This window comes from Taurulus bubalis (assembly GCF_910589615.1).
Source record: "Taurulus bubalis genome assembly, chromosome: 3".
Lineage (NCBI taxonomy): Eukaryota > Metazoa > Chordata > Actinopteri > Perciformes > Cottidae > Taurulus > Taurulus bubalis.
In genome coordinates, this window is record NC_136591.1 from 37,059,718 (window position 1) to 37,131,806 (window position 72,089).

Here is a 72,089-nt window from a genome sequence, read left to right on the forward strand (position 1 = left end):
TGTCAGCTGTCCTTTGCATATCCACCTCAGACATTCAACCAGACCTCAGTGCACTTGTTCAAGCCCAACACAGACTGGACTTTTCTCACTGAGTAAAAAAAAACTGAACTGGAAACATAAAAAGCACTTATTGATTTTGTTTAAAGTTAATGAATTGCTGGTCTTTAACATACATATTTAAGGTACGGTTTACATATTTTCATAGCCTTATTGTAACATGTATTCTTACCAGTAGCAGCTCAAAACCATATCATTTACAGTATTTTTTATAAGTATACAGTACATTAATATTGAGTTAATTGAATTAAGTTCAGCCTATTGGTTCGACTCTCCCCAATGGTCCCAATTTCTCATGTGGCCCCTTGGGAAAACAGACAATCTAGTTCACTGTTTCAGTCCTAATACCGATATCGTGGCTTTGGTGAATACCATTAGGTTTACTTCTAACTTTATTTCATGCTTTTGGAATAACTACAATGGGTCTTTCTCATTTCACAATGTTGTGCCTCGTCAATTCCTTTCCTCAACTCCTTAGACCTCTTAGAAGGGTGATAGAGAAGGAGGAGGCGAGGAGAGTAACCATCATGTCAGGATTGTAGAGGTTGAACTGGATGCAGCCTAAAGTCAGTATAACAACGTAAGCATTGGGTGAATGTCATCTTACATAAATGCAACGGATCCAGAAAGAAACAGTTACATTTGTAGAGTCCATCCGTGGTTTGAGATCATCACACCTGGGTGTCACACTGCTTTGTTTACGTGTCCCGAAAACACTTCTGCAAAGGACACACTGGTGTTTCCTCGCTCATAGCTCCTCCGGTAAGCCTCCTTGACCCTCGAGATGCATTGTAGGACACAAGCCGGAGGATCCAGGAGGCACAACATGGGATATACAAGTTATAAACACACCAGTGCTCGTCAGCGCCCCTTTCTGTAAAAAGAAAAAGCTAAAATAGCTCAGCTGGCCCTAACGGACGACTTCACGAGGACCCCGGATATAAACAAACGTTTAACACGAGTTTCAGACGATAAACACCGAGTAGAAGCGAGTGGTCGCGCGGTGTTTTTGTTGTCGCATACCTTCCGTTATTTGTGAGTTTTTCACGTCTCTAATGGGTTCGGACTCATCTTCGTGAAGTCAGTCTGCAGGCAGGAACTCCTGAAAGAAGCGGTTTCTCTATGGCGGACACTTCCGGTTTTGGTTTTACGCCTTCAGAGTAAAAGCGCGGACGTTGCAAGTGAAATAACGTAAAGGTCCTACTTTTACGTTTTCTACTAAAAATATAGATAAAACAAAATAAATAACTCTCTAAAGAACTCGACGGCCCACGTACAAGTACAGGTCCATATATATATATAATATAAATATATATATCGTATGTGTTAATATATATTATGTGTTATTGTTGTTATTGTTTTATTATTTTATTCTATGTCTAGTTGTATTGTTATGCAGCTTTCATCTTGTCAAATTCCTTGTATGTGCAACATACTTGGAAAATAAATTATTCTGAATCAACAATTCTGATTCTAATAATCAATGCATTAATGTGTCACAAATGTTACAGTTAATAAAGATGGAGCTCATTTTTTTGTTGCAATATTTGCATTATTTATTTATTTATGTTGCACAATTCAAACAATAAAACAAAATAGCATAACTGAAAATGAATATCACAGTGCAGGAAGAGACAAAAAGCCAACTGGGCTTATTTGAAGCCTCCACCTATATAATATTTGAAATCTTACAAAATTACAAACATGAGTTGAAATATGCATAAGAAAGACAACAAAAAAGAAGAAAGAAGAGAAAGAAAAATAATGTAATCATGTCAAGTCTGTGTGTGTGTGTGTATGTATGCATGTGTGCATGTGTGAGCGTGAAAGTCAGCATGGCTTGTGTTTGTTCAGGGATATTGGATTAAACCTCTGTGGCAATTTCTAAGCAGTGGTAACTAAAAATGCAGATATAACAGCTAAAGCAAGAGAAAAAAAATAAGAAGAAAAAAACACCAACACATAACAAACCCTTACAAAACAGTTAATTATTAAGTATTGATTATGTGTATCTGCAATCTGAAGGAGTAAAAAGTGCAATATTGGCTTCCAAAATGTAGTTGAGAAGAACTGTATAGAAGCATCAAGTACAGGTACTTCAAAATCATATTTAAGCACAGTATTTTAGTAAATACACAGTACTTTAGTAAATACACTTAGTTAAGTGTATTGTTATGCACCTTTCCACGTTTTACTTTCCACCACTCTTGTCAGACATTTTTGAAGGCATTTTTTTAGAGATTATTAGAGATTAATCAATAATGACAATGATAGCGCAGTTTTTCCATTTAACTTTTTGTTTGCGTTGTAGTGTCATGACAATTTAGGCACTTATACTTATATATATATTATAAACGATACCCAGGATGCTTAGCTATAATGCACACATGCTCGTCTGTGTCCCCACATGAATGTGCAGCACCCACCTCCCCCGCCCCAAAACACAAGGTCAGATCCCAATCTCCCCCCTAAACCCTCAAACCCTGATCCCTCAGGGATTTACTGACATCACCTGCTAAGTGGCAGTGAGAGGCTGTGAGGGCTTGAACTGGTGTAAATATGAATGGGTAAGCACTTTGCTGTAACATATTGTGTACAATTGTGTATTTATTTTCGACTTTTTATTCATTGATTTAAACGTCTTCCTCACGAGATGAGAAGTCATGTTAAATGATCTATTTACTTGTTTTTGTCAAAACGAAATGTTTGATGAATGTAAAAAAAATATGTATATATATTTTCTGCTTGCATTCCTCTGATTTTGTGTGTTTTTATGTTCCATCTTTAATCTGTAATGTTGTAGTGTAAAGGTATTTTCTAGGGCTAGACGCCAACGTGCCTCTTTGTTTACCTTTTTTTTATACGTCTCCATTCTTTCATTGGGAACTGCAAGTTTAACGTCATATTGCTATGAACTGTGGGTAATTCCCTTGAGCAAAGTCGGCATCCAATGCTGACTTACGGATAGCGTTCATAAAGGACTAAAAATGTCTGCCAGAGACTCAAACATTCGACGATGTGACAGTGGGACAGAACCAAACCCTCACGGACTTCGCGGGAGCGCGCCTCAAAGTCTGTGAGTCCATAAGGATGGTGATTGGGACTGGGCCTGTAACGGTACCGGCCCTGACCTGGTCAGAATTTAGGGGGAGCGCCTACTCCTTATGCCAGCCGTGTAAGGAGGGCCGTTTTAGAACACTGAGGTTTCCGCCTCAATTTGCGTTCGAATACAATTCATAGAGACAATGACGGATGTTAAAAAAAACATTCGTTCAGTTTTTTTCTTATTCTAGATTATGCATTTTATTTCAACAAGAGTTATTATACACACAGTACCATAACTGAGTCTTTTTCTTTACTTGGAATTTTCCCCGCAGTAGCTAAGAGTCAGTTCACCAGTATCATATGTTTAAAAAACTAAAAGAGTAAAAGGTCACATTTGTAATTCATCAACCGGTTCTTTTTTTGTCTTGGAGATAATCCCTGCAGCACTTAGAAGCAGTTACCAGTAATTACAATGTGGGAAAATCTCTTTATTTGATTTCTCAAAAAAAAGTGGTTCAGTCTCTAGGACAGAGTCAGAGAAGAACTGAAGAAGTGCACAGTTATCATTGTATTTATAGGCAAAGGCATGGGAAGATCTCTATCGAGACATAGTGGGAGCAACTGCAAAAGCTACTCAAGGTCAGCTTATAAGCAGCAGGACCATATTTAGACCTGTCTTCCGTATCTAACAAGATACCATCTACTATGACCATATAAAAATGTCATAAAAAAACAGAAATGTAGTACAGCGTATTTGAGCATGAAAGAAGACAATTTCACTTCAAAATAATTAGCATAATGCAGCGTGATAAAAGACAATTTCACTCAAAACAATTTAATCATAATGCATCGTGATAAAAGATCATTTCACTCAAAACAATTTAGCATAATGCGGCGTGATAAAAGACTATTTCCCTCAAAACAATTGAGTTATAATGTATGTGCAGTTATAATGCATAAAGAGAAAATGAAAAGAACTTAGAAAAGAAAAGACAAGAATAGAGAAAGAACTCGTATTTTACATAACCCAATCCTCAACAGGCCAATGGCTGCGGTCGAATAGTCCTTTTTGGTTAGGAACCTTCCTACCTGAGTGAAATGACCCGGAAGTGGCCGCCATGATAAGTGCTGGTCGAATTCTCTAAACGCAAAGGAAAGGAGCTTCAATGCTTCCTTACTTAGCTTCTTTATCATAGGAAACACTGGACCTGCCTTTATGAAAGGAAAGGAGATAGGACCGACCCACAATTCCTTTCGGCGACAATATTTAAAGTGACGTATCATTCGGTCGTTCACGAGAGCAAACGATCATGACCGACAAACGCAGATCATGTAAATAACCGTTGCTATAACTTGGAAATACCTTCAATAATCCACTCTTAAACTGAGTTGTGTGGCATTCATGAACTGTTGTCTGCATATTCTTATAATCAGATTATAATCTGCATATAAACCCTAACAACAAAAAGGGATATGAGACGCACATATATGACACACATTGTTAGTGTGAGAATGTATTTAATTCAGCGTGTTTGAGCTGAGACAGTTTAGTCCCTTGGTTTCACTTTTATATTCTTCCTTCCTTCATTGTAGTTTCACCGCTGCAGACCGACGTCATAACTATGTGTTTTAGTGAAAGTGGAGTTGGATTCTCTAAACATCGCGGTTGTCTTTTCCTAACTCCTCATGAATTCTCCTTCCCATCTTTCCTTGATCCCGTGACGTTTTCCACAAAGGTCGAGGAGAAGTGGTTAGGGTTAGACGTAAATGTTTTGACTATTCGACTGCAACCGGATTCTCTTAACACCGCGGTTGTCTTTATGTTCCAGTGCCCTCCAGTATAATCGTGTGATGTGTTGGTGATGATTACTGATCATTTATTAATTCATATAGATTAATCTATATTTATCTATTAATACATATACATATATATAGTTTAGTGTGAAACCTCAACAAGGTCTTTTAAGCTGCTTTATTTGTTTTTCTTTGTTATTCCAGGGTTTTAACGAGCCAAAACATCTGGTATTTTAATTATTTTATGTGTCATGCTTGTTGCAATTTGATGCACTGTAACTTTAAATCAATCCTTATACATTGGTGAGGAAGTATTCTGATAATTTACTTCGGTAAAAGTATTAATACCACACTGTATGAATACTCTGTTCCAGTAAGAGGCCTGCATTGAAAATTCAGGAAAAGAATTGTAAATTTAAAGACACTCATCTAATTTCCTTGCTCTCTCCCTTGCCCTCAAGACTCTCTCGCTCGCTTATAGATATATCTCTCTTTCTCTCTCTCCCCCTCTCTCTCTCTCCCCTCCTCTCTCTCCCCCCCCCCTTCTCTCTCCCCCCGTCTCTCCAGCTGCCGGCTCAGAGGGAAGCGTGTCGTGAAGTGCAGCGTTTCTCCCGATTCTCCTTCCAGTCTCTCTGCGCTCCCGGGTTGAAAATTCCTGAGGATTTAAGAAGATCCACTGACTTCCTTTTGCATTTGCTCTTTTGTTTTCAAGAGTTGATTTATTGCGAGCACCCCATGAAAGCGTATCCATCTCCTCAGTTTCTTTACCCTTGAATTACTTTTTTGTACAAAACGTATTTTCCTAACGAAAGAGCAAGAGAAAAGCCCTCTTTTAAAACACTTTTTTACTTCCTCATTTTGTGGGATTTACCTTTTGGATTAGGAAGCTTGAAATGCTTCAGAAATCAGATGTGTGTGTGTGTGTGATTAAAGCCATCGGGTAAAGGTGTGTGTGTTGTTTATATGTCTGCGTGCACTTTTGGCCATGCTGGAGGAAAAGAAGGCCCGGGGTTCTCAGGACGCAGGTCACCCCGAAACCCAGAAGATCAGCATCAGCAGCAGCGCCGGTGACTCGGTCGCCGGTAAGACCAAGAGCATCTCTGACAGCGGCATCGCCACCGACCCTGCACACCGGTAAGGACAGAGACGTTCCTCACGTCAACTATAAAGACATGTCATGCTTTCATTTGTGCTCATTTTCCTGCCGGAACAATGCGGGCTGACAGGGAAACGTGTCGTATTCCATCCTCAGCGACCGCATTCCTGTCTGGCCGTGTGTGCATTTGGGGCAATTAGCAAGTGTGAAATAGTCCTCTGGCATTAACCCTGCTGACCCAGCAGCTAAAACAAGAAGACAACTGTGTGTTTGAGTGTCATGTATGTATGCACGTGTGTATGTATGCATGTTTGTGTGTACTGTATGTGTGTGTGTGTGGGTGGGTGGCTCATGCGTCTAAATCCAAAAGCTTTAAAAGTTTTCTTCATCTATGCATATCAGACATACTGACCGGGGCACGAAATACCTCCACACACACACACACACACACATATGTCGCTGGATTTTGCCAGATGGCCGTACACGTGACGGGAACAGGTTTCTAGATATTTACTGAAGTGATTTCAAGCACTTTTTACATATTTTTTAGCTTTGATTTATTGATTAATCCAAGAGGGAGCTGCACCATTCAAACCAGTCTCACGCCATGAAGACGATGGCTTTAGGGGTGTGTGATCCAAAACCACGTACAGACACATACCCGTCATATTTTGCTACACATCTTCTTCTTCTACTTCTTCTCTGGGTTGTAAAAGAAAAAGGTGTAAAGCTCAGTCAGGTTGTGGCTTAGATTGCAAACCGTAGAATTCGTCATGAAGTGAAACAGAGGCAGAGGGACCAAACGTCTTCTCTAATTCTGCACCAAAGAAACAGAGCGAAGCTGTAACTGTATCTTGTCCAAGGACAACAGAAGGTAGTAGCTGCTTCTCAAAGTTTGTCTAACTGGAAGGGCACTCGGCGAGAAGTAAAACATGTGTTTGTCCGTGGCCTGACACCAAGTTTCATGATAATCGGATCGGTTAGTTTGTCTGTAATCCTGCTCACAACCGTACAAACATAACCTCAGGAAGGAGACGGTAAACTACGACTGTTAGTCCACGAATCGTTTAGCTGATCCACAGAAAGTAAGGATGAATGTTAAGACTTTTATTGGATAGAAACTTGGATGGACATCTTTCCTTATTTTTGACATTTTATTGAGCAAACAATCAATTCCTCTAAAAAGTAATAATCAGATAATGAAAAGAATCGTTAGTTGTTAAAAGAAAGTCATATGTTCTGCTTTCCTTAATTTCAGTCAAGTTTACTTCACTTTGTTTGTTCCCAGTTGGATACTTGAATATCCATTATTTAAATCATTAAGTCCTAAAAGTTGTAAAATGCACTAATAGCCGAGTTATTTTCCGTCCTCCTTTGTGAACGAGAACAAGGCTGGGAGGCGGGGCTTAAGCAAACACTAGTGGGCATGCTCTATGGACCTTATAATTTTCATCTGAATTCTATACTCGTAAACCAAACGTCCGTTGCTTCATGAACCACTCAGCGGTTTCTCTTTGGTGGACTCAGGGAGGTGCAGAAGAGGTCATTGAGCGGCAGCCTGCGGACGACATGCCGGACTCAGCAGAGCGCTGAAGCTCCGCCCCCGCTGCTGCACACACACTCTGTACGTAGATATGCAAAGTTTATTAGCGTGGAACAGGTCACACCACTCCCTCGAGTCCCGAAGCAATAATAAAAAGCCTGTTGAGCGATGCAAAGGACATACCGGCTGCTTTATACTTACGCAGTGGTTAAAAGTACATTTACTCAAGTACTGCACTGACATGAAATGTATCCTTTAATAATTTAGTCATTTAATTTTCTGCTACTCTTATACTACTATACTTTAACTCAAAGAATATTATAATACATCAATGTACTCGCCTATATTCCTACTTTCGAGATTCACATTAATAATACAAAATATTAATTGTGACATTATTGCATCAATAAGACTTTATACATTTAGTTAGGAAAATCATAATCTATCCAGCAGTATATAGGAATACATTAGGATAAGGAGTGTAATACTTTCTACTTTTACTGAAGTCACTTTTTCAACTTTCACTTGAAACAGAGTATTTCTACACTGTGATATTAGTACTTTTACATATCTGAGTACTTCCTCCACCTGTGGCAACATCTTTTCTCATCTGTTCTCCAAAACTCGTTTGGCCCGTCTTTGAATGCGAGGTACCGTCCCGTTAGAATAAACAAAAATGAGTCGTGTTTTTTGAGACTCTCGCTGAACGCTAACTACGATTGAAAAAAACAAAACGATTGAAAAAAAAGCTTTTAATAGTTTTCCTCGAACAGCCGGGACGCTCGGGAGGCGTTTATTACTGTGTGTGTGTGTGTGTGTGTGTGTGTGTGTGTGTGTGTGTGAGACCATCCCATGCCTCAAAGCCATTATGGGCCTTTGATGGGATGATAGTATAAAGGGAAGTAAACGCCACCTCCCTACTGCAGAAAAAGAGAATGTGTGTGAGAAAGCGAGAGAGAGAGAGAGAGAGAGAGAGAGAGAGAGAGAGAGAGAGAGAGAGAGAGAGATGTTTTCTTGTGTGAGGTGTGAAATATCTCCGGTCTGAAGCAAGGCTTTGCTCTGAGCTCTCTGTTACTGTGGATTTAGACGGCTGGATTTAGAGTGTTTACAGAGCGCGTATATCTGATTTATCTCCGCGTCCTCCTGATCTTTATTTTCAGGTTTTTATCACAGCTCTGCCGTCTGATGCTTGCGGCACAATTCATACAGCAGCCGCACACACACACACACACACACATACACACACACACACACACAGGGGTTTGGGGGAGTTTCTTTTCCTCGTTAATGCTCTGTTAAGACTTCTATTTGAGCTTTTCATTTGGATCACCTCTCTGTCCGTCTTAAGTTATGAAGTCCTTGTGAGACCGTGCCAACAGATTGAGTCCCGCGGGTCTCACAGCTCGTTAGCTAACAAGTCCTCCAAATTAGATAGATAGATGAACTTTATTGTCCCTTAGGGGGGATTTGTCTTGGGCACAGAGCCAATACCATGTCTGTCACTGCCCTCCAGAACCACACCATAGGGCCTTTCTGATCAAATACCACAATGGTTCAGGTCTGGTTAGGTTTAGGCACAAAAACAGCTTAGTGAGGGAATAATACAGCTTATAGCCTGGTTTCCATCCAAACGTTTGTGCAAATTCTAGTTGAATTCTCCGAGAGATGGCTGAAGAAAAGTCAGATTTAAGCGATTATGAAAACCAATTATTGGCCTTTGGATGCCACATTTTAACATAAAAAATGCTGATCAGCAAAACATGCAGCAAAAATAAACACATTTTGGCATCTTTGAGCTGGATGGAAACACAAACATGACACATTGTCATTATTTAGCTGCATTGTCTCTTACAGTAATTGTGCAAGTTAAAAAGGGACTAAAAATGACAACCATATTTTTAGCAACCAAAAGTTGAGGCCTGCTTGCCAACGTGGTGCCAAAATAAAAAGTGCGCTACTCAAACCTTAAATATGTGTCTCTTTAGCTCTTTTAGCAAGTGGAAGTGAACCAAAACCGTAAATCTGTGGACCAAAACCACCAAAATGAACGAGCTGAAAGATGCTAAAACGCTCCGTAGAGAGGACGAGACCTGCAGAGCGACCATTTTGCACATTACACGCAGTCATTTGATCCATCGTTAATATGAACTCTAAATGATAGTCTTAATTTGTAGTGGACGCCATGAGGAGAGATTTGAGGAAGAATGGCTGTGGAAATTAACGACACCGTCAGTTCAAAAACACACTGACCTTGACAATGTCACACACACACACACACACATTTAGCCACACATTTAGCCACACTCACAATATGACCAAACACCTCGTAAATTTCTGAGAGGGTTTCAGTTTTTACAACGTGACAGGTGTGATCCACACAGTGTGTTAGAGAGAGAACAGCTGCTGCTTTACCTCCATCTGTGACTACTGCTCATCGTATCGTCTTCTCTCTTCATCTTTAATGCCTTCTTTAGTCACTGTCTTGTTTTCCGCTCTCTGTGTGTCTCTCTGTTGACCTCCAGTCTCGCTGGTTTTACTGGTTTCGCTACTTCAAGTTCAGCAGCACAGGATCAGTCAACTTTTTGCCGTCGCCATCTTTATTTTTTGCGTCCGATGAACGGAAGTTAGCATTATTGGAATGCGGAAAAGTGACGTAATGATGCGAGAGAAAAATGCAGCTTTAACACATGAAGCAGATACTTCTATACAACCAAAAGGGTCTTCCCCTGGTGGTCAGGAGAGAGAATGCAGCTTTAACACATGAAGCAGAGACTTCTATACAACCAGAGGAGTCACCCTCTGGTGGTCAGTAGAGAGAATTCAGCTTTCACACATGAATCATAGACTTCTATACAACCAGAGGAGTCACCCCCTGGTGGTCAGTAGAGAGAATTCAGCTTTCACACATGAAGCATTGACTTCTATACAACCAGAGGAGTCACCCCCTGGTGGTCAGTAGAGAGAATTCAGCTTTAACACATGAAGCAGAGACTTCTATACAACCAGAGGAGTCACCCCCTGGTGGTCAGTAGAGAGAATTCAGCTTTCACACATGAAGCATTGACTTCTATACAACCAGAGGAGTCGCCCCCTGGTGGTCAGTAGAGAGAATTCAGCTTTCACACATGAAGCAGAGACTTCTATACAACCAGAGGAGTCACCCCCTGGTGGTCAGTAGAGAGAATTCAGCTTTCACACATGAAGCATTGACTTCTATACAACCAGAGGAGTCTCCCCCTGGTGTACAGTAGAGAGAATGCAGCTTTAACACACGAAGCAGAGACTTCTATGCAACCAGAGGAGTCGCCCCCTGGTGGTCAGTAGAGAGAATTCAGCTTTCACACATGAAGCATAGACTTCTATACAACCAGAGGAGTCTCCCCCTGGTGTACAGTAGAGAGAATGCAGCTTTAACACACGAAGCAGAGACTTCTATACAACCAGAGGAGTCACTCCCTGGTGGTCAGTAGAAAGAATGCAAGTTTTAAGAAACCGGAGATACGCTTCGCGGGGGTAGTTCGGTCGAATAAAAAATAGTTCCTCTATTAAAACTGTTCACAACCAGGTCTGTGATTTACTTTGATTAACCAATTCCCCCAACACTCGGCAATTCACACCAAAACAATCTAGATTGATAAATAGCAAAACGGGTAAGAGGAAAATACGTTTTTGCCACTTTAAATCAGGACAGATGATTCTTTAGGTTTAACACATATCTCCTTTAATCTGAACAAAAAAGTGAAAGATGGACAATTGCCCTTTACTCCAGGAAATTCTACCTCCATCCCCCAATCCATCAGGTTACATGAATGCTGTTGAGGAAATAAAGTCACAAACCACACACTTGTGAACCGTTGGCATTGTGTGTTTGAAAGCTAGTGATCTCGTTATATTGGACTCCATTAGCTCATCCAGTTGTGAAAAAAGAGTTTCTGGGTCAACCAGCCAGTGCAGCCTCAGAATCGGGTTAGTAAATGTGACATGTGGACAGGACGTCATCGCACGAAGCCGCCAGTCAATGACATGATTTTTAAATTGTGTGTGAGAGAGAGAATAAAATGGAGACGGCAGAAAGGCAGAACGAGGGAAAAGTAGATAGTACTTCTTTACAATAATAATACTTCAAACTTATGTACCGCTTTTCTAAATACCCAAAGACGCTTGTTTTTCATCTGACATTGACAAAGTCGAACTCTGGTTATTCTTTTTTGAATAGAGAAACTCTTGAATCCGGATTGTGGCGCCCGAGACAGACCGACACTCGATGGTGAGGAAAACACTCCTCGGCTGTAAATGAAGCCGAGGTGTGATGATGTAACTCAAATTAGACCCCCGCTCACATCGTCACATGATGCGGTATCACTGTCACTGTCAGCTGTCCGTCCCATTTGAACTCTCCAGGATGTCGGGGGGAAGATATTCCTAAGATTCTACATTTACATGTCATCACGTAACGTCTCGAATAATTGCTAAAGTGGCGTTTAAAGGAACTTTAGCCGACCGAGACGTGGAAGGGAAGTACAGTTACTCTAGTAAAGTACCTGAGTTCATATTTCAGATACTTTACGTGAGTCTTTTCTTTTCATGACACTTTCTTCTTCTACTCCACCACCTCTATATTATTTAAATGATCTAATATTGTACTTTTGACGTCACTCCATTTATCTGACAGCTTTAATTTTCTTACAAATTCAGAATTGTTGCACTGATTGTGCAACAATTCTGAATTTGTAAGAAATAATATTCCACAGTTATGAGTTATGATTGCCCCCAAAATCTTTGGAAACTATTTTGATTGTTCAAAACATTTGTCAAGTAAAACCTTTCACTGTTCCGGCTCCACAAATGTGAAGATTTGCTGCTTTTCCTTTAAATAATATTAATAATGTTAACAATGTTGATGTGTTCATGATTATGTTTTAGACTAAACAAACATTGTGACGATGTCACTTTGGGCTCTTTTTGAAAATAGCAGTGAGAATTATTGACACAATAACCCAAACAGTCAATCAATCAATAGATGGAGAAAATTAAATCCAAAATGAAAATAATCTTTTCGTTAATATTTCAAAATAAGCTCTACTTCAGTAAAATCCTGCTTTTTACATTAATGCATGATTAATAATAATATAATAATGGCATATATAATAGAAGAACAGTCTCAGTTTTAATACCTCAACCTTTCTCTGATTAAACTGACATACTTTTCCTGAAAGCACATTTTCAATGCTGGCCCTTTACTGGAACAGTGTATTCATAAAGTGTGATATTAATACTTTTACCGAAGTAAATTATCTGACTACTTCCTCACCAATGTATAAGGATTCATTTAAAGTTACAGTGCATCAAATTGCAACTAGCATGACACTTAGAGGGAACAGAAAATGAAATATCAGAAGTTTTGACTAATCTATATCAATTAATAAATGTTCAGTAATCATCACCCGATTATACTGGAGGGCACTGGAACATACTTATCATGAAGTACCATGTCACACACACACACACATACACACACACACACCCATCCACACACGCACACACACGGACACACACACGCACACACACACACACAGACGGCGAGGTCTTGTGGTGCTGAGTGACCACATCTCTCTGCTTAAGCCGGCCGGGATTTATTTTCATCAGGGCTCATTACACCCTCTTGATAACTGCTCCTCGCGGAACACACACACACACTCGGACACGAAAATACACACGTACACAGCAACACAGACACACACAGGGAAGCCGATACAGCGTGTAGACAAATTTAATGAAACAAGAGCAGGCCGGCTCACAGAAATGTCTCGGCCCCCTGAAAAGGTCCCGTGACTGGGCCGTCCCCAAATGTGCTTCACAAATTAGCTGATCGTTTAAATCTGTAATTTCTGTAATAGGTTTTTATTTTTGTTTTTTTCCTGCAGTCGCATCCACAAAAACGAAGACGTAGCAATAAATACAATTTTGCACATAGTTTTAATAACTAATGGAGAGTATTTTGGTTCTAAATAAAATGTGGTTATTATTTCTTACAATTAGGATAAACATGATTACAGCTGGCCGTTGTTGTTATTTCTATTCTTTTATGGGGTACACATAGAACACAACCCTTTTAAACTTTTAAACATTGTCTTTTTTAAGGACGTACGTTTTTGTTTGTTTTATTAAAGGACATCAAAACAATATAACAAGCAGGCAGAAGCTTATATATCATCTATGTCTACATGTTATAAGAAGATATTCCTAAAATAAAAGAAGAAGAAAGTAAAACAGACAAAGTTCAAATCTGCTTTTTTAATCACATTAACCCGTCGTCCTCGTCCCCTTCCTTCGTCTCCTTCAAATCATCCATAAAAAAATGTGAAGGCGTATTAAGCCACAGATTTATGACCCTGACATGTGCAGCCGCCGGTTTTGTCCGGTGTGGGTTACCGTGTGCACTCCCTGTCCCTGTTGCATGAAGGTTGACACCCATCTGTCTGTCGCTGGGCGTGAAGCTGAGGGCCCGGGGACTGCCAGGAGCCGCTGCTAACCACATAACCTGAAAGCTGTGAGGCCAACAAGGCTGGGTGTGCAGCTAAAAGGGGCGATGATTAGGGTTTTAAGTGTCCCACAGCAGCTAATGGCTATAATAAAAAATATGCAAAGTGACGATGGATACGTTTAATCGTCTACAAAGAGGAAATAAAACGCCCAATCGGGAGAAAAACTAATCAGAAACGGAAAACCGGTTGAACTGCATGTGAAAGTCAAACAAACATTTGAGCCCACCCGAAAACATCCCCTGCTTTATGGTCTGTTTGACTCTAAATTACCATAATTTACTAAATTAATATCATGCTGTATTGAAGAAGACTTGAAACTAGAGATTGAGACATAAACTCATGTTTACAATGTTTAGTCGCCCCCTGGTTGTCAGAATGCAGCTTTAACACATGAAGCATAGACTTCTATACAACCACAGGAGTTGCCCCCTTGTGGTCAGTAAAGAGAATGCAGCTTTAACACATGAAGCATAGACTTCTATACAACCAGAGGAGTTGCCCCCTTGTGGTCAGTAGAGAGAATGCAGCTTTAACACACAAAGCATAGACTTCTATACAACCAGAGGAGTCGCCCCCTTGTGGACATAAGAGAGAATGCAGCTTTAACACACAAAGCAGAGACTTCTATACAACCAGCAAAGTCGCCCCCTTGTGGTCAGTAGAGAGAATGCAGCTTTAACACACGAAGCATAGACTTCTATACAACCAGAGGAGTCGCCCCCTGGTTATCAGGAGAAAGAATACAGCTTTAACACATGAAGCATAGACTTCTATACAACCAGAGGAGTCGCCCCCTTGTGGTCAGTAGAGAGAATACAGGTTTAAGGCACTTCCGCATGATGCATTGACTTCTAGTGAGAAACGGCAGCTATCAGTATTAGCACCTTGCTAGTTCAACTGCAAAGTACAACCAGTTTGGTAGGCTGAAGCACGAGTGCCTTGCTCAGCAGCATCTCGACAGCCATCACGCTGGGAGGGTGAAACATTCCTCTGTCATCTTCCCTGCCCAGTTTTTTATTTTGCCAAGTTGAGGAAATAGAAGCCAAGTTGAGGAAAGATCCCCCGGTTGAAGATGGATACTAATTTGAGATTTCGCATTCCTCGTTGGTCTTGGCGGCGGCCACCGCCGGTCGTCACTGATCTGGAGTCAGGTTACCTCGAGTCACAAGTGATATCATTGGAGAGGGTCTGACCTTGTGTTTTTGGGCGGGGAGGTGGATGCTGCACATTCATGTGGGGACACAGACGAGCATGTGTGCATCACAGCTAAGCATCCTGGGTATCATTTAGCACCTCGCTGTTTTTTGGGATGCGAGGATCTCAATAATTTTGGTATTAAGTGCAGGTTTGTGCTACTTGTACGATACTTGAGTATGTTAATTTTGTCACTAAATACACCACTACATCTCAGAGGGAAGTGTTGTATTTTTAACTTTTCAGAGTCAGATTAATGTCGTCAATTACATACATTATTCTCAAATAATTGACAGTAATACATAGTTTATTTTTGATTTCACTTTTACTTCAGTAAAAACTTGAATGTATAACTTTGATAAGCAACCAAGGATTTCTACATTGCAGTATTGTTACTTTTTCCTTCTTTTTTAAAAGGATTTTACTGCGTATCTCAAAAAAGAAAAACAGCTTGCATGCATGCATTTTCCAGCTGATCCAAGATGCTTTTTAAATTTACCTCTGAGATGTAGTCGAGTAAAAAGTTCAATATTTACCTCTGAGACACACTAGAATACAAAGTACAATATATACCTTTGAGTAGTACTAGAATAAAAAGTACAATATTTACCTCTGAGATGTAGAATACAATTATAATGTAGCAGAAAATAAGTACCTCAAAAGTATTCCACTGGGAGTCAAAGATACACTGCAGTTTGAAGGTTATATTCAAGGGGAAGAAAGCAAATACTAACATTGTGTGTGTGTGTGTGTGTGTGTGTGTGTGTGTGTGTGTGTGTGTGTGTGTGTGTGTGTGTGTGTGTGTGTGTGTGTGTGTGTGTGTGTGTGTGTGTGTGTGCTTGTCTGGAAGGGGAGCTTGAGCCAAAAGATATTTATTTTAGGTTGTCATCGCTACCCTGACAGAGGCTTGAGGCGGTGACCTCACCATAAAGTACACACACACACACACACACACACACACACACACACACACACACACACACACACACACACACACCCTCGGAGCTCCGCCAGTCAGCTGTTGTGTCGTGTTCAGGTGTTAAACCCTGTGGTCCGGAGAGGGGATAAAAGGGATATATTCTTAATTTGATGCAAGCCCCAACTGAGAAAGATCCTTTAATGAAAATATTCATCGTCATATTTTGATAAACTGTTGATTCAGCAGTCTGAGTAGTCAAAATATTTGTATTATGAAAGACTAACGGCTCATATGCTGCAACCCCAGTCTCCTCCAAAGTGATGATGCTATACAACTGAACTGGTTTCTAAATTATGTTTTGAGGGAAAGGTTTCTTTCGGATTATGATCACAGTTTAAAGCTATTTGAAAAATGAATCCATTCAAAACTACTTTGTTATGATTAGGCAACAGAAGTTCTTTCTCCCTTCATTTAATTTGTGTCTCACAACTATTCATGCTGATGGATTTCTCATTTGGTACCTTTTATTGTCATTTGTATATTCATATTGTATTTTTTAAGATACTTTAAATTACTTATCGATGCATCTTGAATATATCTGATGTATTTGGGAGAGAGGCAGAGTGTTGATATATTCTTAATTGATTTATGGTGATAGAAACCGCTTATCACCACCAATACACTGTTTAAAATACCACTTGGAGCCTATAATATATGTATTACCTGAATTTCTGTGAGAATAGCACCGCAGTGTGGCAGAATAATGTTAAAACACGTATTATTCTGCTTTTCACACCCTTCTTTATTCAATGAGGAAATTAAATATATTATCTGTTTGTATATGAAGTGTTTATTAGTATAAACTTTTGGAAAATTACAATTAATTGTTATTTCTATGGTCTTGGTTTACAAATATTAACGGTTTATTACACAATGATTTACAATGAGAAAATGTGTTAAAAATACGACTGTTACCACAAATATATTCTCATAAATATAAATGACAAACAACACTACTGTTAATTATTGCAAACCAAGTCTACCTATGGGTAGATTGGTATTGGTAGATGGGTATTGATTAATCTCTTACAATCTCATATTTAAAAAAATGCCTTTAACAATTTTTGACAATTTATGGTTAAGTTATTTGTAGTTTATTAGTTGCAGATAAATGTTTCTCTTTTATGGACCAAGAAATGAATTAAGAACTAACTGATCATTTTAGCTTTGGTTTAAATTCATTCTCAATATAATCTATAACCTGTAAATACAAAAATGTTATTTTAAACATAGACTTTGATGTAGCCAGTGAAAGATACATGTAAACACAGTAAAGAGCCCTGCAACCAAAAACTCTAAACACAAGATTGTTTGAGTAGTTTATTTTAATGAAAGTAACTATGTGTATTTACTAAAGTACTGTGCTTAAATATGATTTTGAAACACTTGTACTCTTGTGTTTCTATTGATGCTACTTTATAGTTCTTCTCAATTACATTTTGGAAGCCAATATTGCACTTTGTACTCCTTCAGTCTGCAGATACTCATAATCAACACTTAATATTGCAACAAAAAAATTAGCTCTTTATTAACTGCAACATTTGTGACACATTAGTGCATTGATAATTAGAATCAGAATTGTTGATTCAGAATAATTTATTTTCCGTTGCACATACAAGGAATTTGACGAGGTGAAAGCTGCATAACAATAAAACTAGACATAGAATAAAACAAAAAAACATTATATATATATATGTATATGTATACTATATATATGTCATACATATATATATATTATATGTATATATTAAATATATATATTATATATATAAATATATATATTATATTTATATATATTATACATATATATTATACATATATGTATAATATATATGTATATGGACCTTGTGGTACTTTAGAGAGTTATTTATTTAGTTTTTATCTATACTTTTACTGAAGTAGGACCTTACCGTTATTTCACTTCCGCGCTTTTACTCTGAAGGCGTGAAACCAAAACCGGAAGTGTCCGCCATAGAGAAACCGCTTCTTTTAGGAGTTCCTGCCTGCAGACTGACTTCACGAAGATGAGTCCGAACCCACCAGAGACGTGAAAAACTCACAAATAGCGGAAGGTATGCGACAACAAAAACACCGCGCGACCACTCGCTTCTACTCGGTGTTCATCGTCTGAAACTCGTGTTAAACGTGTGTTTGTATCCGGGGTCCTCGTGAAGTCGTCCGCTTAGGGCCTGTTAGCAAGAGTACCCGAGCCAGCTGAGCCATTTTAGCTCTTTTTGGGCCAGAATGAGGGGCTGACGAGCACTGGTGTATGACGAGTACACGTTTATAACGTTATATGTTCCCATGTTGTGCCTCCTGGATCCGGCTTGTGTCCTACAATGCATCTCGAGGGTCAAGGAGGCTTACCGGAGGAGCTATGAGCGAGGAAACACCAGTGTGTCCTTTGCAGAAGTGTTTTCGGGACACGTAAACAAAGCAGTGTGACACACGGGTGTGATGATCTCAAACCACAGATACACATGTAACGGTTACTTTCTGTATCCGTTGCATTTATGTAAGATGAGATTCACCCGATGCTTATGTTTTTATACTGACTTTAGGCTGCATACCGCTATTATCCTGACATGATGGTTACTCTCCTCGCCTCCTTCTTCTCTGTCACCCTTCTAAGAGGTCTAAGGAGTTGAGGAAAGGAATTGATGAGGCACGAAATTAGGAAATGAGAAAGGCCCATTGTAGTTATTCCAAAAGCATGAAATAAAGTTAGAAGTAAACTTAATGGTATTCAACACATTCAGATGGCGACTCGGGGTGAGAGCAAGCGGCAACCTCCGAGTGAAGTCAATGCAGAAGTGTCTTAAGACGTGCATTATATCCACTGACCACCAGGGGGCGACTCTTCTGGTTGTATAGAAGTCTGAGGGAAATGACTACTTCTCACTAGGGTTGGGTACCGAGAACCAACACGTCCGGTAACTACCGGACCGAAAAGCAACGCAGATTTTAGTGCTTCCGAAACGCTACGATTTTGATGTATTGATACTCGTTACTTATAACAGCGTAGATCAGAGCGGACTTGCTGCTCCGCTGTCTGTTGTCCACCTGCATGCAGAGCGGGCTCAAGGGGGCGGGGCTCAAGGGGGCGGGGCTCGAGGGGGCGGGGCACAGAGATCGCTGTGACAGAGACACGAGCACAAGCTTTTGAACGTCCGTCCTCGGCTTGCTGGAACAAAGCTGTCCAGTTGATATTATGATGACGTATAGTCCATAAAACTCTCCAGTTGATATTAATGATGACGTGTAGTCCAGTAAAGCAGCAGTTTATAGAATCCAACGGTCTCTGAGTTCTGTTGCACACGTTCCCAATCAGGCCACCTGATGCTGGTGTCTGTTCTTTTTTTAAATATATATTGTTTATAGTTTGAAGCTGTAGTTTGAAGTTGAGTCTTTTGTATGTATTTATATTTATAGTATACTTTAAAGAGTTAATATATTGTTCAATTTGAAGAAGAAAAATTGCCAAGGTAATAAAAAAGTATCGGTTGAGGCACCGGTATTGGAAAAAAACCCAAACGATACCCTTCCCTACTTCTCACTTGATTTATTCCCTCAGTAAACATTGTAAACATGAGTTTATGTCTCAATCTCTAGTTTCAAGTATTCTTCAATACAGCATGATGTTCATTTAGTAAATGATGGTCCATTTAGAGTCAAATAAACCGTTAATCACTATGCTTTAGGCAAGCTTACTGTGATTGACAGGTCGCTGTCGCTACCAGAGCCAATTACGACGTCTCTTCATCACTCCTCCACATTCCAAATACAACTTCAGTTCACTGGTTGCAAAAAGTTAAGATGGTGACGTCCGCATTCCAAGATGGCGATGCCAAAGTCTGCGAACTCAAGGCTTCAGTCATCACAATGACTACATCCACTTCTTATATGCAGTCTGTGGGTGGGAGGGAATCTCTAGAATCTAGCGAGACAGGGATATGGCTGTGGTGAAGTGGTTCAAACATTTGACTGTACCTAAGCTGTGTGTGTTTAAACAATCAACCGTGGGCTATAAGTCTGTATAGAACTCCAAAAGAGTCCAGACAAAGGAGTGCAGCAACTCGATTGGAAGTTACATCCACATTGTTGAAGGAAAAAACACCGGCATGACCAGTCTGATATAATGGGCTAAAGCTGGGTAATGCAAAGCATTGTGTTTGTTTGCAAAGGGACATTTGTGACTTTGCCCTTGATGTGATAGTGCTGCTTCCCTCAACTTTGACTTGGAAAACACAGGGGAAGGTTATCACTGATATACCTTTTGGAATTGCTGCTGTTGTCCTTTTCCAGAGTGCCGGGTATTGAGGTCACTGGCCTCCAACCAGATGTTAGGCTAATTTTCTGTAACCGGTGTAGTATAGCTTCCTCAGAGTTAAAAACATAATCCGAGTGGCAACTATTAACAAATATTGCATGATAAACAGTCGAAATTCAGCGTTCATGGTACAAAACAATCTACACAGAATGTGTATTTGCTAAGATGACATCACATCTTGCTCGAGCAAATATTTAACCAGAATCAACTTTTTTTTCCTGCTCAATCCTGTGTTTGCTTTGCTCTGCATTAGCACCCCTGCTGCTTTTTTGGCTGAAGTTTTTCAGGCATACTCTGTCAGTCTGAACATTGCCTTAGCTATGTCCACACTACGACGTTTCTGTTTAGAAATGCAGATCTTTTTGTTTATGCCGAGCGTCCACACTACTTCAGATTTTAAAAACGCTTTCCAAAACAGACAGACAGGCGTTCCCAACTTGATTGGCTTCTCGTCATGATGTGTCGGCCAATATCCAAAGCCACGGTATCAGGACTGAAAAAGTGTCTATTTGAGTATATAGAGGAAGATCTTTAGCGTCAAGCTAGACCTTTTACTATTGAAGAGTAGTATATTAATATTATTTTCTGTAACTTCCTGTTTACACCGCCATGCGTGTACGTGAATAGTAATGTGATATTCGTTAGGCGTGCACGGAACTCATTTCTAAAACGATGAGGGTGTGGACGTAAATCGTTTTCGTTTTAAAACCCTGGTTCAAAACAGAAAGGTATTGGTGTGGATGGAGCCTTAATCTGGGCCTCACCACTTGTCTTTGTTTGTTTCTCTCTGTGACTCTCAATTTGCTTTTATCGGTAGCAGTTTTGAGCAAATTTGTTGTCTTTGAGACAACAGGACAGAGCAAGCCATACAGTGTGTCCGAAATTAATTATTACTTACTACTATATAGTGTTCTATACTGTGAGTTATACACTACCAGCATTAAGTGCAGTGTTTTCAGGTTGGTTGTCTAATTCCTTCGGTATGATCTAATGTCACCTGAAATGGAAATTGCGGTTCTGGTCTGTTACATTTTGCAATGTGCATTGTCTGCTGGTGCCAGTCTAAATCCACTGTTTCCACCAGAGATAAACATGGGAAAAAAATAAAGGTGTTTGTGTCTGTTCTCGATATGTCCTGTTTACAGCAGTTACCTTGTTTTCCATCATTACTGATATTTTGTTGCCTTTGCCTCCTCTGTTCTTTCTTGCGAGTGAAGACTCTGAAGTGAAATGGACTAAATGTATGCGTGTCCGACAGCACCAGAGTGGACGACTCAAGAAGAGACCATCCAGATGATGGATTTAACCCATCCGAGATGCTGAAGTTCAATCCCATCCAATAACCCCATCCTTTGTTTTGTTTTTTGTTGTTGTTTTTTTACTTTTCAGCTTTGCATTGCTATCGGAGAGTTGTGCGTCTTCTCCCGTTCCCCGGCCCCTAACAAGCTCCTTACTTGGAGGTCTCCACAGGAGCTCGCTCCTGCTTGGCCAGCAGGCTGCATCCTTGCGGCTGGCTCAACTGAAAGCCCAGCTAGCAGTGACGCAGATAAACAATGCTCTCGCTGTTGGCAGCCGAGCCGCGACCTTGACGTCACACTCACCTGCTGGCTACATACCCGCAACACCCCCCTCCCCAACTGCTGCGGCCATCCATCTCCTTAACCTTCTGAAGATCGCAAACACCATGTCCCATCCCCTGTATAACCCCTATACCGCTGGGAACCAAACAGCCACCCAGGGGCAGTATGGACTCTCCAGTGGACAGGCAGGGAGGGACCCTCGGATGGGCCCTTCTCACCTTGGACCTGGGTCCAGCTTCAGCTCTTCTGGAACTTCTTCTGTGACTTCGGCCAACTCTGGAGGAATACCTCCGTTGCTGCTGCCTCAGTCGATGAGCTACAGGCCTCCTGAACAAAGTAGGACCATAATAGACCAGAACATTGAGAGGTCTATTGACATGCATATTAGTAGGGCCAGAGAGGAGGTGAGGCTTCTTGGCAAACCAGTGCATCAGCAGCCAATAGACTCTCGATTTACGAGCACTCAAAGGGAGTGTCTCTCTTCAGGCACAGGAATGGTCTCCTACCCTCAACCAATGTCCTCAACCTCTGCTTCTCTCGGACATAGATACCCGGGAGTTGAAAGTGGCAGTAGCTCCTCGGACTGGTCATCTAACTACGAAAGACCCACTATCAATGAACCCTCTAAGTTTTATTCATCGCCTGCTTCGTCTAACTATGCAAGCGGTGGTGATGGTAGGTTTATTGCCTCCAGTGAAAGAGAACGTGATATGCCGTCCATTCCAGGGTTAGGCGATTTTAACAAACCCGTTCCGGACAAGCTTGCAGCCCTTACAGATTCCAATCAACACAAGTACAACTCTGAATCAGCTTCTAACATCCTTTTGCATTTTGGACTTGAAAAAGAGGACTTGGAACAGCTCATCTCGTACCCCGAAGACCAGATCACCCCTGCTAACCTGCCATTCATCTTGCGGCAAATTCGCATTGAAAAGACCAAAAGAGATACAACTGCAGCTCAGTCAAAATCCTGCCCCAAACCCCAACCCACCAGAATGAGTCAATCAGGAGCGGTTGGGGTGGGCCAGGAAGACATTTCATCGGCTTTTCTCCAGCCGAGTAATGTGATTGACTATGGACATACAGGCAAATATACTGGAGGGACTGCGGACGAGATTGGAAGGACCAGTGGCAGTAGAGATAACAGTGGTGGAAGTATGTTGCCGCTGGACACTTACAATAGTAGCAGACACGGTCGAGAACCAGTGCAAAAAACAGAGGTGAAAAGCAGTGCCTCTGGTTTTTGTCGTGACCAGGCGAGTTCTGATTCCAGTTTCGGCTCTGTGCACAGTTCAACACTGAGCTTTCTGGCTGCCCCAAGCAATGATCAGACTAAAAGATTGCAAACCCAAGAAATCGTCTATCTGAAAGACACAGACATCAGAGTTGTCAAGCCTGAAGCCTCCAAACCCGTTCCTTTGAAACAACCAGAGGCAGATCGCCAGTCACAGTCAACAGCGAAAACCCAACCTCCCTCCAATTTGTACCGTGGTGTGCATCCCAACAGAACTGGCCTTGTGGTCATTGACAGTAATGACACTCGTCGTAATAAGAACCTGAGTAAGAACCCCAGACAAGGGTTAACCGTTGCTGAGGAGATGAAAAAGCAACAGAAGCAGCAGCAGCCGCTGCAGCAGACGCAGAAGTTGCAGAAGCAGCCGCTGCAGCAGACGCAGCAGTTGCAGAAGCAGCCGGTGCAGCAGACACAGCAGTTGCAGAAGCAGCCGGTGCAGCAGACACAGCAGTTGCAGAAGCAGCCGGTGCAGCAGACACAGCAGCAGCAGCCGGTGCAGCAGATGCAGAAGCAGCCCATGCAGCAGCAACATACGCAGCCAGTATCACAAGCCATGTGGCCTCCGTTTTTTCCTCCTGCAAAATCGGTTCCCCCTCCATCTCACATGCCCAACATCACTGGTGCCATGCAACGTCCGGTGTTTATTCCTGGTGGTCCTCCCCCCATCATTAGTCCTTCAGCTCTGTCTCAGCCAATCCCAGATCTGATGGACCTCATTCATCTGATGCCACCTTCCAACAGGCCGCCTCCGGCAAAGGCTGCAGCCTCCAAGGGCCTGCCAACAGCGACCATGATGCATGATTATGCAGCGGCCTCACCAAGAATCTTTCCCCATACCTGTTGTCTGTGTAGCAGAGAATGTCTTCGTATGCAGGTGAGTGGAAGTCTGCACTCTGTTCCCTCTCCCTTTCGGAAATTGTGGGATATTTATTCCAATATCTAAAAAGTCTGTTATTTTTTTCGTTCTGAAATACTCTTTTAAATTGTATATTTCTAAACTTTTTGTGGAAACTGAATAGATTTGGTTTAAGGGCGATACTTTCTTCTTCTTTTTTACGTTCACTGATTTGGATGTACTGTAAACCAAAAAAACAAAGCGGCAAAAATGCCAGTCACAGCTGTTTTTGTCATCTGTAATCCAAGTTCACAATGTTTGATTAACATGTGATTTTGACTTAAAACTCTTGTTAGTTCACCATTGTCTAGTTTAGACAGATGATGATCATTAATAAGAACGTAATTGGTATGAGACTATTACCTTTTACAGTGATGACTGTAGCATAATTTGATTAAAAAACATGCGGCCAACTTCTGGGACGGTTGTTGAAAATGAAACCAAGGGCTTAGAAGACCTGACCAGCAAGAATCTGCACATCTGAAGAACTAGTGCATCAGAGGATGGAAGAGGACTGTTTCCCTTCTTTCTCAGTTTTTTTGGCTTTTTTCCCCATGTTGTATATGCCGTTAAAATACTATGAAACAGTGGTTAATTGTTGTATATAGAGATGCACTGATGCCTATTCTGATATTGGATATTGACTTGATACTGACTCAAATAGCTAGATTGGGTATTGTTGACAATCTGATATTGGATACCATTATTGTTATGAATAACATTTCAGTACATTTATATCTATGCATTTCTTTGAAAAATTGAACAAAGCAATTTTTAGGTCAAGCCTGATGTTGCATTTCTTTTAAAATAAGGATCCCAATCACTTCCACACAGTGAGCTAAACATCGGTCCTCCGTATCGGCCAATATCCAAAGCCAAGATCTTGGTGATCGGACTGAAAAAGTTAGATCAATGCTAGTTGTATAATTTGTGCTTCTTTCTATTGGAACTATCAGTTATGCATTCTGTTACTTGCATTAATTTCATATCTAACAGTAGATATATCATTTTGTAATATTGGTATATATGGAATATTATTGTGGAGTCAATCTCCCTTTTTGTGTCCTAATAATATTCCAACCACAATCGTTCACCTGAAGTCACCAGCGTCGTACAAACCACACAATCAGCAGTCAGTCCCCTTGGGACATCACATTTCAAAAAATTTCAAAAAACGACAACAACCAGGAACTCCCAGTTCCCACGTCTTCACAGTTTCCACATCTTCTCGCCGACTCCAGAGGTCTCACTTGTGTGTGTTTGCCCTGATCCTGCTACCTGATAGTGACCTCTGCTGAGAAGATGTTCAGCGTGCTTCAGGAAACTTTCTGACGCAAGATTGAAGAACCAGACTGAAGAACCAGACATTGCACTATCAAGAACCCAAAGAAGAACTCTTAATTGTGGTTGCTTGTTACTGGCACTCCTATACTTGCAATATTTCATGATAGTGAATTGTTTCCATTGAACTTGGAAGTTGACCAAAAGTCTGCTGTAATTATAAAGAAAAAGAGCTTCTAGATTTCTAAAGGATTTCATGTCCTGAATGATTTTGTCCATGTGATACTTGTTTTCATGTGTATTTCTCAATACTTTATTTAAACACTTTCTTTACTGCTGGAGTGTGACAGCTCTTCATTTTGGCTCAAGGTTGTCTTCGTCCCTCAGATGAGTGTTGACTGAAGATTGAAAGAAACCAGATTAAAAATGCTTCTTTTTTTTTTAAGACTCTCTTAATAATATCAACACATTCACCACAAACTGTACACAAGAGCAGAGAACACTTGGACTTGGAGAGACTCAACAGTTTCTTTCTGGCTGCTGTGATGTTGAATAATCTGTTGTCAGACGATCACAAAGATGAGTTAATGCTGATAGCAGTTTGTGATGATGAGGAGGACTTTCTAACGCTGTGCTTGTTGTTCCGATTACTAGGATTGGATCACCCACCAGAACACCAGTCTTCACCTTGAGAACTGCAAAGTCCTCCGTAAACAGTCAGTTATTTTTTTTTCTTTTTAACTTTTCCCGATTTAAAGATCTTTGTATCTTGAAGGGTCTTTCTTGAACCCATATTGTTGGGAACTTCCGTCAGGGTTAATATTTGGTTCTTTACGGTACCTCCTATGGTTGTCATGTTCTGCAGAATCCATGCTATTCCTTGATACTATCTGACATTAGAAGTATTCCCTAAATACAACTGCTTTATGACTGCCTACCTCACCACAGAGACCTTTGTCAAAATGTGGCCTCTTTGTTGTTTTTAATAGGTGTGTTTCATTTGTTTGTTTTTTCAACAGATACCCGGATTGGGATGGTGAGATTGCTCTCCGGTAAGTTTGATGCACTTGGCCGACACTGTAGTCAAATTTATTGTTCATGTAGGTTGCGTTAACTCACACGACACATTTGAATTGGTCTTTCTGCACGGCCACAAAGTCATGACCCCCTCCCACCCCCCATCGAAATGTTGCCTAATTCAGGGCTAGAATCCATTCAGATCCATCAAACATTTTGCACCCGGAATCGGTTGTACCATGTTGATTTTGGAAAACGTTTCTATCGTTTTGAATGAATTTCACATCTATGTCTCTCCAGTGCTGCAGGTAAAGATGCCAAGGCCTCGCCCTCGACCTCTTCACAGACTTACCAGCATCGTCAGAAAGCCAGACATGGAAGCCGCTCCCGTTCTCGCTCCCACTCCAGCTCGCCTAGTACCCGTCGGTACTACAGTCGCCGATTACAATCACCGATCAACTCCAGATACACTCGCAGGTCTGTGATGCATACATTCTAAAAAAGGCAATACTTGAATTTACCAAACTTGTAACTTGAACCTTTAAAATGCCTGTGTCAACATTTTTGGATTTGTCACCCCTTGAGAACTATATTTTTAAGATTGTCTTTAACTTTGATCTGTCTGTACTCTTACCAGGTCCCGGTCTCGTTCTAATTCCCCATGGTATGCCAGCAATACTCTCTCCCGCTACCGGTCACGTTCAAGGAGCCCTGAGAGCCGATCCTCGCCAAGGAGAAGAGACGATAGATGGTCATCTCCCAGGAGAAGCCGCGAGAGACAATCCTCTCCGAGGTGGAGTGATGAGAGACGGTCGCCATCGAGGAGGACCGACGAGAGAAAGTCGCCATCGAGTAGGCGCTACGAGAGACGGTCTCCATCAGGGAGGAGTGACGAGAGACAGTCGGCATCAAGAAAGCGAGACGAGAGACAATCGCCATCAAAGAGGAGCAAAGAGAGACGATCCCCCAAACGAAAGCAGAGCAGCACAGACAGCTTGGTTAAGAAACTTCTGGAAACATCAGGTTTGAGAAACTGCTAGCATTTTAACGACTTAACACCATGTTTAAAGACTTATTTTGTGTGGGAACGTACCTGCGTTTTTTAAAAACCAATCCCCCCTGAGCGATTGTTATATAAAACTGTTTTATGAAGAAGAAAAAAAAGACCAAAACGGCTGTATTTGGATGTATTGAACACCATAAGTAATATACAAGTGAAATATATGGTTTGGTACATGAGAAAATTCAAATGTCACAGATGTGCGCAAATGTGCCCCAATGCAAATTTTGGAGACCTCGCATGAATTTTCTTTGTACTAAACCCTCTCTAACTTTGTTCTGCTTCACTTTATCAAAGTCAACCTTTGCAGAAAGAATGTTCACATATTGTGCTATGATTTGGGTTAGAGAATGTTCACATATTGAGCTATGATTTGGGTGAGAGAATGTTCACACATTGAGCTATGATTCCGGTTAGAGAATGTTCACATATTGAGCTATGATTTGGGTTAGTGAATGTTCATATATTGAGCTATGATTTGGGTTAGTGAATGCTCACATATTGAGCTATGATTTGGGTTCGTGAATGTTCACATATTGAGCTATGATTTGGGTTAGAGAATGTTCACATATTGAGCTATGATTTGGGTTAGTGAATGTTCACATATCGAGCTATGATTTGGGTTAGAGAATGTTCACATATTGAGCTATGATTTGGGTTAAAGAATGTTCACATATTGCACTATGATTTGGGTTAGAGAATGTTCACATATTGAGCTATGATTTGGGTTAGAGAATGTTCACATATTGAGCTATGATTTGGGTGAGAGAATGTTCACATATTGAGCTATGATTTGGGTTAGAGAATGTTCACATATTGAGCTATGATTTGGGTTAAAGAATGTTCACATATTGTGCTATGATTTGGGTTAGAGAATGTTCACATATTGTGCTATGATTTGGGTTCGTGAATGTTCACATATTGAGCTATGATTTGGGTTAGAGAATGTTCACATATTGAGCTATGATTTGGGTTAGAGAATGTTCACATATTGAGCTATGATTTGGGTGAGAGAATGTTCACATATTGTGCTATGATTTGGGTTAGTGAATGTTCACATATTGTGCTATGATTTGGGTTAGTGAATGTTCACATATTGAGCTATGATTTGGGTGAGAGAATGTTCACATTGTGTAATGATTTGGGTTAGAGTTGGACCTTACAGCTGCAGCATTTCAAAGAAATAATCATCCTGAAAGTGCTTTTTTTCGAGGCGGACCTGAAACCTGTGTGTCTTCTTCATTTACTCTTAACCAGTAACATATAGACTGATATTTACACATCTGAACAAAATCTCACATGTGTATTATTATTATTATTATTATTATTATTATTCAAATAGCCCTAGTGCAGAGATACACCCTTTTTAGTTTGGGTATGCAATTTTCGAGCAGAGACTTAAAAATAGGTTGGTTTTAAAGCGCAATGTGAAGTTGAATGCCACAGATAGAACCTGTTATTTGTGTGGTTTTATACACAATATTTAAGGAATACTCTTTTGAGACATGCGCTTAATTGCTGTGTGTGAGATGAGTAAAACGGCACTTACAGTAGTGAGCTGTTGACTGCAAGTACCCAGAGACCTTTTCAGCATTACCTTTTTACTTGAAGCAGTGCTTCTCACAGAGATATCTATTTTGTGCAATTTTTTTACTGCCCTTTCCAGTGGTTCAGATGCAAATGTTGTAAGTAGTAAATATGATAACAGCTCATGAAGTAAGAAAGCTGTGGTCTCTTTACGACTATATGATCTTTAACTCTAAATGTTTTCATCTTACAATAGAGACTGAATGAGACTTTTTAATCACCAAACACTGATCTTTTCGTCTGACACTGTTTTCGTCTTTGTCCCTCTAGCTGTCCAGTCTCTTTCAAATCAGTCTGACCTGGAGACCATGGTTAAAACTCTGGCTCCTGCCTTAATGGCCGAGCTCGCCAAGATGAAGTCCTCATCATCCTCCTCTGCTTCCATTGGGGGAAAGCCCTCCTCGTCTTGTTCCTCGTCCTCTACAGCAAAGAAGAAGGAGTTGACCAAAAGGCCTTCGAAAGCACCTCTCAGCCTGCAAAGCAAAGCAAGATCTCATTCAAAGACTACGGTTAGTGTGTGAGTGAGTGATTTACCAGAGAAACTTGGCAACATACAGTCTAACATCTGGTAAGCTGTTTCTTTCATTTGAAATGATACTTTGTTGCGTCATCACTCGGTTGCTAGGATAGGAATGATGGCAATGCTCAGGGACTGGAGATGGAAATTACCATCAACACTTTTTTGAGATGACTGTATTTTTGTACTAAATAGACTCAACAGACTAAAAAAAAAAACTAACCCAGATCCATTATATTTAGTTGAAAGTTTGTTTTTTTCTCTCTCTGCTCAGTCTGATAAATCTTCGCATCCAAATGAGGTGACTCTGGAAGGTGATTTTAGTGACATCTCTCACAATGATGTGTTAGAGGCTGTGGAGATCTTTGGAAAAACCAAGTCGCTTGTAAGGTACCGGTCTACATACAAGGTATGCAAAGAAAGAAGCTTATATTTGCTAATGCTTTGCCCTTTCATGCTAAATTTGTTCTTGACAATCAAATGCATGGATGTGTATGTTTGTGTGTGCGCATATGTAGGCACATGTGATATTCGAGAGAGAGGAAGACGCAAAGAAATTGAAGAGCTTGAAGACCATCAATGTGAAAGGACATATACTCACTGTGGTCAGAGACAAGGTATTACACTTTTTGTCTTTCTGTCTCTGGGAAATATACATACTAATATTTGTCAGCAGGATTCTATATTCCCATTTTAATTTCCATTGCTAATCTAAAATAACGTGTCTAATTTTTTTTTTCTCCAGGAGACTGTTTCTAAGGAGCGAAAGAAGCCTTCCCAGAAGTAAGATATGTTTTCACACAGACCTCTTTTTAACAGTGATGATCTTGTTTTCATCAATATATTACTATCAATATTCAGTTGCTGCCAGAATGTGTGCCTCAGCATATGTTTTTGTGGGAGTTGAGTAAAAGCCACTCCAGGATCTCAACCTGTGAAGTATAGCACTATTTTATAGTGAAGACCATTTGAAACCGTGACATTGACTTTCTGCCTTGAACCTTGAATTTCTACATTTTCTCCAACATGATCAATGCAACTCTTCTTTTGTTCACAGACATCCTGCCGTGTCCAGCGTCTCCACACCTCCAACCACGTCCACTACCACGACAAAGGTCCTTCTCCCGACACCTACTTCTCTTCCCCCGCCACCTCGCGTGCCTTTAATCAAAGGGGCTAAAAAGCCTCTACTGTCGCATTCTGAAACCAAAAGACCGACAACTGGCAAACTTAGGAAAAGTGCAGCGACTGCCTCTCAAGCAACGAGCTTGGTTTCAAAGGGGAAAATCGTCTCAGCTAAGCCGATAAATATAATGGGGAAAACAGGAAAGTTGCTTGGGAATAAAATGGGGAAAACAGGAAAGTTGCTTGGGAATAAAATGGGGAAAACAGGAAAGTTATCTGGGAAGGGACCTGTGAGAAAGACCCTGGTAAATAAAAAAACATCACCAGGATCCAAGTCCACGACTCATCAGCGTGACGTAAAAGAATCTGAAACCAAGGTTCAAGAAGCTGTGCTGAAAGACACAGCCGAGGTTGTTGAGAAAGAACTTGAAAACGTACTTGATGAAGCGCATGGCGCTGACCCAATGGAGGTTGGTGGGATGGGAGTTGAAGTGGAAGAGCCCATGGTAGTAGGAAGTTGTGCCGAGGAAGGAGAAAAATCAACAACCACGGAGGCTGCACCAGAAACTTCAGCACCAGAAACTTCAGCAGCAGAAACTTCAGCACCAGAAACTTCAGCACCAGAAACTTCAGCAGCAGAAACTTCAGCACCAGAAACTTCAGCAGCAGAAACTTCAGCAGCAGAAACTTCAGCAGCAGAAGGTTCAGCAGCAGAAGGTTCAGCAGACAAATCCATCGACAGTCAACCAGCAAACATTGAAGTTGACGCGGGGCCAACAGAAACCTCACAGCACCTCCAGCAAAGCACCTCGTCAGAACCAGAGTCCACTGCACGACGACCGGAGAGCGAGGCGGAGGCTTCACAGGTGACTCAGCAGGCGGCAGGAAGCTCAACCGAAGCTGCTGTGGAGACGAGGCTGCCGGGTGGAGGGGTGAAGACGAAACCAAAGAAAAAAGGTGTGTTGGACACCTTTTTGAATGGATGGATGGTGAAGTATGTTGAAGTGTGGCCAGATGGGTCCTTATTCTGTAAAAACCATACATCTCCATAGAGTCAACTTTCATGAGCAAACAACCTCATGGTCAGTTTTGGAGCAATGCATTTATTTATTGTGTATAGACTTTTTCTTTTTAGGTTAAGCAAATGAATGTTTAAAGTATAATGTTTAAATAGGGTTTTCTTTAGCTCATCCATCTAACCTCAACAATTATTTTTCTGTGGATCCTATGATTGCAGCCAAGAAGGCTTTTGGTGGTCTGACCTTTGGGGAGACGATTCAAAACCGCCCAATTCCATACAAAATACGTAAGCAATCTAAGAAAATGTCTGATTGTCTAATTCACAGCCTTTCTCTATTTTGTTTTATATTTTTTGTTGTCTCTCCTTCACAGCGTGCTTCAATCAGAAGAATTGCTTCACGCAAAGGGTAAGTTTCCTCAAATCGCTTGTATGAAGTGCTGTATTGACACATGTAGTTTTCCTAAATATATAAGGATACAGGCTTTTTTTTGTGGCTATAAAAACACATTTTGTTTTTATTTTTTATCCATGTAATATTGTTCAATGAATCTACGGCTCTTTAAAATCCTGCTCTTTGACTGACGTGTCACTTATGATTTCATCACCTTATTCTAACTTGATTTTATGCTCTTGTTTAGATAATAACTGCAGTGCAACAGTTCTTATTGAAGCAGCATTTTTAGAATTAGCAGAAAGGGTGGCGGGTTATCTTCCTTATGCAAGGGTGAATCTTCATTTATTAACAAATGTAAACAATTATTGCCTTTTTGTTTTTAATTATTTACTCCTCCCTTCTTTATTTTCCTTCCTTTTCCCAGTTTATGAGACTTGGCAAGAAGCAGTTGTACATAACCAACCTGCCGAACTATGACCACAGCTGCTACACAGAGGACGACCTTGTCCAGCTGCTCACGCCATTTGGGTTTCAATATGCAGAAGACAACATCTACATTCTTCCCCAGACGTGCATGGTTTGTTTGGTTTATTAATCGTACGTTTTTCATTTGACAGATCATGTATCTTGAGATTTTTGGATACTTATTTTTTATATACTATTGGTGCCTATATTAGACTAATTTTAAACACATTTAAAATATGTGAAAAAGTAGCTTGAACAAGTAAATAGAAGTAGTAATACATTTTGGTCTCGGTTTTCCTCAGGCCTTCGTCTTCATGCGGCAAGTTGTGGATGTGCTCAACGTGATGAAGGCCTCCTCCGGAAAGAAGGGCATTTTTTTCAGAGGGAATAGACTCACTTTCAATGTTCTTGCAAACAACTTTAATTTGGCACCGGTAAGCACGGACACTATTCTGTTTGTATTTACTGTTTTTTTTATAGAAGAAGTAAATTCAACACTAAAAGAAATAATAATGAAAAAACAAGCAAATTGGTTAAAAACCGAGCGTGTTTTTCTGCGTCTCAAAGGTGGGGAAAAATAACCCACACACCATCCCATTCATGGTCCTATTTATACAAAATAAATGTATACACTCTTAGTCTGTATTGTAGCAACGTTGGATGAGTGTGATAGGTTGTGGAAATGTATCTTTGTATTCTAAATAAATGCTCACTCTGTTGTTTCTGTTTCAGTTCCCTTTTTATAAAACACTGATGAAGCTGATGCAGTATGTAAGTATTATGCCCACACTCAATTCCATCTCCTTTTTCTAAGCTACACTTGGGTTTTAAAATAAGTTCTAAATGTCACTTTTGTATGTTCAGATGCCTTTGACTGAGACATCTTAACTCTCATTTGTCTGTCAACAGTTGTGTAAAAACAGTGAAGGGAATACAGGAAGCTTGTTTAAGATATTGTCTTTTACTTTGAAAAACTGTGTGTCTCTGTGCTCTTTTTAACTTTTGGTTTTGGATGTTCACTTCCTGTTCCTGATGCAGCCAGTAATTGTCGATGCATCCAGAATTGTCTACATCAAGAACATTTCCTGCACTGAGGCCTTTCAACTCAGACAATCTTTGAAGAAAATCCAATCTGTCAGGAACTTCTTTCCTTTCCTCAACAAGGTATAAACAAACACATGCGAGTATTTCTGTTTTAAGTGGCTTTATAAAGGACTTCCTGTCATTCTTACTTGTCCCGTATGTTTACGTGTTCCAGGTATTTGTAGAATTTGCCTCCGTTCGCCATGCTGATCGGCTCGGAGTTTGGTACAGTTTGCTGAAACACGCCCCTGCGCACAAAATCTACAGGCTGAAGATACCAGACGTTGACCCAACTGGAATACAACGTAAGTGTCTGTTTTGGGAATGTCACTGAGACAAGTCAGGAAGTGATGCAAATTTGCACAGACATTGGCAAAGGCATACATCTGGGAGGCAGAACTCTTTAACATGTTTTGTTGTTGTTTTGCAGCACCAAAAGTTCCCAAGAACGCAATACCTCCCTTCAAGGATGCTGTTACCGGGGCGACCGTCCCGTCGATGGAATTTGGCATTCCGCTGGACACCGTTGGCCCGTTTTGGGTCACGCTGAAGAGTCATCCCTTCCTGTACCCGACCACGTGTCCTTGGTTCATCATCCCAAGTAAGGGAGCAATTCTTTTAACAATCTAATTTAAATGTTTGATTCTGCCAAATGTGTTGCAACCTATTCAGTCAAGTAATTGTATTTGCTTATGTTCACTTTTTATCCGAAGATCACCTGACTGTCCACATTCAGGAGGACATTGAGGTAAGCCCATTTCAATTCAACTTTCCTATCATATGTATCATATCAATAATTTAGGGTCATCAACTTTATACGACCTTCAGTTTTTGGATCAAGTAGCTTGTGAGAAGTGAGGTGTGCTAACTTTTAGAAGTGCACCACGACACGTCAATCTGTATTTAGCTAAATAAACATCATATTGCGCTCGGTGTTTGGAGAGTTCCATTCTGAAGCGAGTCTGATTGTAAACAACACATTAATTAATCAAGCGTTGTGCTTTGAACGTTGTGTTTCCCAGAAGACGAGTCGTGGCGCCATGTCCCCAACGATCATGCTGACCGGTTTGCCAGCGGAATACTACAAGCACGAGGACGTGGCCAAGCTGGTCTGGCAGTATTTCCCCAAACAGAACCTTCACTCCCTGTACTACAACGTGGTGGTCTTACCTCTGCAGAGGAGGGTGAGCAGTAGAAACCACAGACTTTGACAGGGACAAACATCTTTGTTAGAGCAATTGTATTAACTAAATGTAATTGTTGTCCCTTTCCTATCGTTCCTCCCTTCGTCTTCAGGCCTTTGTGTTTTTCCCTGATTGGACTTCGTGCTGGAATTTTGTCCGAGATCACGTCAGACATCAAGTTTCTGTAAACCAAACCCCGCTCACCGTGCACTTCGTCTTGGAACAAATAATTCCCGCTTCCAGTGAGGTATGGACACCAGGAATAACCTTACTTGCACTGCAGTTGGACTTTTGCGATGGAGCATAATATGTATCCTCGCAGACTTAAAGTAGTGCTTTTGTGTCCGGCCTTGAGCCAAATCAATCGGCGTCCTCAAAGGAGCTGCTGGCAGGTGCGACAATGTCTTCTACAGAGGTTAGCATAGATCTGCAATGGCATCAGCTTTATTAGAACTTGAGAGTATGTCTTCATTGAAAAAGAGCAAAGAACAACACTGAAGGCTTTTCTTAACAGAAAAGACGAATAGTCTTCCGACTAGCTTCTTTAAGAATTTGATTGACAGCTGGTTCTTCCAATCACCCGCCTTTCCCATTCCAAACTATGACTGTTTCTCAGATGATTCTGGAGAAAAAAAACACTGGGCTGTGGGATAGAAAAATCCACTTTCAGAAGTAGACAGGCATCAATAGGAATTTGTATCTGTAAAGTTACTATACTTGTTTTACAACTTATACTGCAAAGAATTCCTTTAAGAAAATTTGAGAATGAAATCTTAACAGATATGCTAATGTTGGAACAAATCGGCACAAGGAAGCACAGAAATACAAATATGCATGCACGCTATTTGGAAAACAACGGCGTGAAATAAAGTGTTCTGACTGACAATACCAATATTTCAACCTCGATATGATATCTACATATCTTCATACCAATACTGATAGAACATATTAATTTGCAGAGTATTGCTATCATTTTGTAGTATCGGTGTAACTTGCAACACTATTGACAAACAACATGTTTAACGTGATTTTAAATGTGTTTTGACGACATTTGTGATTTGTACTCTTCTTACAGGAGATGATGTACTCGACTCTGATGAAGTGGAGTAATGCTGTAAGTCCATAATCACTAATTTAAACCTTTCCTGAAGACTTTCCTTCGTCTGTGGATCTCTGGTCCTGAACTCCAACTGTTTCTTGCTCTTCAGGGAGTTCCCGAGCCAAAGTGTCTGGAGGAGCGTCTGCTGTGCGTGGAGACCTCCCAGGCGTCTTTGGACGTCATCGGGGTGGTCATGGACGTGGTGGCGTCCATTGCGGCCTTTGTTGGCTTCCTGCCGCTCGCCAACCGGGTACGAGGACACAAACATTATGCTCTTTTCACATTCGAGTGTTTAGAGAATCCCCATGTCAGGGTATCTGCAGGCCTTAGAAAGTCTTGAATAGTATTGAATTCAGTTTTCCTCCTTTTATTATGTTTTGTTAACTTTGACGTGAGATGTATATATTTCTATACCTAGAAACTAAAAGTGGGAGGTTACCATTAGACTAAAGAATAGGCCGGTTGGTTGCTACTGTGGCTTGGAAGCTACTTGCCTCGTAAACTGTGCCAGGATTTTCTATCACATTGAAACAATTTTTGTTTTAGTTTGTTTGACATTTTAAGGAACAACCGTTTTATTTGAATATACTGTGACTTCACATACAATTATTCATATATCTGATTCGGTTTTCTTTCTGTTGCTTTTTCCTGATTAATTTCTTCATCTCTCCCTCCTCTCTGTCTTTTCTCTGGTCGTCCATGACTGTCGTTCTACCTCAGATATGCATTGAGATGAAGGACTTCAGCGCTGTAACCGAGGTGGTGGAGAAATACAAAACGTTTTTACCAGACTGCTTTGAAAACTCCGAAGCGTGGTAAGCGTTTTTTATTTATTTGAATAATTAGGGTTATGAAATTTAGTTATTTTTATAGTAATTTACAGCTGCGTTTCCCCACACAGTCTTAAGGTTTTCTATGTATGTGTGACTGTACTCTTAATTCCTCTCAACTAAACTGACCAACTCTTTCTTTTTCTCTCTCCAGGAGTAAAGTGAAACATTTTGAGTCGTGAGTACATCTCTTTGTGATTTATTGTTGACCAGCTAAGAGAGAGACAAAGCATGACCATGATCAATGTGATGACTGTTGTGATTATATATGATGTTAGTTGGTGGCACATTTGGATAAATGTACACACACATCTTTGAGTTCAAGATGACACTTCAAAAAGATCATTGTTCAACTTAAGTATGGTATATCTGTGGAGACACCTCAAGCATTTCATTTACAGCAGCATCAGCCGAATGTGTCAATTAGCGGAACGAGGCTGTAACAGACGGGAGGCGGGTCCGTCTTTCCCCAGGCCGCCTCCCACTTCAGATTCAGACAGTGCCAAAGCAATAACCAATGCTATAAAGAGTTTATCGCTTCATGTGTGCGATGCCAAATAACGCACATTGTGCTTCAGCCCCACTACAATGTGCATGCACATGTGCCCTGTAGAAACAAGCATAAGTTGGAGTTTAGGAATCAAGAGCTTTAGGATGGAGCATTACATTTTTTTTAATATTCAAAACCACTCAACTCACTGACACATGTTTGGCATAAAATAAGATAACTGTACAATAATTTCAGAGATACTGCATGAGAACTTGAAAATGTTATTGTTTCTTTGACAAAGTACTCCTTTAAGCCATATTGTGATATAGATATATATATATATATATATTCCTTTTGTTTTGATTTTAGTTTGAAGAGCCTTAAACAGCGTCTCCAAGATTCTAGTGTTATCAAAAACTTTGATGCGGAACCCATCAAAGTCCAAACCCCGCCCTTGTCTGAACTACCGGGTATTGAGTCAGAACCTGCTGAGCAAACCAGTGACTCTGGTGGATCCGCTGTTTTTGAGCCCATCACAGCAGAACCAATTGCTGGTGCTGCAAGTGACCTATCAATAAAGAAGGACGATCAGGAACCAGAAACAGAGTTTGCCACGGACTCCACTCTAGGTCCTGAGGCAATTGAAGATTCAGTGAAAGTCGACGAAAAGGGGGAAGAGGAGTCACTGACAACCTCAAACGTTACTGCCGGGGTGACCTCGCCCTCTGCAACCAGCAGTGGAAACACAGTCGCAGATGCTTCCAGTCCTGACCCACCAGACACAGCGGCCATTCCTGAACAACACTTCACAGAACTTCCTCAGATTAACGCAGACATGTTCCAGGCCATCACGGTGGCAGTTCGCAACCACAGGCTGACCCGAGGGAGCAGCTCCATGAGTGAGGAGAAGGAGGTGAGAGGCCTGGCTTGTCAATCTTATTCAACATTTACATATGGCATTAAAAAAATAAATACTGTATGTGTGTTTTGTTCTTAGAAACAGTGACACAAAATAGGACCAAACAGGAAAACATAATGTTACCTCGGGTCTCTTAAAACCCGACAGAGAAACAATGATATTCAACAAAATTGTTACTTTGATACTAGAGTGTAACGAATCTCCGTTACCCCCGTGAGTCTCAGGCAGCACAAAGGGCAACGCGCTAGAGCCGCCGTCTGTGCCTCTACGGCCAGAAGAGGCAGGAACCGGACCGCCCACCCGGCCGCAGGCCAGCCACACGCCCCCGCTGTTGCCTCGAAGGAGTACAGGAACGACTGCGCGTCGTTCGCTGCAGTCATCCTGTGTAGGGCCACCCCTGCCAGCGTGGAGGGCCGGTCCTGGAGAGCACCCAGGAACTGGCCGTTCGTCTCCGCCTGCTCCTGTTGCATGGCCGCGATTGCCACCAGCATCTGTCCCAGCGCCACAATCGTCTGGGTCGGCGCCTTTGGTTGTTGCTCTCTGTGATCCATGTGCCCGCCGCCCGTTGGGCGCCACTGTAACGAATCTCCGTGACCCCTGCGAGTCTCGGACAGCACAAAGGGCAGCACGCTAGGATTTGCGGTTTCTTAATAGTTTTTATTTATCAGCTGTGTACGATCTTGGCTGTCTGGTGTGCGCTCCCGGCCTCGCCCTTGAGCGCACCCGCCTTGGCTCGTCTTCTCCTCTGACTGTAACAGCTGTTGCGGCCACGTCGCCTCTGCTCAACGCTCTTCCCCGTCCTTCAGACGCTAGTCTTGTTTTAATGGGGAGAGACACACACACACAAATTGCCCCCAGATAAAGCTGATTACACCTCATCCCGGCACCTGTTCCCTGAACCTCACCCTCGCTCAGTTCCCTCCGCAGCTGAGCAAAACCCCACCCCGCCGCCACACAGACTTAGAAATTAGCTACAAACTTTTGCTGTTACTCTTTCCCCCTTCATAATAAATGTCTTCCAATTTATTTCACATGACACTAATCTGGGAAATCTCTCTTTAGATCCCCAGCAAAAGCAACACAAGCCCTCCACTGCCAATGGCTGAAGACGCACAACAAAGAAAGGTTACCGGCCTTGTTTTTTATTCCCAAAAACCTTCATGTCATTCTGCCCATTAGTTTAACCTTTCATCTCACAGGAGGAGATCTTTCAACCTTGATGATATAATTCTGTCGAAGTTTGTCAATGGAAAGTCTCCCTATTCCTTTTCAACAGACCGTGTTAGATAAACAATCATATGCACTAAATGATTGGGTCATCAATGTATTTAATTGCATTTACTTTATCTTGATTAAGAAGATAACTGATTTTATTTTTTCAATAATTTACCTTCTTTGTTCCTGAATCAGGGTCATGAGGATTCCACAGATGACATCGTTTTGTCAGATACTTGTCGTTTTGATGAGCTAAACTTCAACATGGATGACTTTGTCACTGTTGACGAAGTCGGCGATGACGTGGGTGACACGAGCCCCGAGCCTCACAAGCAGTCCTCCAGAGCAAGAAGAGAGAGGCAAAGCCCTGGAGCGCCTGCTAGCAAACGGACCTCAACAAGGTCTTCGAAAGACGCTAAGAGCTCTTCCTCATCCTACTCATCCAAGTCCATTAAAGACTCTTCGGGCTCTGCGTCACCAAAAAAGTCCAAGCACTCATTTGAGCCTTCCAAATCCCAGATCAAACCCTCTGCCGGTGCCTGTAAGGCCTCCCACTCTTCTTCTCCACTGTCTACTGAAACCCTTTCTTCCCCCATTCAGAAAACACAATCTTCAGCCAAAGCATCCCGTGGTATAAGTACCCGCTCATCCTCCGCTTCACGTGAAACAAAAGGTGTAACATCAGCAGCAATGGTCTCTATTGAAAGTCGTTCTGAGCTGCTTCTAGAAGAAAAAGACACAGAGTGCACCGTGGCGAAGTCTGACCACAACGTGCCAGCAGAAAGCATTTCTGCAAAAACTGTTAAGTCGGAGACAAAAATGGAAACGTCTTCAGAGATGCCTCCACCTGAACAGGAACAGGGGTTAGAGTTGAGCCACGTCCAGAGTCTGGAGATTGCTATTAATGTCGACACACTAGAAGAGCAGAAGGAAAGCAAAGAGGAAAGAAAAGAAGATGATGTTGACAAACATACAGAGGTGGAAGAGGATGAAGAATACCAAATCCTTGATTCACTTGATGATCAAACAGATGAACCGATGGATGATGGGGACCACGCCAGCAGCTCTGAAGCCCAGCCAAGTGGACCTAAAGGAGGCCAGGCTTTGCATGACGAAAACGATCAGGTCTCAAACAGTGTCAACGATGACGTCAAAGTCTGCTCGCCGGAGTATAAGGAAGCGGAAATTGCCGATTCTCTCAAAGTGTCGGACGGTGTTACCGAAGGCGAAGCAGCTACAGGTCAAGAGGACAGTCACCTGGTTCAAGATGACAGTTCCACAGTGAAACAACTGTCGGCGATAGATTCTGAGGATCATGAGACAAGTAATGTAGAGACTTTCCAGGTGTCAAATACAGGTAGTAAACACACTCCGGACATGGAAGATCGGAAGAAGGGAAAAGAAGAGGAAGTCAAAGGCCAAATGCTTTTTGCAGAGTCCTGCAATGCCTTCAAAGATGTGGATAATCGTGATAGCCAAAGTCCAAATGAAGACCAGCCTCTTCCAGACCCTGACAACAAAGACACTTTAAAAGACCCAGACAGTGATGTTACTGAGCAAGAAACCTTTGAGATATTGGATTCAATTGATGATCTTAATTCCGCGGAAGACAACAGCCAGAACCTTGAAATTCCCAGTGACCAGATCTCTAAAGAAGACATTTGGCTCGAAGAGGAAGACGCATATCAGATAATTGATTCTGTGGAAGATCAGCCAATGACTACAGAGTCTGAGTCCGGCAACAAAGGGAAAAGAAAACTAGGGAGGGGGACTGCTAGAAAAGATGGTAAACCATCAAAGAGGATTGGCCCCACAACCACAGCATCCAAAAGTGAAGACAAGGAGAAACCAGAGAGGGCGGTTAAAACATCCGAGTCATGGAGGAAGATGGACCTCACTGCAAGAGTTTCTAAAAATGAAAAAGAGGTCACTGAGGACGTGGTCTATAAGATAGTAGATTCTGTTGAAGACGAACCGGTTCAAGATGCGCCCACCGCAGAAACGCCCAGCAGAAGAAGGAGTGCAAGAGGAAAGAAAGAGGATAAAATCACATTGGATCTCACAGACGCATCTGAAAAACCAGAGGAGGCGACATACAAGATTTTAGACTCTGTGGACGGAGAAAATGCCAACGATGAACCAACGCCGAAACCTACCAGAGGAAAAAGGGGAAGACCGCCGAAGAAAGAGGCTCCAAATGAGAAAACAAAAACAGACGACACGTCACCAAGACTGAGGCAAACGCCCGGCAGAGAGTCACAGGAACGAAACAGGGAACGAACGCCAAAGCTAGAAGAGAGATTTCCTTCAAAAGAGAGCATACCATCAAAGCAGAGTGACAGGGTGGTAGGTGAGTTAAGTGAGGGGGATGCGACCAATACGGTGTTTGACTCTATTGAGGAGGAGGTAGTTCAGGATGATCGGCCTGCTCTGAGAAAAAGGGGAAGACCAAGGAAAGACGCTAAGACAACAAAAAAAAGTCTTGGCTCAACATTAAAGAAGGGCAACAAAGACGCATCGAGAAATGTGTCTGACGAAGAGGAGGCGATGTATCAGAATCTTGATTCTGTGGAGAGTCAGGCGGTGGGCGATCAGCCCCACGCGGGACAGTCAGAGGAAACTTTGAAACACATGGACCAGCAAACTAAGAGAAGTGAATCTCCCACAGGGTCGCCCAAAGATGAGGAGGAAGACGAGCCGATGTATTGCATCATAGATTCCCTGGATGACTATCAAGTTCAGGAACAGCAGATGACCACAGAGGACGAGACGAAAGATACGATTTCTTCAAGAGACGAGTCGTTGGCTGAAAAAGAAGACGAGCCAACATGTGCCGGCACGGTTTTGGAAGAGACCGAAAACGTGGGTGTCGAAGAGGAGACTCTGTACCAGATAGTTGATGATTTAGAGTCAAGTGATGAACCATCTGCTGCAGAAGGTTCAGGAACTACAGAAACACCCAGAGCAGACATGCAAACACTAAAATCCCAGAGTGATACTGATGTTGTTGAAGGGGAGAACAAACAAAAATTGCCTGAGAAAGACGACGCATTGAGCACTCTGATGAACCTGGACGAAGTGAGCGAGGAGGAGGAGGATTACCCAGAAGCCGCAGCTGAGGAGGAAGAATTGAGGAAGCGACAAGCCGCTGTGAAAGAGAAGCAATTCGCCAAGGAGCGAGGAGCAAGGATGACCAGAGGGAGGGAGGATAGGAGGACCAGGGACTCAGAGCAGAGAGATCGAAGGAGCCAAAGCAGCAGCAGCAGTGGCAGTAGAAGAGGTGGAGGAGGCAGTGGGGGAGGATCAAGGAGGGAAAAGGAGAGGGTGAGGGAAAAGGAGGAGACGGTGGCGGGAGACCCCAAAGAGATGGTGACTCTGGATGAGGTGGGAGCGGATGATGCTGCAGAGGAAAGAGAGCCGGCCAGCAAAGAGGGGGATGGGGAGATCACGGAGGGAGAGCTGCAGGCACTCGTCACTCTGGATGAGTTCATAGGAGAAGAGGAGGAGGAAGAGGAGGAGGAGGGGAAGGTGGAGCAAAGCATGCTGGAGCCCCACCCACCCAGCCGGGAGGAGGAGTCAGTGGACTTCTTAAACCCAGAGGTAAAAGTCAAGATTTTCACACGTAGAAGTTACATTTTTAAAGCTCAACAAATCCAGGCGGTTAAAGATTCACATGTCTGCCTTTAGACTTTGGTGACTTTGGATGAAGCTGGCGACGATGAGGAAGAGAAGCCGCACGAAGAGCAAGCTGAGGAAACCCCGAGATCTGCCAAACGCAAAAACAATGACGACGCAGGTATGAGTCATAATACTAATACTAGTACTCGCACGTTGCAGATTTAGGTGCAAGTACCTTTGAATTCATTTCAATCCCTTTGTAGTGGGGGTGTCACAATTTGAATTCTAAATTGAATATTGATTGAAATTAAATTTCTGTATTGAACTTCGAATTCGGCTGCAGTCATTTATCGCCACCTAGATTATATTGTGTCTTCATTGCTTTGTCTGGTAAAGGATTTGGGCAGCGACTTGGACTTCATGGTGCATTCAGTTGTTTCTCGTAGAATCTGACAAACTGTTACTGTAAAGTACCCTCCTGCCTTCTCGGACCTTCTTTTTGTTGAACTGTTTCTTCCCAATTGACTAGTGAAGTAAATTATTGCATATTAAATACCTGATATAGTTTTGACTATATGATGTAGTACATAGAAGGCAAAATCAGTTTTGATACCATGTAGCTTTCTTTTTTTTCCAAGAATAAATTAGATAATATAATTGACAGTTGTCAGGGCAAGAAATCGAGGATCTGTTGATCTTAACAAATAAAGACTCAAAAAAATCTACTTGACACCCCTACTTTGGAGAGATCTGTTATCACTTTCACATCAGTCAAAAAAGCCGCAATCAAGTCTACGTTCATTCAATATGGTAAGACAATAACCATAAAAATTGGAGTTAATACTGTTTTTATTTTTTGTCCCGTTTTAGAAGAAAGTATGACCTTTGTGACGGTAGACGAGGTGGGAGAGGAGGAAGAGGAGGAGGAAGCGGTGAAAACCAGGACTAAAGGACGAGCCAAGAAGAGAACCAGACAAAGCCCTGGTGAGACACAAGCACACTTATATTTACACCTTTTATGCATGTCAGGGGCCTCGTGTCAGGGGCCTCGTTCACTTTGCTCAGCTTGGGTGGTACAGCCTGGAACTTTGTGCCTGAAAACCAGCTGCAGGTTCTTCAGTTTGGAGCCAAACTCCTCGTTAGTTTAAGAGTATTATTCAGCAGCTTCCCTTTCACTTGTCTGCTTAACCGATTCGTTGTCTTTTACCACAGTGAGGAAATCTACCAGAGGGAAAAAAGTGGTCACAGAAGACGAGAAAGAAGAAGAAAGGGAGCCAGCTGGCCCTGACGTACTCCCTCCGACTGCACTCGACGCCTCCTCGTCACTCGACAAAGATCCGTCTACGTCGTCAAGCGTCGGCCAGCCGGAGATCCAGAAAGCGGAGGCGGAGCCAGAAGCAGCCGGCGACGCTGCCTCTGCTGAGCAAGAGCTGCAGCCGGAGCATCCTGAGGACCAGACACTGGAGGGATGTGTGGAGGAAGGATTGAGCAGGGCGGACATTAAAGGTACAAAGATCTAAAAGAATGATGGACTGTTTTTTTTTAAGCAGATAAATCGTATTCTTCAGTTTCAGCGTAGCATCCACACTGAGCTTATAAAGTCATGATTTCAAATTGAAAGAACGCGCATTTTCTTTCGGGGCGGCGTGTCGTGGCCGGCTCCAGGTCAACGAGATATTGTTTAAGTTATTGTGAACATGACTTTGTCCTAATCAAGCAGCTCGAGTGATGATTATTTACGTGATTGAAGAATTGTTTAGTCAATAGTGAAAAACGCATCAAATCACGATGATGTTTTTGGCCTTTTTGCTTGGAATAATACTTTATATTGTCAGAATTGTGGCAGATTAATTATTTATTTATCTCCACACACTGCAGTATCCAAAGAGAAAACATATTTTGCCAAATATGAATGTATCGTTGTTGGCACCTACACGGACAGTTCACATCGTTTTTGGTGTAAATTGCCTATTTCGGAGTTATCGGCTGCAGAGACGGTGCCTTCTCTCTAACGTAATGGAGCTAGATGGCACAAGAAAGTGACATTTGAAAAACTCAACAGCAACGTCTCTTTGCAGAAAAGCATGACCTGGTCTTTCGACATGATTTATGGATGGCTGATCCCTTCTCTTCTCTAGTTGGGAGCAAACAGAGGAAGGAGCCCGTCGGACCTGCAGCGAAGCGATCTCGTTCTCGGTCTCCGAGCGTCGCTGCCGACTTCAAACTGCCGGCCTTCAAACCCAACAACCCCCTCGGTGAGACGCGTGCACGTCATCGCACCGACACCAGATGCAGACGTTTCCGTCCTCCTGTTTCACCTTCATGTTCTCCCCCTTCAGGTCAGGAGTTTGTGGTCCCCAAGTCGGGGTACTTCTGTAATCTATGCTCTGTGTTCTACCTGAACGAGAGCGCCGCCAGGAACCGCCACTGCGGCACCCAGAGACACTACGACAACCTGCAGGTACACACACACACACACACAAACTTAGACGCAGTAAAACACACACTTGGCCTCATTATGTGTTCCCCGCCACTTTTCTATTTTCAGAAACATTTCCAGAAGCTTCAAGAGAAACCATCGAGAAGTTCTCAAGGCTCCGTTTCTGATTAATTCCAACTTCAATGATTTAATTCCTGTTTTGTTTTTTATTTTCTTGTAAAAAATGTAGCAGAGGTGAAGTTGGACGAGTGAAGCGTCTGCAGCTTTAGTTGACAAATCAATGTGTATAATAAGCCATGTTGCTCAACTTGGAAGCTTTTTTTTTATATATATAAATGTGTAAATATTACATCTACTGTAATACTTAATTAATACTTTCAGTATTTGTATTGTCTCATTTCAAGCTCTCTACAGTTCTGGTACCTTGCTCTGCCCGTTTCATATTTGAATGTTTAGAAGCAGGCAAGATGCCACATTAACTAATCTACTCATCAATAAATGATTACCACAGTATATACTGAATTAGTTTGCATTTAATTCTGCTTATTTTCTGGGATTCAAAATAAATAAATCAGCACAACTTGGCTGGTGATGTATAGCTCAATTTGACTCAAGAGAAAATGTTCCGTTTCTTTAGCACATACATAAATCATCTTCACCCCGTCTCATGTCGATAATAAAAGGTACAATCTAATCACATACTGGAATCGCATTTGTAATGCAACATTTGTAAGTTATATACATGTACCTGTACGTGGGCCATAAAGGTATTTATGTTAGTAGGACTTTTACTTTATTTAACTTGTAACATCCGCGCTTTTACTCTGAAGGCGTGACATCAAAACCGGAAGTGTCCGCCATAGAGAAACCGCTTCTTTCAGGAGTTCCTGCCTGCAGACTGACTTCACGAAGATGAGTCCGAATCCACCAGAGACGTGAAAAACTCACAAATAACGGAAGGTATGCGACAACAAAAACACCGCGCGACCACTCGCTTCTACTCGGTGTTTATAGTGTGAAACTCGTATCCGGGGTCCTCGTGAAGTCTTCCGTTTAGGGCTTGTTGGCAGGAGCACGCGAGGACGGCTCTTTTTGGCCAGAATGAGGCGCTGACGAGCACAGGCGTGTTTCTAAAAGGGGATATCATCCCAAACAATGAAGGCAAATCACTGTCAAAATCCCAGAACGCAAATGAGATCCACGTGTGCGCGCAAATTAAACAGCCGCGCGTGTAATTTACTTTAGCGAGCGCGAGCAAAAGTCCCTCGCGCCAGGAACAGTCTATCGTGAACTTTTAACCTGCTCGCTCGCGAAGCTTTAACCTGCGGTCGCGTGTCTGGTACCTTCTCGCTCTCCAGTAGATCCTCTTGTTGACAGTAAGTGGGCAGACCCAGTCGCCATGTTTCTCTACATCTAATTGGTTACAATCCTCATCACATGCACATACCGGAAGAGACGGAAGCACCCAGTCTGGGCGACTGACCCATGTCTGACTACAGCACGTTATCTTCGTGTGTGTGTGTGTGTGTGTGTGTGTGTGTGTGTGTGTTACGTTGCCAGTACGTGATCTCCGTGTCTGTTGGAGCTGTCTACATGAATAAACGGCTGGTTGGAGCCAATACAAGATCAAGTGTGACTGAATTAATAATACATGCTCCTGTGATTGGTCAGTGGGCCAGCATGACCATTAACATGCGCTGTGATTGGTCAGTGGGTCAACTGACAGCTACCTAGCTGCTAGCATAACTCAGTAGGAGCAAGAATAATTCAGGCTGAAACACAAGAGAAGTTGGGACCTTTTTAGTGTTTTGTTTGGTGTAATTTTTTTAACAATGGCTGAAGGAGGAGGAGAAACGGACTTGCTGGTGGATTTACTGATAACTCCTTTCTCACGGAGGGTTATGGGCAGTGGCGGCTGGTGACATTTTTTTTAGTGGGGGGGTGCAGTTGGGCGGCGCGGTTTAAATAGCACTCAATAACACCTGAAGTGGCACCCCTCATTACACTGGCACCGTCATATGCCTGGCAGATGAGTTTACTTTTCTGCTCACCTGGGAGGATGGCAGCAAGGCGTTCTTTTAATGCCACGGCAATGGTCTCTGCTGTAGCTGACTGCAGAGGGATGAACTCAAATAATCTTTCCTCCACATTAGCACCATTGATGTAGTCCATGGTCTCATCTGCTTGGATCGATAGAAAATCGCTGCTTTGAACTTCACTTATGATCTGTTCCCTCACAACAGACGGCATACAGTCAAGAAGCTCATTCTGGACTGTTTTGGATGTTCCCTTAACACAGTCGCGCTCTGGAGATGCTCTTTCAGTGCACTGTCAAGTGAGGCAACAACGTCCACCAAGCTATGGAATATCCCTGGGTTATCAGAGCTCTCGCTCTCATCAGGACCACGCAGAGCCAACTCAAATGCACCACAGAACTTCACACAGTCCATTATTCCAAACAGGCTTAGCTTCATGCCGTTAGCTAGATGGCTGCGGCAAGATTTGTGCTTCTTACACTTCTCGGTGAAGTGCTTGAGATCCCTCATCCCCGTTGTAGTCCAGAGTGTTTCAGTCCCAGGACTTTGGAACAACAGACAGGGGAAACAAAAAACGCATTACTCACTGAGCATCCAGCTAACCAGAGTTTTCAGTCGCCATACTGACACAATCAAAGTCTCTGCTAGTGTTGCTCGCGTAGCTACGTGGGAGCTGTATGGGCTGTGAGGGAATGATAAAGGTCTCTGATTCGACGAATAGTCCAACCACGTTGCAATAAGAAACAATGTCATTGGCTAGAGCGCACTTTTGTTCGCCCGAAGATTCTCGTTTCATCCGCCAATGAGAAGCTGTCCTCGCCGTAACGCCCCTGAAATGTTTGCTCGCTTCCATAGACTTCCATTTGGCCGGCGCCCCGAAAGGGGGAGGGGCTTTTCTCAGTGATGATGAACGGCGATATATTATATTTGGTCACATTTAAGTGGTTGTTTACAGGGGCTTACGGTCTCCCACACACATTTAGCGCATCAACACGGTATATAATGTTTTTTGACAATATATATTATATATATTGGTTTTTTTTTTTTTTTTTAATCGCAAAGTTTTAAGAGGGGCGGCGCCCTAGCGCCCTCTATTGATGCACCGCCACTGGTTATGGGTATGCTTGGCGGTGACGATCCTAATATCGACTGCCACCGGACATTTTCAGCCCTAAAACGGGAGGCTCGAGAAGGGACTGGGACTGAAGCCTACCGATAAACTGTACGACCGCGTCATTGAACTGCTCTTTGTAAAATATCTGAATTGCTAAAGTTAAGATATTTTTTGTTTTTGTTTGGATGTGGTCAGAAATGTCCTGAATACACAAATATCAGGCTACGGAGATCTGGGTGTCTACTGAGTTGACCGCAGTTCGCTTTCCGCTTTGACGTGATTTTAATCAGTCTGTCGAATGTGTTTCTGAATTTATTTTAATAAAATTTACGACGGGTTGGCGACCATTGCTTTAGGTCAAGCTTGCTGTGATTGACAGGTCGCTGCTGCTACCAGAGCCAATTACGGCGTCTCTTCATCACTCCTTCATATTCCAAATATGGTAACTTCCATTGACTGGTTGCAAAAAGTCAAGATGGTGATGGCCGCATTCGAAGCTGGAGATGCCAAAATCTGCGAATGCAAGGCTTCAAAACGGCAATCCACAAACCAGCGGGTGACAACACGATGACTACATCCACTTCTTATATGCAGTCTGTGAGTGGGAGGGAATCTCCCAGAAACTAGCGAGACAGAGATATAGCTGTGGTGAAGTGGTTCAAACATTTGCTGCTTCCCTCAACGTTGACTTGGAAAACACAGGGGAAGGTTATCACTGATATACTGTTGTCCTTTTCCAGAGTGCCGTGGAGGGGGGCATTAGACCCGGCGCTGCCACTGACCCCCGTCCAGATGTTAGGCTTATTTTCTGTCACCAGTGTAGTATAGCTTCCTCAGAGTTCAGAACATAATCAGAGTTGCAACTATTCACAATGATTGCATGATCAACAGTCAAATTGAAATATTGAGACAGAATTAATGTTTTTCCTGCTCAATCCTGCGTTTGTTTTGCTCTGGATTAGTAACCCTGCTGCTTCTTTGGGTGAACATTTTCAGGCATGCTCAACGTCGGTCTGAACGTTGCCTTAGCCTTAGCTACGTCCACACTACTACGTTTCTGTTTAGAAATGCAGATCTTTTTGTTTATGCCAAGCGTCCACAGTTCTCGTCAGTCAAGACGTGTCAGCCATCAGGACCTAATACCGTATTTGTATTAGGACTGAAAAAGGGTCTGTTTTGAGTATATCGAGGAAGATCGTTAGAATCAAACCAGACCTTTTTATTATTAAAGAATAGTCTATTACTATTATTTTCTGTAACTTCCTGCTTGCACCAGCATGCACCCAGTGTACGTGAATAGTGGCTTGAAATTGTTTTTCCAGGCGTGTTCATATGGATGTAACTCATTTCTAAAACGATGAGGGTGTGGACGTAGTTCATTTTCTTTTTAAACCTGGTTCAAAACGGAAAGGTATTGGTGTGGATGGAGCCTTAATCTGGGCCTCACCACTTGTCTTTGTTTCTTTTTCTCAGTGTCTCTCAACTTGCTTTTATCAGTGGTAGTTTTGAGCAATTGAGTTGTCTTTGAGACAACAGGACAGAGCAGGCCATACAGTGTGTCCGAAATGACTTACTACTTAGTATATAGTGTTCTATATTGTGAGTTATGCACTACCAGCATTAAGAGCAGTGTTTTCTGTATTGTCTAATTATTTCAGTATGATCTAATGTCACCTCCTGAAATGGAAATTGCGGTTCTGGTCTGTTACATTTTGCAATGTGCATTGTCTGCTGGTGCCAGTCTCAATCCACTGTTTCCACCAGAGATAAACATGGAAAAAAACATCCTGTACAGCAGTTACCTTGTTTTCTATCATCATCTATATTGTGTTGCCTTTGCCTCCTTTGTTCTTTCTTGCTAGTGAAGTCTCTGAAGCTAAATAGACTGAATGTATTTGTGTCCGACTGCACCAGAGTGGACGACTCAAGAAGAGACCATCCAGATGATGGATTTAACCCAACCAAGATGCTGAAGTTCAATCCCATCCAATAACCCCATCCTTTGTTTTTTTTTGTTTTGTTGTTTTGTTTTCAGCTTTGCATTGCTATCGGAGAGTTGTGCGTCTTCTCCCGCTCCACGGCTCCTAACAAGCTCCTTACTTGAAGGGCTCTACAGGAGCTCGCTCCTGCTTGGCCAACAGGTTGCATCCTTGCGGCTGGCTCAACTGAAAGCCCAGCTAGTAGCGACACAGAAACAATGCTCTCGCTGTTGGCAGCCGAGCTGCGACCTTGATGTCCAACTCACCTGCTGCCTACATATCCACAACACCCACCCTCCCCCACTGCTGCAGCCATCCATCTCCAAACACCATGTCCTATCCCCCGCATAACTCCTATGTCTCTGGGAACCAAAGAGCCACCCTGGGGCAGTATGGGCTCTCCAGTGGACAGGCAGGAAGGGACCCTCGGATGGGCCCTTCTCACCTTGGACCTGGGTCCAGCTTCAGCTCTTCTGGAACTTCTTCTGTGACTTCGGCCAACTCTGGAGGAATACCTCAGTTGCTGCTGCCTCAGTCGATGAGCTACAGGCCTCCTGAACAAAGTAGGACCATAATAGACGAGAACATTGAAAGGTCTATTGACATGCATATTAGTAGAGCCAGAGAGGAGGTGAGGCTTCTTGGCAAACCAGTGCATCAGCAGCCAATAGACTCTCGATTTACGAGCACTCAAAGGGAGTGTCTCTCTTCAGGCACAGGGATCGTCTCCTACCCTCAACCAATGTCCTCAACCTTTGCTTCTCTCGGACATAGATACCCGGGAGTTGAAAGTGGCAGTAGCTCCTCTGACTGGTCATCTAACTACGAAAGACCCACTGTCAATGAACCCTCTAAGTTTTATTCATCGCCTGCTTCATCTAACTCATGCGGTGGTGATGGTAGGTTTATTGCCTTCAGTGAAAGAGAACGTGATATACCGTCCATTCCAGGGTTAGGCGATTTTAACAAACCAGAGTCCAGTCAACACAAGCACACCTCTGAATCAGCTTCTAACATCCTTTTGCATTTTGGACTTGAAAAAGAGGACTTGGAACAGCTCATCTCATACCGCGAAGACCAGATCACCCCTGCTAACCTGCCATTCATCTTGCGGAAAATCCTCATTGAGAAGACCAAAAGAGCTACGACTGCAGCTCAGTCAAAATCCTGCCCCAAACCCCAACCCACCAGAATGAGTCAATCAGGAGCGGTTGGGGTGGGCCAGGAAGACATTTCATCGGCTTTTCTCCAGCCGAGTAATGTGATTGACTATGGACATACAGGCAAATATACTGGAGGGGCTGCGGACGAGATTGGAAGGACCAGTGACAGTAGAGATAACAGTGGTGGAAGTATGTTGCCGCTGGACACTTACAATAGTAGCAGACACGGTCGAGAACCAGTGCAAAAAACAGAGATGAAAAGCAGTGCCTCTGGTTTTTGTCGTGACCAGGCGAGTTCTGTTTCCAGTTTCGGCTCTCTGCACAGTTCAACACGGAGCTTTCTGGCTGCCCCAAGCAATGATCAGACTAAAAGATTGCAAACCCAAGAATTCGTCTATCTGAAAGACACAGACATCAGAGCTGTCAAGACTGAAGCCTCCAAACCCGTTCCTTTGAAACAACCAGAGGCAGATCGCCAATCAACATCGAAAACCCAACCACCATCCAATTTGTACCGTGGTGTGCATCCCAACAGAACTGGCCTTGTTGTCATTGACAGTAATGACACCCGTTGTAATAAGAACCCAAGTAAAAACCACGGACAAGGGTCAATCGTTGCTGAGCAGATGAAAAAGCAGCAGAAGCAGCCCATGCTGCGGCAACAGACAGTATCACAAGCCATGTGGCCTCCGTTTTTTCCTCCTGCAAAATCGGTTCCCCCTCCATCTCACGTGCCCAACATCACTGGTGCCATGCAACGACCAGTGTTTATTCCTGGTGGTCTTCCCACCATCATTAGTTCTTCAGCTCGGTCTCAGACAATCCCAGATCTGATGGACCTCATTCATCTGATACCACCTTCCAACAGGCCACCTCCAGCAAAGGCTGCAGCCTCCAGGGGCCTGCCAACAGCGACCATGATGCATGATTATGCATCGGCCTCACCAAGAGTCTTTCCCCATACCTGTTGTCTGTGTAGCAGAGAATGTCTTCGTATGCAGGTGAGTGGAAGTCTGCACTCTGTTCTCTCTCCCTTTTCGGAAATTGTGGGATATTTATTCCGACATCTAAAATGTCCTTTCTTTTTTTCATTCTGAAATGCTATTTTAAATTGTATATTTTAAAAATGTTTTGGAAACTGATGGATTTGGTTTAAGAGCGATACTTTCAAGCCGATGTGAATAACACGGTTGGATTGCAAACTTTGGGATATTTTTTTTTTTTTACGTTAACTGATTTGGATGTACTGTAAAACAAAGCGCCAAGATGCCAGTCACAACTGTTTTTGTTATCTGTAATTCATGTTCACAATGTTTGATTAACATGTGATTTTGACTTAAAACCCGTGTTGGTAGACCATTGTCTAGTTTGGACAGATGATGAGCATTCATAATAAAGTTATTGGTAGAAGCCTATTACCTTTTACAGTGATGACTGTTGTATAATTTGATTAAACAACATGCGGCCAACTTCTGGGACGGTTGTTGAAAATGAAACCAAGGGCTTAGAAGACCTGACCAGCAAGAATCTGCACCTCTGAAGAACTAGTGCATCAGAGGAGGATGGAAGAGGAATGTTTCCCTTCTTTCTCAGTTTTGGGGCTTTTTTCCCCATGTTGTGTATATGCCGTTAAAATACTATGAAACAGTGGTTAGTTGTTGTGTGTGTGTATATATATATATATGTATATATATATCTATGAGATGCACTGATGCCTATTCTGATATTGGATATTGACTTGATACTGACTCAAATAGCTAAATTGGGTATTGTTGACAATCTGATTTTGGATACCATTATTCTCATGAATAACATTTCAGTACATTTATATCTTTGCATTTCTTTGAAAAACTCAATTGAACAAAGCAATTTTTAGGTTGAGCCTGATGTTGCATTTCTTTTAAAATAAGGATCCCAATCACTTCCACACAGTGAGCTAAACATCGGTCCTCCGTATCGGCCAATATCCAAAGCCAAGATCTTGGTATTCGGATTGAAAATGTTAGATCAATGCATCCCTAGTTGTATAATTTGTATTTTTTTCTTCTTACTATTGGTACTATCAGTAATGCATTTTGTTACTTGCATTGATGCAATATCTAACAGTAGATATACAATTTTGTAATATTGGTATTTATGAAATATTATTTTGGAGTCTATCTCCCTTTTTGTGTCCTAATAATATTCCAACCACCATGAATTACCTGAAGTCCCCAGCATCGTACTCCACAAACCACACAATCAGCATTCAGTCCCCTTGGGGCATCACATTTCACAAAACAACAACCAGGAACCACCAGCCCCCTCCTCTTCCTAGTTTCCACATCTTCCTGCCGACTCCAGAGGTCTCACCTCTGTGTTTGCCCTGGTCACTATTGTCATGATAGTGACCTCTGCTGAGAAGATCTTCAACGTACTTCCGGAAACTTTCTGACACAAGACTGAAGAACTAGACATTGCACTATCAAGAACCCAAAGAAGAACTCTTATTTGTGGTTACTTGTTACTGGCACTCCTATATTTGTAATATTTCATGATAGTGAATTGTTGCTATTGAACTTGTAAGTTGACCAAAAGTCTGCTGTAATTATAAAGAAAAAGAGCTTCCAGATTTATAAAGGATTTATTGTCCTGACTGATTTTTTTCCATGTGATACTTGTTTTCATGTGTATTTCTCAATACTTTATTTAAACACTTCATTTTCTGCTGGAGTGTTACAGCTCTTCACTTGTTGAGTCAAGATTGTCTTTGTCCCTCAAATGAGTGTTGACTGAAGATTGAAAGAAACAAGATTAAAAATGCTTTTTATTTTAAGACTCTCTTAATAATATCAACACGTTCACCACAAACTGTACACAAGAGCAGAGAACACTTGGACTTGGAGAGACTCAACAGTTTCTTTGTGGCTGCTGTGATGTTGAATAATCTGTTGTCAGACGATCACAAAGATGAGTTAATGCTGATAGCAGTTTGTGATGATGAGGACTTTCTAACGCTGTGCTTGTTGTTCCGACTACTAGGATTGGATCACCCACCAGAACACCAGTCTTCACCTTGAGAACTGCCAAGTCCTCCGAAAACAGTCAGTTCTTTTATTTTATTTTGAACTTTTCCCGATAAAGATCTTTGTATCTTGAAGGGTCTTTCTTGAAGTGATATTGTTGGGAACGTCTATCAGGGTTCATATTTGTTTTTGAAGGTACCTCCTTTGGTTGTTATGTTCTGCAGAACCCGTACTATTCCTTGATACTATCTGACATTAGAAGCATTACCTAAATACAACTGTTTTATGACTGCCTACCTCACCACAGACCTTTGTCAAAATGTGGCCTCTTTGTTGTGTTTCATTGTTTTGTTTTTTCAACAGATACCCGGATTGGGATGGTGAGCTTGCACTTCGGTAAGTTTGATGTTTCGGCCGACATTTATTTTTCATGCAGGTTGCGTCAACTCATACGACACATTTTGGTCTTTCTGCACGGCCACAAAGTTATGACCCCCCCCGTTGAAATTTTGCCCGATTCGACCAATTCAAGGCTAAAATCCATTCGGATCCATCAACCATGTTGCACCCGGAATCGGTTGTACCGTGTTGATTTTGGAAAACTTTCCTATCGTTTTCAATGAATTTCACATCCATTGCTCTTTCCAGTGCTGCAGGTAAAGATGCCAAGGCTTCGCCCTCGACCTCTTCACAGACTTACCAGCATCGTCAGAAAGCCAGAAAAGGGAGCCGCTCCCGTTCTGACTCCCTCTCCAGCTCGCCTAGTATCCGTCAATACTCTCATTCAGAGGGAAGACGGGAGACAAACCGTCGATCACGATCGCCAACCAGCTCCAGATACACTCGCAGGTCTGTGATGCATACATTCTAAAACGAGCAAAAAGTGAATTTACCAAACATGTGACGGCAGAACCTTTAAAATGCCTTCATCAGCATTTTAACTTCTTTTGGATTTGTCACGCCTTGAGAACTATATGTACTATATTTTTAAGATTGTCATTCCCTTTGATCTGTACTCTTACCAGGTCCCGGTCTCGTTCTAATTCCCCGAGGTATGCCAGCAATACTCTCTCCCGCTACCGGTCACGTTCAAGGAGCCCTGAGAGACGATCCTCGCCAAGGAGAAGAGACGATAAATGGTCATCTCCGAGAGGGAGCCATGAGAGACAATCATCAGCGCGGTGGAGTGATGAGGGACGGTGTCCATCAAGGAGGACCGACGAGAGACGGTCGCCATCAAAGAGGAGCAAAGAGAGACGATCCCCCAAACAAAAGCAGAGCAGCACAGACGGCTTGGTTAAGAAACTTCTGGAAACATCAGGTTTGAGAAACTGCTAACATTTTATTGACTTAACACCATGTTTAAAGACTTATTTTGTGTGGGAACGTAGCCGCGTCTATTAATGTGCAATGTGCAGGCGAATGCCACCGATACAACCTGTTATTTGTGTGGTTTTATACACAATATTTAAGGAATACTCTTATGCGACAGGCGCTTAATTGCTGTGTGTGAGATGAGTAAAACGGCACCTACAGTGGTGAGCTGTTGACTGCAAGTACCCAGAGACCTTTTCAGCATTACCTTTTTACTTAAAGCAGTGCTTCTTACGGAGTGTATACAACATATATGTATGTTGTGCAAATTTTTACTGCCCTTTCCAGTGGTTCAGATGAAAATGTTGTATACAAAGTAGAAAACATTTTTCCAGAGTAAATATGATAACAGCTCATGAAGTAAGAAAGCTGTGGTCATTTTACGATTATAATATCTTTAACTCTAAATGTTTTCGTCTTTCTTTGAGACTCTGAATGAGACTTTTTAACCACCAAACGCTGCTCTTTTCGTCTGACACTGTTTTCGTCTTTGTCCCTTTAGCTGTCCAGTCTCTGTCAAAACAGTCTGACCTGGAGACCATGGTTAAAACTCTGGCTCCTGCCTTAATGGCCAAGCTCGCCAAGATGAAGTCCTCATCATCATCCTCCTCCGCTTCCATTAGAGGAAAGCCCTCCTCGTCTTCTTCCTCGTCCTCTACAGCAAAGAAGAAGAAGTTGATCAAAAGGCCTTCGAAAGCACCGCCCAGCCTGCAAAGCAAAGCAAGATCTCATTCAAAGACTAAGGTGTGTGTGAGTGAGTGAGTGATTTACCAGAGAAACTTGGCAATATACAGTCTAACATCTGGTAAGCTGTTTCTTTCATTTGAAATGATTATTGTTGCATCATTACATTTCATTCAACTGATGCTTTTATCCAAAGCGACTTACAATAAGTGCAATTCCACTGTAACGGGCCCTGACCTGGTCAGAACCTAGGGGGAGGCCTACTCCTTAGGCCAGCCGTGTAAGGAGGGCCCGTTTTAGAACCCTGAGGTTTCCCCCTCAATTTGCTTTCGATTACAATTTATACGATATGAGACAATGACGGATGTTAAAAACCCCCTTCGTTCAGTTTTTCCCCGTGGCCTACCTATTTAATTGAGCCACAATGATCCACTGAACTGTTTCCTCTAACAGGAAAGGAAGATGAATCGTTTTGCACACAGTGAAACCCAAACGATTACTTACTTTTGTCTGGATCTGGAAACGAGGCGGGATCGTGATGGATTGTGTTCCCTGGTCAATGGCCTCGGCCCGGTGTTACCTTCTTCGTCTCAAAAAAACCTGGAAGTTATCTTATTCCATTAAACGGGAGTCCCCATTGAGTAGAGTTCTACACTCTTATTTGAGAGTATAAATTGTATTTCAACAAGAGTTATTATACACACAGTACCATAACTGATTATTTTTTGTCTTGGAGGAATTCCCCTCAGCGCTTAAGAGTCAGTTCACCAGTATTATATGTTTAAAAAGCTACAAAACACATTGTAATTCATCAACCGTTTCTTTTTTGTCTTGGGGGAAATCCCCTAAGCGCTTAGAAGCAGTTACCAGTAATGAACTGAAGAAGTGCGCAGTTATCACAGTATATATAGGCAAGTGTATGGGAAGATCTCTGTCAAAACATAGTGGGAGTAACAGGTGCATGTGATTACAATCTGCTTTGACCTTGGTCACACGCTCAATAGCGTGTTTTTGTGGTTGCAGCTGCAAAAGCTACTCAAGGTCAGTTGATAAACAACAGGACCATATTTGGACCTGTCTTCCGTCTACAACAGGATACTATCTGCTATGACCATATATAAATGTCATAAAAATAACAGGAATGTACTACAGCGTATTTAAGCACAATTTCAATCAAAACAATTAGCATAATGCAGCATGATAAAAGATAATTTCACTTAAAACTATTTATAATGCATTGTGATATAAGACTATTTCACTTAAAGCAATCTAGTTATAACGCAGCGTGATAAAATACTATTTCACTCAAAGCAATCTAGTTATAATGCATAAAGAGAAAATGAAAAGAACTTGGAATGAAAAATAGTTAGAAAAGCAAAAAAGGAGAAGAGCTCGTACTTTACATAACCCGATCCTCAACACCACCATGAGTACAAACTCAGAACAACAAGAATCAAGAAAGTACAATTTCAATAAAGTTAAACTACTAAGTGCTATCAGTAATTGCTACTACAGACTTATGCATTGCACTTGTTATAAGTTCTGTCCACTAAAGGGCATGCAAACATTACCAATAAACATTTGTTATTTCCAATAGGTGAAAGTCTTCTTTCTGAATGTTTCAATTAATCTTTAACTGCAGTTTCTCCAAGTTAAGTTTTTTTTATTATTTATTTGCTGTGTTCTGGGCAGATTCGCGAACATTGAACACGTAGCATACGCCGACTGACTAATCTGAAATAACGTGTCTAATTGTTTTTGTTTCCAGGAGACTGTTTCTACGGAGCAAAAGAAGCCTTCCCAGAAGTAAGATATGTTTTCACACAGACCTCTTTTTAACAGTGATAATCTTGTTTTTATCAATATATTACTATACATATTCGGTTGCTTCCATAATGGGTGTCCTCAGTGGGAAAACATTTGACTTTTAGGGAAATTTGCCTCTCAGCATAATTTTTTTTTTTGTGGGAGTTGAGTAAAAGTCACTCCAGGCTCTCAACCTGTGAAGTATAGCACTATTTTATAGTGAAGACCATTTGAAACCGTGACATTGACTTTCTGCCTTGAATTTCTACATTTTCTCCGACATGATCAATGCAACTCTTCTTTTGTTCACAGAAATCCTGCCGTGTCCAGCGTCTCCACACCTCCAACCACGTCCACTACCACGAAAAGGACCCTTCTCCCGACACCTACTTCTCTTCTCCCGACACCAACTTATCTTCCCCCTCCACCTCACGTGCCTTACATCACTGGTGCCATGCAACATCCGGTGTTTGTTCCTGGTGGTCCTCCCCCCATCATTAGTCCTTCAGCTCTGCCTCAGCCAATCCCAAATCTGATGGACCTCATTCATCTGATGCCACCTTCCAACAGGCCGCCTCCGGCAAAGGCTGCAGCCGTCAAGGGCCTGCCAACAGCGACCATGATGCATGATTATGCATCGGCCTCACCAAGAGTCTTTCCACATACCTGTTGTCTGTGTAGCAGTGATTTTCTTTGTATGAAGGTAAGTGGAAGTCTGCACTCTGTTCTCGCTCCCTTTTTGGGAAATTGTGGCATATTTATTCGAATATCTAAAATGTCCTTTCTTTTTTTCATTCTGAAATACTATTATAAATTGTATATTTTTAAACTTTTTGGGAAACTGATGGATTTGGTTTAAGAGCGATACTTTCAAGCCGATGTGAATAACACGGTTAGATTGCAAACTTTGGGACTTTTTTTTTTTTTTTTAACGTTAACTGATTTGGATGTACTGTAAACCAAAAAAACTAAAAGCGCCAAGGATGCCAGTCACAACTGTTTTTGTCATCTGTAATTCAAGTTCACAATGTTTGATTAACATGTGATTTTAACTTAAAACTCTTTTTTGTTCACCATTGTCTAGTTTAGACAGATGATGAGCATTCATAATAAAGTTATTGGTATAAGACTATTACCTTTTACAGTGATGACTTTAGCAGAATTTGATTAAACAACATGCGGCCAACTTCTGGAACGGTTGTTGAAAATGAAACCAAGGGCTTAGAAGACCTGACCAGCAAGAATCTGCACCTCTGAAGAACTAGTGCATCAGAGGAGGATGGAAGAGGACTGTTGCCCTTCTTTCTCAGTTTTGGGGCTTTTTTCCCATGTTGTATATGCCGTTAAAATACTATGAAACAGTGGTTAATTGTTGTATATTGAGATGCACTGATGCCTATATTGTCTTGATACTGACTCAAATAGCTAGATTGGGTATTGTTGACAATCTGATATTGGATACCATTATTTTTATGAATAGCATTTCAGTACATTTATATCTATGCATTTCTTTGAAAAACTAAATTGAACAAAGCAATTTTTAGGTTGAGTCTGATGTTGCATTTCTTTTAAAATAAGGATCCCAATCACTTCCACACAGTGAGCTAAACATCGGTCCTCCGTATCGGCCAATATCCAAAGCCAAGATCTTGGTATTCGGATTGAAAAAGTTAGATCAATGCATCCCTAGTTGTATAATTTGTATTTTTTTTTTCTTGCTATTGGAACTATCAGTAATGCATTTTGTTACTTGCATTAATATTATTTTGGAGTCTATCTCCATTTTTGGGTCCTAATAATATTCCAACCACCATCAATTACCTGAAGTCCCCAGCATCGTACTCCACAAACCACACAATCAGCATTCAGTCCCCTTGGGGCATCGCATTTCACAAAACAACAACCAGGAACCACCAGCCTCTTCCTAGTTTCCACATCTTCCTGCCGACTCCAGAGGTCTCACCTGTGTGCGTTTGCCCTGGTCACTATTGTCATGATAGTGACCTCTGCTGAGAAGATCTTCAACGTACTTCAGGAAACAAGAACTAGACATTGCACTATCAAGAACCCAAAGAAGAACTCTTAATTTTGGTTGCTTGTTACTGGTACTTCTATATTTGTTATTTTTCATGATAATGAATTCTAACGCTGTGCTTGTTGTTCTGACTACTAGGATTGGATCACCCACCAGAACACCAGTCTTCACCTTGAGAACTGCAAATACCTCCGAAAACAGTCAGTTCTTTTATTTTCTTTGGAACTTTTCCCGATAAAGATCTTTGTATCTTGAAGGGTCTTTCTTGAAGTTATATTGTTGGGAACTTCTGTCAGGGTTCATATTTGCTTTTTTTAAGGTACCTCCTCTGGTTGTTTTGTTCTGCAGAACCCGTACTATTCCTTGATACTATCTGACATTAGAAGCATTACCTAAATACAACTGCTTTATGACTGCCTACCTCACCGCGACCTTTGTTTTTCATAGGTGTGTTTCATTTGTTATTTTTTTCAACAGATATCCGGATTGGGATGGTAAGATTGCACTTCGGTAAGTTAGATGCGCTCGGCCGACACTGTAGGCAATTTTATTGTTCATGTAGGTTGCGTTAACTCACACTACACATTTTAATTGGTCTTTCTGCACGGCCGCAGTCACGTGTCAACCTTTAAAATGCCTGCATCAGCATTTTAACCTCTTTTGGTTTTGTCACCCCTTGAGAACTATATTTTTAAGATTGTCATTCCCTTTGATCTGTACTCTTACCAGGTCCTGGTCTCGTTCTAATTCCCCGAGGTATGCCTGCACTACTCTCTCCCGCTACCGGTCACATTCAAGGAGCCCTGAGAGCCGATCCTCGCCAAGGAGAAGAGACGATAGATGGTCATCTCCGAGGAGAAGCCACGAGAGACAATCATCACCCAGATGGAGTGATGAGAGACGGTCGCCACCAAGGAGGCGAGAAGAGAGACGGTCGCCATCAGAGAGGAGTGATGAGAGACAGTCGCCATCAGAGAGGAGCAAAGAGAGACGATCCCCCAAACGAAAGCAGAGCAGCACAGACAGCTTGGTTAAGAAACTTCTGGAAACATCAGGTTTGAGAAACTGCGAACATTTTAACGACTTAACGCCATGTTTAAAGACTTATTTTGTGTGGGAACGTACCTGCGTCTATTAATGTGCAGGTGAATGCCACCGATACAACCTGTTATTTGTGTGGTTTTATACACAATATTTAAGGAATACTCTTTTGCGACATGCGCTTAATTGCTGTGTATGAGATGAGTGAAACGGCACCTACAGTAGTGAGCTGTTGACTGCAAGTACCCAGAGACCTTTTCAACATTACCTTTTTACTTGAATTAGTGCTTTTTACAGAGATATGTATTTTGTGCATTTTCTTTTTTACTGCTTTCCAGTGGTTCAGATGCAAATGTTGTAAACTAAGTTTAAAATCTGATAACAGCTCATGAAGTAAGAAAGCTGTGGTCTCCTTACGATTATATGACCTTTAACTCTAAATGTTTTCGTCTTTCTTTGAGACTCTGAATTGAGACTTTTTCACCACCAAACGCTGCTCTTTTCGTCTGACACTGTTTTCGCCTTTGTCCCTCTAGCTGTCCAGTCTCTGTCAAATCAGTCTGACCTGGAGACCATGGTTAAAACTCTGGCTCCTGCCTTAATGGCCGAGCTCGCCAAGAAGAAGTCCTCATCATTAATTGAAGGGTCTAAAAAGCCTCTACTGTCTCATTCTAAAGCCAAAAGACCTACAATTGACAAACTCAGGAAAAGTGCAGCGACTGCCTCTCAAGCAACGAGCTTGGTTCCAGAAGGGAATAAAATGGGGAAAACAGGAAAGTTGCCTGGGAAGGGATCTGTTAGAAAGACCTTGGTACAGAAAAAAACTTCACCAGGATCTAAGGCCACGACTCATCAGCGGGATGTAAAAGAATCTGAAATCAAGGTTCAAGAAGCTGTGCTGAAAGACACTGCAAGAGGACCGGCGGAGGCTTCACACGTCACTCGGCATGCGGCGGGAAGCTCAATCGAAGCCGCTATGGAGGCGAGGTGGACCGGTGGAAGGGTTAAGAAGAAACCAAGAAAAAAAGGTACGTTCTTTTGAATGGATGGATGGTGAAGTATGTTGAATTGTGGCCAGATGACCAGATGTGTCCTTGTTCTGTAAAAAACATACATCTCCAAAGAGTCAACTTTCATGAGCAAACAACCTCATGGTCAGCTTTGCAGCAATGCATTTTCTTTTGTAGGATCTACCCATCCACCTGCGTTGCAAAAAGATACTGTTTTTCACTTAGATAGACAACACACTACCCACGTGAAAACCAGCTAAAAACTAGTGTCTTCAGAACAACACTTGCCACAGACAGACTGAATGAAGATGAAGCTTGATCTGCAGTATGAAGTCATTTCTCAGTCCCATTTTTATCATTTTGGTGAAAGGTGTGACAGACCACATTTCTACTCAAAAAGACGATAATAAAAAATTTGGTTTTAGACATTTATGTACCTACCATTTTATTCATATATTTCACTGCTTTTGTGAACCTATGACCTTTGGTAAACCAATTTCAACAACCAAAACAGTTCGACCACCTGAGTAAAGGTATGTTTTCACAAGAGACTTGAAGGATTTCCAAAATCGAGATTCCATTTTTCAGCTTTAGGGTCATATTTTATCTTTACATTTTTGACAATCGTGCCTCATTATACAGAGAGCTCAGATTGTTCTGCAATGTTTGATGTACAACATGGGTATGTGATATGCAAGTGCCTTTTAAAAGATGAATTTAAGAAATTATGTAAAATCGAGAGAAAATGACCTCGGTGCCGAGAGGGTTAAGCAATGAATTTGTAAAATATTATGTTTAAATAGGGTTTTCTTTAGCTCATCCATCTAACCTCAACAATTATTTTTCTGTGGATCCTATGATTGCAGCCAAGAAGGCTTTTGGTGGTCTGACCTTTGGGGAGACGATTCAAAACCGCCCAATTCCATACAAAATACGTAAGCAATCTAAGAAAATGTCTGATTGTCCAATTTCACATCTTTCTCTATTTTGTTTAATTTTTTTTTTTGTCTCTGCTGCACAGCGTGCGTCAATCTGAATAAATACTTCGAGTCGAAGGTAAGTTTTCTTAAATCGCTTGTATGAAATGTACACATGTAGTTTTCCTAAAGATATAAGTATACATGTCTTTTCTTTGAAAGAGGCTAATGAATCTACGGCTCTTTAAAATCCTGCTCTTTGACTAACGTGTCATTCATGATTTCATCACCTTATTCTAACTGGATTTTATGCTCTTGGTTAGATAATAACTGCAGTGCAACAGTTCTTATTGAAGCAGCATTTTTTTAATTAGCAAAAAGGGTGGTGGGTTATCTTCCTTATGCAAGGGTGAATCTTCATTTATTAACAAACATAAACCATTACTGCCTTTTTTTTTTAAATTATGTACGCCTCCCTTCTTTATTTTCCTTCCTTTTCTCAGTTTTCGACTCCTAGCCAGAAGCAGTTGTACATAACCAACCTGCCGAACTATGACCACAGCTGCTACACAGAGGACGACCTTGTCCAGCTGCTCACTCCATTTGGGTTTAAATATGCAGAAGACAACATCTACATTCTTCCCCAGACGTGCATGGTTTGTTTGGAATATTAATCACATGTTTCCGATGTTGCTTTTTAGTAAAAAAGTTTGTGTTTTAGTGTATTTTGTGTCTCCTTTATTCTTCAAATTATTAAATTTTTTAGAGATGTGTGCAACCTTTCCTTTTTAAGTTAATTTGTGAACTCACACCCTGACAGATCATGTATTTTGAGATTTTTACATACTTCTTATTTTGTATATACTGTTGGTATATATTGTTAGACTAATTTTAAACACATTAAAATACGTGAAAAAGTAGCTTGAACAAGTAGATAGAAGTAGTAATACATTTTTGTCTCTGGTTTTCCTCAGGCCTTCGTCTTCATGCCGGAAGTTGTGGATGCGCGCAACGTAATAAAGGCCTCTGAAACAAAGGGCATTTTTTTCAAACGGATGAAACTCACTTTCAACGTTCTAGGGAACAGCTTTAGGTTGGGACCGGTAAGCACGGACACTATTCTGTTTATATTGACTGTTTTTATAGAAGAAGTAAATTCAATACTAGATCAATAATAATAAAGAAACCATTAAAACAAGCAAATTGATTAAAACCAAGCGGCAACCTCTGGGTCTCAAAGGTTGAAAGGTCAAAAATCGAAATATTAGCACACACACCATCCCATTTATGGTCATATGTATGCAAATGAAATGCATACACTCTGAGTCTGCAGGCTCGCAACATTAGATGAGTGTGATAGGTTGTGGAAATGTATTTTTCTTGTATTCTAAAAAATGCCTTGTTTCTGTTTTAGTTATTTTTTTATAAATCACTGATGAAGCTGATGCAGTTTGTAAGTATTAAACACACTTTCTCTCAAGTTCTATATGTCACATTTGTGTTTTCAGATGTCTTTGAATTATAAATCTTGACTCGTTTGTCTTACCAAAATATATAGATATTTAACATAACTGCTGGAAACTCAACAGTTGTGTAAAACAGTGAAGAGAATACAGGAAGCTTATTTAAGATATTGTCTTTTACTTTGAAAAAAGTGTCTCTGCTCTTTTTAACTTTTGGTTTTGGATGATCACTTCCTGTTCTTGATGCAGCCGGTGATCGATGATGGATCCAAAACTGTCTTCATCAAGAACATTTCCTGGAGTGAGACCTGGGAACTCAGACAATCTTTGGAGAAAATCCAATCTGTCAAGAACTTCTTTCCTCTCCTCAATAAGGTATGAACAAACACATGCGAGTATTTCTGTTTTAAGTGGCTTTATAAAGGACTTCCTGTCATTCTTACTTGTCCCGTATGTTTACGTGTTCCAGGTATTTGTAGAATTTGCCTCCGTTCGCCATGCTGATCGGCTCGGAGTTTGGTACAGTTTGCTGAAACACGCCCCTGCGCACAAAATCTACAGGCTGAAGATACCAGACGTTGACCCAACTGGAATACAACGTAAGTGTCTGTTTTGGGAATTTCTCAGAATTTGGCGCAATCGTCCACTTGAATGAACGGATACGATTTTTGGTTTTCAACGGGCGAGGTCACTGAGACGAGTCAAGAATTCACATGCTGATTATGACAACTTCACCAAACGTCTAACAGGATAAATGATGAAGCGATGCAACTTTGCAAAGGCAAAGGCATCCATCTGGGAGGCAGAACTCTTTGACACGTTTCTTTGTTTTGCAGAACCAACATTTCCTAAGAACGCAATACCTCCCAGCATAGATGCTGTTACCGGGTCGACCATCCCGTCGGTGGAATTTGGCATTCCGCTGGACACCGTTGGCCCGTTTTGGGTCACGCTGAAGAGTCATCCCTTCCTGTACCCGACCACGTGTCCTTGGTTCATCATCCCAAGTAAGGGAGCAATTCTTGCAACAATCTATTTTAAATGTTTAATTCTGTCAAATGTGTTGCAACCTATTCAGTCAAGTAATTGTATTTGCTTATGTTCCCTTTTTATTCCAAGATCACCTGACAGTACACATTCAGGAGGACATTGAGGTAAGCCCAATTTCAGTTCAACTCGCCTATCATATACACTCACCTAAAGGATTATTAGGAACACTTGTTCAATTTCTCATTAATGCAATTATCTAATCAACCAATCACATGGCAGTTGCTTCAATGCATTTAGGGTTGTGGTCCTGGTCAAGACAATCTCCTGAACTCCAAACTGAATGTCAGAATGGGAAAGAAAGGTGATTTAAGCAATTTTGAGCGTGACATGGTTGTTGGTGCCAGACGGGCCGGTCTGAGTATTTCACAATCTGCTCAGTTGCTGGGATTTTCACGCACAACCATTTCTAGGGTATACAAAGAATGGTGTGAAAAGGGAAAAACATCCAGTATGCGACAGTCCTGTGGGCGAAAATACCTTGTTGATGCTAGAGGTCAGAGGAGAATGGGCCGACTGATTCGAGCTGATAGAAGAGCAACTTTGACTGAAATAACCACTCGTTACAACCGAGGTATGCAGCAAAGCATTTGTGAAGCCACAACACGCACAACCTTGAGGCGGATGGGCTCCAACAGCAGAAGACCCCACCGGGTACCACTCATCTCCACTACAAATAGGAACAAGAGGCTACAATTTGCAAGAGCTCACCAAAATTGGACAGTTGAAGACTGGAAAAGTGTTGCCTGGTCTGATGAGTCTCGATTTCTGTTGAGACATTCAGATGGTAGAGTCAGAATTTGGCGTAAACATGAGAACATGGATCCATCATGCCTTGTTACCACTGTGCAGGCTGGTGGTGGTGGTGTAATGGTGTGGGGGATGTTTTCTTGGCACACTTTAGGCCCCTTAGTGCCAATTGGGCATCATTTAAATGCCACGGCCTACCTGAGCATTGTTTCTGACCATGTCCATCCCTTTATGGCCACCATGTACCCATCCTCTGATGGCTACTTCCAGCAGGGTAATGCACCATGTCACAAAGCTCCAATCATTTCTAATTGGTTTCTTGAACATCACAATGTGTTCACTGTACTAAAATGGCCCCCACTGTCACCAGATCTCAACCCAATAAAGCATCTTTGGGATGTGGTGGAACGGGAGCTTCGTGCCCTGGATGTGCATCCCACAAATCTCCACCAACTGCAAGATGCTATCCTATCAATATGGGCCAACATTTCTAAAGAATGCTTTCAGCACCTTGTTGAATCAATGCCACGTAGAATAAGGCAGTTCTGAAGGCGAAAGGGGGTCAAACACAGTATTAGTATGGTGTTCCTAATAATCCTTTAGGTGAGTGTATATCATATCAATAATTTAGGCTCATAATTTTTATAGTTTTGAAAGATGACCTTCAGTTTTTGGATCAAGTAGCTTGTGAGAAGTGAGGTGTGCTACATTTTTGAAGTGTTTCAGAAGTGCGCCATGACACATCGATCAACATTTTGCTAAATAAACATCATATTGTGCTCGGTGTTGGTAGAGTTCCATTCTGATTGTAATCTGAACATCCACATCTGAACAAATTGCGGTGTGACTGCTGGTTGTTAAAAGGCTAATGCTAAACTGTTGATTTGGATCGAGAAGCAGCTGAAGCAATATAAATAGGTGGGAAAGGGATGCAGAATCTGTAATAAAAGAAGTTCAAAATTGGCATTTCAGAGCAAGGTCTCCACTGTTCTAGTACTGTTCTATATGTTACTTATCTTGTGTGCTTTACTCAATAACAAGACCATCTATGTTATTTATAATGGGTTCAAAATGGATCAACACGGGCTACCGTTTCTAAATCGGTCTGGAAAACTTCACAGGCCGATGCTGAGATGGAGTCGACTGTTTGATCCGCCATCAAAAGTTGATATGGCGGCAACACATTAATTAATCAAGTGTTGTGTTTCCTAGGAGGCGAGTCGTGGCGCCATGTCCCCAACGATCATGCTGACCGGTTTGCCAGCGGAATACTACAAGCACGAGGACGTGGCCAAGCTGGTCTGGCAGTATTTCCCCAAACAGAACCTTCACTCCCTGTACTACAACGTGGTGGTCTTACCTCTGCAGAGGAGGGTGAGCAGTAGAAACCACAGACTTTGACAGGGACAAACATCTTTGTTAGAGCAATTGTATTAACTAAATGTAATTGTTGTCCCTTTCCTATCGTTCCTCCCTTTGTCTTCAGGCCTTTGTGTTTTTCCCTGATTGAACTTCGTGCTGGAATTTTGTCCGAGATCACGCCAGACATCAAGTTTCTGTAAACCAAACCCCGCTCACCGTGCACTTCGTCTTGGAACAAATACATCCCGCTTCCAGTGAGGTATGGACACCAGGAATAACCTTACTTGCACTGCAGTTGGACTTTTGCGCTATCACATGCAGCATATGTATCCTCGCAGACTTAAAGTAGTACTTTTGTGTCCGGCCTTGAGCCAAATCAATCGGCGTCCTCAAAGGAGCTGCTGGCAGGTGCGACAATGTCTTCTACAGAGGTTAGCATAGATCTGCAATGGCATCAGCTTTATTAGAACTTGAGAGTATTTCTTCATTGAAAAAGAGCAAAGAACAACACTGAAGGCGTTTCGGTGACAGAAAAGATGAATAGTCTTCTGACTGGCTTCTGTAAGCGTTTGATTGACAGCTGGTTCTTCCAATCACCCGCCCTTCCCATTCCAAACTATGACTGTTTCTCAGATGATTCTGGAGAAAAAAAACACAGGGCTGTGAGATAGAAAAATCCACTTTCAGGAGAAGTAGTACAAATAGGAATTTGTATCTGTAAAATGGCCATCATTTATTTACAACTTATACTGAAAATCATTAATTTGGAACAAATCGGCACAAAAAAGCACAGAAATACAAATATGCATGCACGCTATTTGGAAAACAACAACGTGAAATAAAGTGTTCTCACAATACCAATATTTCAACCTCGATACGATATCTACATATCTTTATACCAATACTGATAGAACATGGAATTTGAAAAATGTGTTTTCTATTCATTTGCAGAGTATTGCTATCATGTTGTAGTGTTGGCGTAACTTGCAACACAATTTACAAACAACATGTTTTACATGATTTAAAATGTGTTTTGACAACATTTGTGATTCATACTCTTCTTGCAGGAGATGATGTACTCAACTCTGATGAAGTGGAGCAATGCTGTAAGCCCATAATCACTAATTTAAACCTTTCCTGAAGACGAAGCAGCTCTTCGTCTGTGGATCTCTGGTCCTGAACTCCAACTGTTTCTTGCTCTTCAGGGAGTTCCCGAGCCAAAGTGTCTGGAGGAGCGTCTGCTGTGTGTGGAGACCTCCGAGACGGCTTTGGACGTCATCGGGGTGGTCATGGACGTGGTGGCGTCCATTGCGGCCTTTGTTGGCTTCCTGCCGCTCGCCAACCGGGTACGAGGACAAAAAGATTATGCTCTTTTCATATTAGAGTGTTGAGAGAATCCCCATGTCAGGTTATCTGCAAGCCTTAGAAAGTCTTGAATAGTATTGAATTCAGTTTTCCTCCAAAAAATACACATTAAATCATATTAAAACTTCTTACATTTAATTTAAAAAAGGTCTTATTTTTTCTTTAATATGTTTTCTTAACTTTGACAGGAGATGTATATATTTCTATAACTAGAAACTTAAAGTGGGAGGTTACCATTAGACTAAAGAATAGGCTGCTGCTAGCTACTGTGGCTTGGAAGCTAATTGACTCGTAAACTGGACCGGGATTTTCTATCACATTGAAACAAATTTGTTTGAGTTTGTTTGACCTTTTTAAAGAACAACCATTTTACTTGAATATACTGTTACTTCACATACAATTATTCTTACACTCACCTAAAGGATTATTAGGAACACCTGTTCAATTTCTCATTAATGCAATTATCTAATCAACCAATCACATGGCAGTTGCTTCAATGCATTTAGGGGTGTGGTCCTGGTCAAGACAATCTCCTGAACTCCAAACTGAATGTCAGAATGGGAAAGAAAGGTGATTTAAGCAATTTTGAGCGTGGCATGGTTGTTGGTGGCGGTCTGAGTATTTCACAATCTGCTCAATTACTGGGATTCTCACGCACAACCATTTCTAGGGTTTACAAAGAATGATGTAAAAAGGGAAAAACATCCAGTATGCGGCAGTCCTGTGGGCGAAAATGCCTTGTTGATGCTAGAGGTCAGAGGAGAATGGGCCGACTGATTCAAGCTGATAGAAGAGCAACTTTGACTGAAATAACCACTTGTTTCAACCGAGGTATGCAGCAAAGCATTTGTGAAGCCACAACACGCACAACCTTGAGGCGGATGGGCTACAACAGCAGAAGACCCCACCGGGTACCACTCATCTCCACTACAAATAGGAACAAGAGGCTACAATTTGCAAGAGCTCACCAAAATTGGACAGTTGAAGACTGGAAAAGAATGAAGCAGAATGAGAACATGGATCCATCATGCCTTGTTACCACTGTGCAGGGTGGTGGTGTAATGGTGTGGGGGATGTTTTCTTGGCACACTTTAGGCCCCTTAGTGCCAATTGGGCATCGTTTAAATGCCACGGCCTACCTGAGCATTGTTTCTGACCGTGTCCATCCCTTTATGGCCACCATGTACCCATCCTCTGATGGCTACTTCCAGCAGGATAATGCACCATGTCACAAAGCTCCAATCATTTCTAATTGTTTTTTTGAACATGACGATGAGTTCACTGTACTAAAATGGCCCCCACAGTCACCAGATCTCAACCCAATAGAGCATCTTTGGGATGTGGTGGAACGGGAGCTTCGTGCCCTGGATGTGCATCCCACAAATCTCCAGCAACTGCAAGATGCTATCCTATCAATATGGGCCAACATTTCTAAAGAATGCTTTCAGCACCTTGTTGAATCAATGCCATGTAGAATTAAGGCAGTACTGAAGGTGAAAGGGGGTCAAACACAGTATTAGTATGGTGTTCCTAATAATCCTTTAGGTGAGTGTATATCTGGTTCTGTTTTCTATCTGTTGCTTTTTCCTGATTAATTTCTTCATCTCTCCCTCCTCTGTCTTTTCTCTGGTCGTCCATGACTGTCGTTCTACCTCAGATATGCATTGAGATGAAGGACTCCAGAGCTGTAACCAAGGTGGTGGAGAAATACAAAACTTGTTTACCAGACTGCTTTGAAAACCCCGAAGCTTGGTAAGCGTTTTTTATAATTAGGGTTATGAAATATAGTTATTTTTATAGTAACTTGCAGCTGTGTTTCCCCACACAGTCTTAAGGTTTTCTATGTTTGTGTGACTGTACTTTGAATTCCTTACAACTAAACTGACCAACTCTTTCTCTTTCTCTCTCCAGGAGTAAAGTGAAACATTTTGAGTCGTGAGTACATCTCTTTGTGATTGATTCTTGCCCAGTTAAGAGAGAGACAAAGCATGACCATGATCAATGTGATGACTTGTGTGATTTGATATGATGTTAGTTGGTGGCACATTTGGATAAATGTACACCCACATCTTTGAGTTCAAGGTCAACGCATCAAAAAGATCATTGTTCAACTTAAGTATGGTATATCTGTGGAGACACCTCAAACATTAAATTTACGGCAGCATCTCTCGAATGTGTCAATTAGCGGAACGAGGCTGAAACAGAAGGGAGGCGGGTCCTTTCCACTTCAGATTCAGACTG

General features: G+C 41.8%; 2 protein-coding genes and 2 long non-coding RNA genes across 4 annotated transcripts; all 4 read left to right on the forward strand.

The window, feature by feature from the left end:
- Positions 1-32,201: 32,201 nt before the first annotated feature.
- On the forward strand, positions 32,202-32,851 carry LOC306733423. The gene is made up of 3 exons (XR_013770944.1): positions 32,202-32,245; positions 32,332-32,366; positions 32,779-32,851. It is a non-coding gene; the product is annotated as an uncharacterized lncRNA (long non-coding RNA).
- A 318-nt stretch (positions 32,852-33,169) lies between these two features.
- LOC306734470 (uncharacterized protein) lies at positions 33,170-34,649 on the forward strand (the record flags this gene model as incomplete). Its single annotated transcript, XM_079215827.1, has 6 exons — positions 33,170-33,253; positions 33,552-33,590; positions 33,858-33,983; positions 34,078-34,207; positions 34,333-34,503; positions 34,639-34,649. Exons 2-6 carry the CDS (start codon positions 33,573-33,575, stop codon positions 34,647-34,649), a joined length of 456 nt encoding a protein of 151 aa, XP_079071953.1. The 5' UTR covers positions 33,170-33,253; positions 33,552-33,572.
- Positions 34,650-35,486: 837 nt separating this feature from the next.
- Positions 35,487-46,200, forward strand: LOC306734471 (uncharacterized protein; the record flags this gene model as incomplete). Its single annotated transcript, XM_079215828.1, has 15 exons — positions 35,487-35,501; positions 36,162-36,200; positions 36,295-36,435; positions 36,906-37,000; positions 37,170-37,193; positions 37,875-38,418; positions 38,653-38,940; positions 39,487-39,549; positions 39,835-43,239; positions 43,327-43,435; positions 44,128-44,241; positions 44,470-44,763; positions 45,396-45,512; positions 45,597-45,718; positions 45,806-46,200. 15 exons carry the CDS (start codon positions 35,487-35,489, stop codon positions 45,866-45,868), a joined length of 5,433 nt encoding a protein of 1,810 aa, XP_079071954.1. The 3' UTR covers positions 45,869-46,200.
- Positions 46,201-63,808: 17,608 nt separating this feature from the next.
- LOC306733519 lies at positions 63,809-64,423 on the forward strand. The gene is made up of 3 exons (XR_013770947.1): positions 63,809-63,879; positions 63,966-64,000; positions 64,365-64,423. It is a non-coding gene; the product is annotated as an uncharacterized lncRNA (long non-coding RNA).
- Positions 64,424-72,089: the final 7,666 nt, after the last annotated feature.